Below are 68,539 nucleotides of genomic sequence, written 5' to 3'. Positions count from 1 at the left end.
AGCCAACTCCCCACGCACAATATCCTCCATTTCTTCACTCCAGAAGTCACCAATCTACCTATAAAGAAACTGCAGGAGAAAAAGTCAAAAACCTTGCAAAGGTCCAGGTACAAACCATCCCCTTCTTTCCTCAATACGTATGGGTGCAGCGATCCCTTTAATGTCCCACAAGTAGCTGGAGATGGCTGCAGGAGTATTTCCCCCATCATTTTCCCAGACACTAATGTGAGGATGACGAGCCTGTATTTCTCCCAATTGTCCTTCTTGCTTTTCCTGATCAAAGGTTGGGTGTCTGCCTTCTGCGAGGACCCCAGAACCTCTCTAATTGCTCTGACACATTTGAGGGCACCGTCTCAAAAGGGTGCCGTGATCAGACAGAGCCACTTGCAATGAGCCCGTCCAAGGCGGGTGAGATGAATCTCCCTGGGACAGTGGCCTTTGTTCCTGGAGTCACACACAGGAACGGCCAGGCCCTGGGAGGTGTCCCCACCTCAGCTGGCCTCATGCACTGCTGGTGTGGTTGAACCCCAGCTCATGCACACAGCGGTGTTCAGAGGCACGAGCGGAGGCAGAGCACTGCAGCAGGCACAGTGACTGCCTGGCCTCCTGCTGCCCCTGCCAGAGGCTGGCAGCACCTCAGCCCCGGGGTGTAGCGCCCTGCTCGGCACCTCTCGGAGATGGCCCTCGTCGTGACGAAGGGACACAGGGACCTCGGTTCAAGGAAGCACATCCCAGTGCTACATTCAGGTGGTTTCCATGAATCAGTAACATTTTACGGAGGCCAGCACCGTCACAGAGTTGTCCATTGCCTGTCCCTGCCTGTGGTCACAGGACTGCCACACAGCACGGCTGTGACCAAGCTGCAAGAGCAGTCAGGCCTTACAACAAGGCAAGGGGTCAGAAAGAGAGTGTGTTAAGTGGAAGGAGGACAGCATTGGAAAGTCAAGGGCTGGTGTTCCCTGGCAGTGCTGCCATGCCAGGAACCTTTTCCCCTCCGTCTCTGCACACAGGAACTGTCCCTGCAGCTCCAGAAAGGCCTTGGAAGAAAGAATCCCACTAATAAAATAATAATAAGCGAAATAAAGTTGCTTAATGGCCCTTTGGTTTTGTTAGTCAAAGAGAGAGCAGAGCAACTTCAGAAAAGAAAATCACAGAATGAATTAGAATGGGGACGACAACTTTATTAGAAATGAAATAACACAAGCAACTACAAAAAAATCAGAAGACAGGCTGGGTCAGTGATGAGTTATTATAAATGCTATTCATAATTCTATTGCTTCAGAATAATACCCAGCTATCAGTTTGCACATTGCAACCTTGATCTCCTCATTTCTCATGCTGTAGATGAGGGGGTTCACTGCTGGAGGCACCACTGAGTACAGAACTGCCACCACCAGGTCCAGGAATGGGGAGGAGATGGAGGGGGGTTTCAAGTAAGCAAATAAGCCAGTGCTGACATAGAGAGAGACCACGGCCAGGTGAGGGAGGCACATGGAAAAGGCTTTGTGCCGTCCCTGCTCAGAAGGGATCCTCAGCACAGCCCTGAAAATCTGCACGTAGGACAGCACGATGGAAACAAAACATCCACAGACTAAACAGGAACTGATCACAAGAAGCCATACCTCCCTGAGGTAGGTGTGTGAGCAGGAGAGCTTGAGGATCTGGGGGATTTCACAGAAGAACTGGTCCAGGGCATTGCCTTGGCAGAGCGGCAGTGACAGTGTATTGGCCGTGTGCAGCGCAGCATTGAGAAACCCACTGCCCCAGGCCGCTGCTGCCATGTGGACACAAGCTCTGCTGCCCAGCAGGGTCCCGTAGTGCAGGGGTTGGCAGATGGCCACGTAGCGGTCATAGGCCATGATGGTGAGGAGAGAACACTCTGATGAAAGGAAAAAGAAAATCAGGAAGAGCTGTGCGCCACACCCTGAGTAGGAGATGTCCCTGGTGTCCCAGAGGGAGTTGGCCATGGCTTTGGGGAGAGTGGTGGAGATGGAGCCCATGTCAAGGAGAGACAGGTTGAGGAGGAAGAGGTACATGGGGGTGTGCAGGTGGTGGTCGCACACTATGGTGGTGATGATGAGGCCATTGGCCAGGAAGGCAGTCAGGTAGATGCCCAGGAAGAGCCAGAAGTGCAAGAGCTGCATCTGCCGTGTGTCTGCCAATGCCAGGAGGAGGAACTGTGTGATGGAGCTGCTGTTGGACATCTGCTGCCTCTGGGCATGGGGACCTGCTCAAGGAGGAAAGATAGCAAGAAGACAGAGGTTACTTCTCTGACCAAAGTGAAAGCCCTTTCTCCTAGATCCACCCGCGCCGCCCCATGTCACCCCCTCTCCGGTTCCTAGGAGAGCTTCCTTCAGAGCCGTGGCTGGAGCTGTGCTGAGTGCTGGCCGAGTGTGCTGTGAGGAGCAGGGGCTGTGCCCGCTGGCTGCCCAGCAGTGAGCCCTGCTCTGCAGCAGGGGCTTCATGGGAACCCTGGGGGCAGGGGCCAGTCCTGGCCTTGGGCTGGCTCAGCCCAAACTGCTCCCAGTGCAGAAGGGCCTGTCAGCATCGGCTCTGCCCGTGCTGAGGAACGGGCATGGCCAAAGTCAGTTCAGGAGGGTTTTGTGCTGTGCTCAGGGAGAGCAGAGTGAGTGCTGAGAAGCAAGGGGACTGTCTGTGCCTTAGGGCAGTCAGGGAATCTGCTCTGTCCCTCAGGATCCTTCTCAGCTGCCCAGCTCTGCTGGTAGAGGAGTTGAGTAACTGCTTGAACCCCTCCACCTGAAGGCTGTGCTGGCTGGGAGAGGAGACCAGAGGTGTGCTGCTCAGCGAAGGCACCTGCACAGCAGGGCATGGCCAGGAGGTGCCCCTATCTCCCCTGCATCAGGGTTCCCCTCAGCATCTCCCCCCCTCCCTGCCCAGGGCTCTGCTGCCTGCAGCTGTCCCTGCCAGCAGCTCTTTCTCTGCCCCCTTGGCTCTTCCCTGCCAGCGCTCACAGAGCCCAGCTCAGCCCCTGTGTGCCCAGCTCTGCCCTGCACGCCTGAAAGAACAGGTCCCCCAAAGCCAGAGGGAAAAGGAAAGCTGATGCTGGTTTGATCTGCAGGCTGGTGGGGAGGGAGGGCACTTGCTGAGCTTCCTGGTCAACCTCACTCTGATGCTTTAAGCATCTCAGCCCCTGCTCTGACCTGCACAGCTGAGTTTCCATTGCCACCAAGCTGAGCCACAGAAGAGTGGCAGCAGAGATTCAGGCAAGCACAGAGCCAAGCAAGAAACTCCTGTCGTGAACGTGGTCATAAAAAGTCCCCTTGGAAATGACCTGGGCATGAGCTGGAACTGCGAGTAGCTCTCACCCATGCAGCACTCACTCAACAGCAGCAGGACCTTGTCTTAACCAGGGTCAGTCCTTCCACCCACAGCTTCACAGTGCAGCACCATGAGAAGCTCCCCGGCAGGCTGAGAGCTGCCCCTGGCAGGCGGCAGAGCCCCTGCCCCAGCACACAGCCCCCTGGGCTGCAGGGACCCTGCTGGCAAGGACAGCCCTGGGTACCCCTGGCTGCTCACCCACCTTCACAGTCCTGCAGCCGGCCCTGGCACAAGGCAGCCCACATGCCCTGGCCCTCCCACGCTGCAGCAGGGAAGCCCTGCTCTGCAGCACACTGGCCTCCTCCGCAGCAAAATGCTCCCACACGGTCCCACAGGCTGGGGGTGCCCGAGCTGTTGCAGACCCGTGTAGGAACCACAGAGGCATTGCCCTGCAGCCGCAGACTTACCGGGTCAAGGGCTGTGAAGATTTCTCCCCCAGTGAGGTCACAGCATCCTCCTCTGCCTTGAAGTTCTCCATGCCTTGCTTCTCTGGGCTCCCTCCAGGTGTCCCTGGGGCTGCAGGGGAACCTGCTGGGAAACAGCCTGATGCGATCACTGATGCTCCCTGCCTCAGCTGGGCAGAGACACTTCTGTCCAGCAGTGGCATTTCTCTTAGGAGAAAAAGTTTTGTGCATGAGTATCAACTTTTGTTAACCCATTACTAGACAGGACACCAGGAAGTTCACAGCAAAGGATCTAAGTACTCGTAAACAGTATGTGTATATGTGTGTGTCTGGTGGTTCTACAGGCAGGGTGGGGAGGATGTCTTCAGTGCTTCAGTAAGCCCTGCAGAGTCCATTTCAGCTTTTCATTGCATAGTCCTAGGGCTAAAGACTCAGCTCTCCTTTGCCCATGCCATGTCTCTGCTCTGAAGCAAAGCCTTTGCACCCACGGGCTCTGGGACACTTGGTACCAGGTTGCCTTATGGCAGAGCTGGCCTGGTGCCACAGCTGGGGGGCTTCAGCCCAGATGTGCAGTAGTGCTGTCATGTTAAGAGGGGTTTTTTCTTCAGACTCTTTGTATTTAATCAGCCTGGCAGTTTCAAAGACAGATGAGACCCTTGGGTCTGACCAACCCGCCTACTATCTGTGCTTTGACAGCCCACTGTACCTGAGGGTGACTCTACCAACCTGCCCAGGGACCCCCACTGACAGCATCACTTAGTCAGAGCCCTTAAAATAACTACTCACATCTCCAGAGACTTATACATAATGAACTTCAGCTGAAGATTTGTATTATGCAAGTTTGTGACAGAGTAAGGTGCAAAGAATGCCAGTAATGATAGACTGACCGCAAAACACGCTTAAAACAACACAGTGAGCAACAGCTACCGTGAGTTAGTGCTAGAATGAAGTTCTTACCCTATAGGCGTCCCTAGGGGGAATGACAGGTTCAGCCCATCGACTGATCCAGAAGTTACGATGAAGTCTCCCTTCACTTCTCCCCTCATTGTCCATTTTTATACTTCATAGTACATTGCTTATTCATTTATCATACACAGGATAGGTTACAAGTTTCTCACTGCTGATGTAAATTAGTGGTCACCCTCAGGCAGCACTAGGAAGGCTTTCACTAACTGCACATGCCCCCCAAGCGGGGTTTTGCCCTCTTTTGAGGGCTGTTTGAGGTTGCAATCTGTGACTACCACAGTTACCTTTGTCTTACTGTTGACTGATATTTATTTATTTATTTTAGTATGTATGAGGGTTGAAACACCTTACCAGCTTGTCTTCTGCTGTGGCCAGAACTTCCTTGCTTGAATGCTCCTTCCTTTGGCAATGGTGTTCTTTTCACCACCTGTTCTTTGTCACTCATCCTTCCCAAGGCTGACTCCCTTGGTCAGAAGTCCCTTCATTCGCAGAGAGTGCGTCAGCTTGACCTAACTTTGTTCATAGAGATGTTTATCAGATAGTTAAACACTAAATCAGTGTGGTAATTCAGGAGTTCAGAACACCCACAACACTCACCACCCCCAGACTTATTTCAGTACTGACCCTGTTAATTTTATTGACATTTAGGTGGAGCTCGAGTGACTCCAGTCATACATATTGTTGTTACTGTTTGGTATCCCGTGCCCAGGGAGGTGTAGTAGTACCTTGGAGGTGGGTAACTTTGGCATGGAGGTGTGCCTTGGTATTACAAGGAGATTATTTCATCTGAGGAAAGTCACATCGCCTCAGTGGTTGGCTCAGCAGTTGACATCCTCTCGTATCTTCTTCATGTGACAACTGCTCTGCAGCTTATCAGCTGTGTGGTACCATCAAGTTCCCCTTTCTGCAGGGAGCACAACAGAGTCTGGCCGTGGGGTCTCCCCTTGCTCCCCCCTCCATTACTCCTGTCAGCAGGTGCTGAGATGGCAGGGTGTGTTGCTTAGGGAGCTGTGGTAGAGTACATTTCATCCATGCCAATTATCCTAAGAGTGATGGATTTATTTTAGCCTAGAAATCTTTCTATAATACTATGCTTTCTTTGGGTCCCAGTTTTCTCTAATTCCCTGCAAAGTAATTTTCCCAGAGGCAACTGAAACAATATACACAGAAAAAAATTCCCTCAACTCCACTCTGTAGTGGGGTGGACTGGGGGTGACAATGCTGGAAAGCCCTTTGATGCCATGAATAGGTTTAATCTTTGATCACCCCAAGTTCCTATTTCCCTATTGCCATAAGGCAGGACAGACACCTCCAGAGCCAACAGCATAGTCCCTTGTTCCTTGGAACACCCTCAGCCAGGACCAACCACAGCTCATGAGACGGACATCCAAAGGTCTTCCAAAAATCAGAAAAGCCTTTTCAGTGGGTTTTTTATGAGAAAAGTGTTAGGTTTTGTGCAGAGAAGTCTCCCCTAACTTGTCAGTCTTTTCCCTCTTGGATAGGTCCCCATTCCCAGAGGTAGCAAATGCCCAATGGCACCTTCATCACCCAGTTCCTCCTCATGGCATATGAAGACACAAGGGAGCTGCAGCTCTTGCACTTTGGCTCTTCCTGAGCACCTGTCCTGGTTTCAGCTGGGATAGAGTTAATTTTCTTCTTTAGTATAGTGCTCCGTTTTGGCTATGATGTGAGAACAATGTTGATAGCACACTGATGTTTTCAGTTGTTGCTGGGTGATGTTTATACTAAAGGACTTTTTTGTTCCTTGGGCCCTGCCAGCGAGAGGGCTGGAGGGGCACGGGAAACCAGGAGGGGACACAGCCAGGACAGCTGATCCAAGGTAGCCAAAGACGTTTCCATACCATATGACGTCATGCTGAGTATATAAACTGGGAGAAGAAGAAGGAAGATGGGGACATCCGGCATTATGGCATTTGTCTTCCTGAGTAACCATTACATGTGATGGAGCCCGGCTGTCCTGGGGATGGCCAAACACCTGCCTGCCCGTGGGAAGTGGTGGATGAACTCCTTCCTTTGTTTGCTCGCATGTGCGGCTTTTGCTTTACCTATTAAATTGTTCTTATCTCAACCCCTGAGTTTTACATTCCTTTTCGATTTTCATCCCGATCCCTCTGGGTGAGGGAGGGGTGAGCATGTGGCTGCGTTTGTTGCCGGCCGGGGTTAAACCACGACAGCACCGACCTGGCTGCCCTCCTGGCCAACGGCCTCATCATCACTGCCGTAGTGTGAGATGCTCACCTCAACACCCCCATGTACTTCTTCCTCCTCAACCTCTCCCTCCTCGACCTGGGCTCCATCTCCACCACTCTCCCCAACGCCACAGAGGACCTGTGGTGCAGGTGAAGCTGATTTCCAGGAATGACAAGGTGCTTTGGAAAGTGTCCTTGGCTATGGTACCTGTGATCCAGGACCACTGAAAAACATTGGTCTGTTCCTCAGTTGCATCAGCACAGGGATGACTATCAAGAGTCCTGGATAACTGTGGAGGCCCCAGAAGGCTGGGGGTTAGTTGACGTGGTGCCCACCTACAAGAACATAGAAAAGAGGATCCTTCCTAGGACTGTCAACCTGATCTTAGTGCCAGGGAAAGTTGTGGAACAGATTATCATGAGTACCATCACACAGGATGCGCAGGAAAAACAGGTCAGGATCAGCCAGCATGGGTTTTTGAAAGGCAGGTCCTGCTTGATCAGTCTTGCCTCCTTCTGTGTCAAGGTGACCTGCCTAGTGGATGAGGGAAAGGCTTTGCATGTTCTCTACCTGGACCACAGGGAAGCCTTTGACAGCATCTCCCACAGCATTCTCCTGGAGAAACTGGCTGCTCATGGCTTGGATGGGTGTTCTCTATGCTGGATTAAGGGATGGCTGGACAGCCAAGCCCCAAGAGGGGTAGTAAATAGAGTGACATACAGGTGACGACCCATAAGGAGTGGTGTTCCCCAGGGTTCAGTGTTGGGGCCAGTCCTGCTTCAGAACTTTATCAGTGATCTGGACAAGGGGATTGAGTGCACCCTCAGACAGGTTGGACCATTCAACTGAGTCCAGTTGTATGAGATTCAACCAGGAGAAGTGCCAGTTCTGCACTTGGGTCACAACAACCCCACGCAACGCTACAGGCTTGGGGAAGATGGCTGGAAGGCTGCCTGGTGGGGAAGTACCCTGAGGGTGCAGGTTGACGGATGGTTGAGCATGTGCCAGCAGTGTGTGCAGGTGGCCAAGAAGGCCAATAGCATCCTGGCTTGTATCAGAAACAGTGTGGCCAGCAGGACCAGGGAAGTGATCAACCCCCTGTACTCGGCACTGGTGAGGCCACACCTCAAACAACGTGTTTCTGTTTTGTGCCCCTCACTTCAAGAGAAATGTTGAGATGCTGGGGCGTGTCCAGAGAAGGGCAACAAAGCTGGTGAAGGGTCTGGAGCTCTGCTTGGGTGAAGAGCAGCTGAGGGGATTTGGTTTGTTTAGTCTGGAGAAGAGGAGGTTCAGGGGGAACTTACTGCTCTCTAGAAGTACCTGAAAGGAGGTTGTAGACAGCTGGGGGTTGGTCTCTTCTCCCAGGTAACAAGTGACAGGACAAGAGGCAACAGCCTCAAGTTACACCAGGAGAGGTTCAGATTGGATACGAGGAAAAATGTCTTCACTGCAAGGGTAGTCAAGCATTGTAACAGGCTGCCCAGGGAGCTGGTGGAATCACCGTCCCTGGAGGTGTTTCTAAAATACATAGATGCAGTGCTTAGAGACATGATTTAGTGATGGAATTGGCTGGCCTGTGGTAATGGCTGGATCTGATGATCTTTATGTTCCTTTCCAACCTAAATGATTCTATGTTTCTGTGCTTCTATGATGTTGCAATGCTACCTAGACAAGTTGCTGAGCAAGCTGCTCTAGCTGACCCTGCCTCAGCTGGAGGGGTAGACTAAATGCTTTCCAGAAGTCAGTCCAACCTGAAAAAACACCATAGAGCTATAAAGGCATATATAAAATGTGTCAACACAAATAGAGGAGCTCATCTGAAGAATGCTTCTCTACTAAAATGGCTTGTGGGAAAGATATTTGACAAATTTGATGGAACAAGCATGCTTTTCTCTGGTCAGGTCCTGAGCCATATGGAGGGTGATGGAGGAGTATGGTATTATGAGGGCAACTGGGTCTCAGAAACTCCTCATGCAGAAGGACGTGAGGCTGTGAGGGGCCTGTAAGGCCAGTTCTGTCCCTGAAGGTGACAGGCCAGAAACAGGAACGTGGCTGGGACAGTCCCTCTGCAAAGGTACCCCATAGGCCCTCTCCAGGAGAAGGGCTAGGATAGGGGATGTCATGTCCATTTTGCATAGGGACAGGATAGGACAGAAGCAGGCACATGGCTTGGTCATGCCTGTGGGAGAAGCTGAAAGGCCAGCAGCAGTCACGTGGTTCAGAAGACCATGTGGAGGTTCCTTCTCTGTGCTGGGGGGAGAGACCGAAAAAAAATGGGTTGTATTCCCTGCTTCAGGGGTAGTTTCTCAGATGGTAAAGCTTTCCTGGGCAGTGAAAAAAGCAGAAGAGTAAAAAAAATGTGAGAAAGGGAAAATCTGAAGGTTGAGAGTGGGTATCAGGAAGAACAACTGTCACTCCAAGGGTCCTGCTGTGGTGCAAGAGCTCAGCCAGAGGGAGTCTGCATCAGCCCGTGGCTTTGTGTTTCAAGGAACAGCCAGTGAGAGCGGAGGTACCTCAGTGAAGGTATGGAAATGTTGGGGTGAGAGCAAGGCAGGGCAGCGAGATGGTGCCTACAGCCTGCAGGGGAACAGGGGAAGGTGTCCAACCATATAGGACAGCCTGCAGTGGAGATGGCAGAGGGCACTGGCAAGGCTGGAAGTCACCAAGAGAACCCAGGTCTGTGTCCCCTTGGCTATGGCAGCTGTCTCTGGCACAGGGGCCCGTGAGAATACATGTTGTCCTCATGGCACCGGGGCATTGTTGCCTCCTTGCAGCACCATGGGGAAGCTGGAAGTTGTTGTGCCACTGCTGTCCTTCACTGGGCATTGGATCCCCACCTTCCATGGTCCTCAGGAAGAGCTCTGAGCCCTGTGTGAGGGACAGCGTCGACCTTCCCACAGGCTGCAGGTCATGGCTTGGCCTTTCCGCTTCAAGCAAGCCAAGGCTTTTCTCAGCAGCAGAGTGGCCTGCACAGTGCCTTTGCCCACCTGCAATCACAGCCTCCAAGGATGGGCTCTAACAAGGCCATGGGGAGGCTTTCTCAGCCATGGCCCTCAGTGGGGCCAATTATCGCTTCCAGGGACTCTGGGGTTTGCTTCTGACTTGGTGTTCTTGAGAGGTTTCTTAGCCGCCTCTCATGACCTGAAGTGCACAGCACCACAGACACCCTGGGCTCATGACGAGGCAGAAAGCCCTGACAAGCCATGTCTCTTCCGTCAGGGACATCTGCTCTTCAGGGCTCCTGCACTTCATGAGGTAAGTTTCAGCAGTACAGTTAAAGAGGAAGGCAGGCAATGAGCACTTTGATGAAGAGACAGAAGACTTGTCCAATTGCTCTTGATGCAGAGTGTCCCCCGAGGAGGTGTGGCCAGGTGGGAAAAGCAGTCCCTGGAGCTAAACACTGCGTGGACAGCCTTGCTCCTCACCTCTCCAGCCCCGCTATTTCTCTCCTCAGCCCCATGGCACTTCCTTCACTTGACATCAGACTTCTCCAACCAGCTCTAGAGATGAATACTGCAGGTTCTTTGCAGCAATTACTACCTGCTTCCCTTAGAGACCTGTGTGTAAATAGGAATAGAACATGTTGTTTTTTAAGTAGTGGAAAAAATAATACTAATTAATAAATAATGAACTACACTTCTCAGCTGTGTTATGGTTAGTTCAAGCAGGTCCCCATGAGATTCATCACCACAACTGAAGTGTTGCCTATAGGGAGTATTAGGGAGGCTACTGAAAGGCAGTCAAACTTTAACTCCTTGAAACTCAAAGCAGAAACTAGGTAGGTGAGAGGGACAGGTGTGTTCAAAGAGGAAGAGGAGGAGGGCATCTGAAGATTAACTTCTTTATCCATAGCTGTAAGTCAGAAAACCAGGACATCAGTCTATTACAAACTTCTTGAAATCCATAGAAGGTGTTGACCTTCTGGATCTCATGCAAAATATTATTATGTTTCCAAATCTCTTGGAAGTTGGTATAAATTCTTCCACTTTCATCTACATACACGCAACTGGGGTTAACAATAGTACAGAGTCCACCTTGATATGCCAACTTCATATCTAATGCCATTCTATTTTGCACAGCTATAGGGGGCATTTCTGGAAGGTCTTCCTGCAAAACATTTATGGCATCTGCAGTGTCCTTGGCCATCTCTTCCATTACTTCAGATCTCTTTATCACTGCCTTTCCCAATTCAGTAGCCCCTAACCAAGGAATAAACCACCAAGCAAAAGAGTGAAACCCAGTGAGTCTTTCTGTAAGGGGTGGTTGAATCTGCCTATATCTCCGCAGGTAAGTTGTTCACCACCGATTGTTGTCCAATGTCTCAGTTACAGGCATATCAGGAAAAATCCCTCCCCACTTGCCTGACCATCTCAGTGGCAACGCTTTTTGTGCTACACTGCCACGTACCCAACACCACCCAGTGCCCAGTGGAACATTTCAGTAGTTACTCATGGTTAGTTCTGACAGGTTCATTAATGGCATTGAGTGATCACAATGTGGGTAGGGCCCCACAAAGACCAGGGTTCCATTTTGGTGTGTCACGGCTTCATTGGTAGTAACACACTTCACACTGAGTGTGGATTCAATATTGTCCAGGTCTGGAGGTCAGTCTCATTCCAATGAATGTATTTTGGTCTTACCCACAAGTTATTCCCACTAGTGTCAGATGGGGTGGGGATACCAGCTAGAGGAATTCCTGCATGAGCGTATTTAGGGAAATGGGTACATACCCAACAATCACTCTTCTTAACAACATTAATCGATCCTTCCACCATTTTCAAATGAGTATTCCATGTCCATGAGTCCTCCTGATCCCACCCAAGTTGAGAATTCAGCATATCACATCACAGGCCAAATTCTATATATCTGTAAAATATGTTTCAACATATATCTACAAAGGAGAGACAAGTAGCAGACTCCAACTTCCCTGTAGACAGCTCAATCTTACCTAGGGTCTTATTTCAGTCATTCACTTTTATATTGTCTGGCAATAATGCAAGATACCAAACCTAGAACTTCATGACTCTGGAGGTAGTTTCAAGCATAAAGGTTTTTCTTGCTTGACGTTTCATTCTGGTGATGTGACTGGTCAAACCCTGCTACGGCACACCATGGAGTGAGTACTTCAGGCTTGACAGCAGTGTAGGTGGTGAGAAAAATCTGGAAGGGTCCTTTCCACTTCTCTTTCAACTGTTCATCCAACCACGTCCTCATAAACACCCAAATCCAGGTTGGTATTGATGTACAGTTATGTCCAGGGACAGGGGTGTGCTCACAGTGTCATACCTGTGGAGAGAGGACAGGAACTTTCCTAGAGAGAGAACATACTCTTTAAAATCATGTTTCCTAACTTATTTCGGGATTCACTCCTGTTTCTGTCACCTGGCAAGGTTTACCATATATAATTTCCAAAGGACCAACTCTCTCCTTACTTTCAGGCTGGATCCTGTATCCGTAGCAATGCTGAGGGAAAAGCATGACTGCTTTATCTGAGGTTCATGGCAAATTTTACTCATCTGTCTCTTCAGGCTTTGCTTCATTTTTTCTACTTTCCCTCTTGATTGAGGTCTCCATGGGGTGTGGAGATCCCATTTTACCCCTCCTAGTTTAACTAAAAGGTGAAGGGCTTCTGCTACCAAGTGTGGACCCCTGCCCGAAGAAAGTCCTATGGATATCCCAAATCTCAGTATTATCTCTTAACTAACACTTATGGTACTTCTTATTGGTGCAGCGAGGGAAAGCTTTTGGCCAGCCTGAAAAGGCATCTGCAATTACTCTGACACCATTTGGCTGCAGTAATTTGGAAAAGTCTATTTACCAGTAAACTCCTGGGCTGTTTCCTCTCTTTGTCACCCCTGGAAAAGGTCTTTGGGGTATGTGAGTATGACTAAAAAGTCCTTGACTTAGTATAAACATCACCCAGCAACAACTGAAAACGTCAGTGCGGTTATAGCATTGTTCTCAAATCAGAGCCAAAACAGTCTTAGGGTTAAGTCTTAAGGTTAAGCCTTAGGGTTCAGCCTTAAGATTAAGTCTTAAATTTAAGTCTTAGGGTTAAGTCTTTAGGTTAAGTCTCTAAGGTGTAGTCTTAGGGTTATGTCTTAGACTTAAGTCTCAGGGTTAATTCTTAGGGTTAAGTCTTAAATTAGGATTCAGTCTTAGGGTTCAGTCTTAGGGTAAAGTCTTATTGTTAAGTCTCAGGGTTAATACTTAGGTTTAAGTCTCAGGGTTAAGTCTTAATGTAGAGTCTTAAGGTTTGGTCTTATGGTTAAGTCTTAAATGTAAGTCTTATGGTTAAGTCTTAGGCTTAAGTCTTAGGGTTAAGTCTTAGGGATAAGTCTTAGGGTTAAGTCTTAAGGTTAAGTCTCAGGGTTAAGTCTTGGGGTTGAGTCTTAAGGTTTGGTCATAGGGTTAGGTCTTAAAGTTAAGTCTTAAGGTTAAGTCTTAGGGTTAAGTCTCAGGGTTAACTCTCAGGGTTAAGTCTCGGGTTAACTCTCAGGGTTAAGTCTTATGGTTAAGTCTCAAGGTTAACTCTCCGGGTTGAGTCTTAAGGTTGAGTCTTATAGTTGAGTCTTAGGGTTAAGTCTTAAGGATAATTCTTAGGGTTAAGTCTCAAGGTTAAGTCTTAGGGATAAGTTTAGGGATAAGTACCAGGGATAAGTCTCAGAGTTAAGTCTCAGGGATAAGTCTGATGGATAAGTCTCAGGGTTAAGGCTCAGGGTTGAGCCCTAAGGTTGAGTCTTAAGGTTGAGTCTTATAGTTGAGTCTTATGGTTGAGTCTTAGGGTTAAGCTGTCTTAAGGATAAGTCTTAGGGATAACTCCCAGGGATAAGTCTCATGGTTAAGTTTCAAGGTTAAGTCTCAAGGTTAAGTCTCAGGGTTGAGTCTTAGCGTTAAGTCTTAACGTTAATCCTTAGGGTTAAGTCTCAGGGTTATGTCATAAGGTTATGTCTTAAGGTTAAGTCTTAGGGTTCAGTCTTAGGGTTAAATCTTAAGGGTAAGATTTAAGGTTAAGTCTTATATTTAAGTTTTAAATTTAAGTTTTAAATTTAAGTCTTTGGGTTCAGTCTTAGGGTTAAGTCTTAGGGTAAAGTCTTAAGGTACAGTCTTAGCGTTCAGTCTTAGGGTTAGGTCTCAGGGATGAGTTACAGGATTATGTCTCAGGCTTAAAGTCTCAGGGTTACGTCTCAGGGTTAATTCTCAAGCTTAAGTCCCAGGGTAAAGTGTCATGGTTAAGTCTCAGGGTTAAGTATCAGGGTTGAGTCTTCATGTTTTGTCTTAGGGTTGTCTTAAAGTTAAGTCTTAGGCTTAAGTCTTAGTGTTAAGTCTCGGGGTAATGTCTCAAGGTTAAGTCTTAAGGATTGGTCTTAAGGTTGAGTCTTAAGGTTTGGTCTTATGGTTAAGTCTTAAAGGTAAGTCTTATGGTTAAGTCTTAGGGTTATGTCCTAGGAATAAGTCTCAGGGTTAGGTCTTAAGGTTTGGTCTTAGGATTAGGTTTTAATGTTAAGTCTTTAGGTTAAGTCTTAGGGTTAAGTGTCAGGGTTATGTATAGGGTTAAGTCTCGGGTTAAGTCTTATGGTCACGTCTCAAGGTTAAGTCTCAGGGTTGAGTCCTAAGGTTGAGTCCTAAGGTTGAGTCTTAAGGTTGAGTCTTATGGTTGACCCTTAGGGTTAAGTCTTAAGGATAAGTCTTAGGGATAACTCCCAGGGATAAGTCTCATGGTTAAGTTTCAAGGTTAAGTTCCAGGATTAAGTCTCAGGGTTGTGTCTTAAGGTTTGGTCTTAGGGTTAGGTCTTAAGGTTAAGTCTTAGGGTTAAATTTTAGGGTTAAATCTCAGGGATAAGTCTCAGGGATAAGTCTCTTGATTAAATCTTAAGTCTTAGGGTTAACTCTCAGGGTTAAGTCTTAAGGTTGAGTCTTAAGGTTTGATCTTATGGTTAAGTCTTAAAGATAAGTCTTATTGTTAAGTCTTAGGCCACTCTCCATAACCTTTGAACGATCATGATGGGCAGAGGTGCTTGAGGACTGCAATACAGCAAGTCCACCTAGACTAGAGGCTTTCCAAACTGCCTGACAGAAGATGTGTATGGAGAACCTAAGGATGCCTAAAGAGAATGAGCAGACAGGGGGGTGCAATGAAAACTGGTTGAACAGATGGGCCCAGAAGCTGCTGGCCTGTGGCACCAAGTCTGGGGGGAGGCCAGGATCCAGTGGTGAAGCCCAGGGCAAGGGGCACTGCCAGCAGGCGGAGGGAGATGGTCCTTGCCCCCTGCCCTGTCCTGCTCAGGGCTCCCCCGGGCAAGGCAGGGCCGGCCATACTGGAGAGGGCCCCAGCCCCGCCCCCCCAGGCCCCGCCCACTTTCCGTTGGGCTCAGACCGTTGGTCACGGGGAGCCCACGGCCACCACAGGCAGCAGGGCAGAGCCGTGCTGGCACGCAGCGGCGCTGGCAGGAGGCAGCCTCTGGCCCAGCAGCGCTGCCACAGCACCAGCACCCCGCTTCCCAGCCTCCCCGTCGCCGGCTGGGCCCCCTCCTCGCTGCACGGCCAGGGCCCTCCTCTCCCGGGCAGGATGGGCCAGGCCAGCTGCTGCTGCGGCTCCAGGTGGGCTCCCCCCGGGCTCGGGGACACGCGGGCACAGCTGGGCCACGCAGCACTGGCGTTGCTCATGCCTGCCGCTCTCTGCTCTGCAGGGAGGCTCTTAGCAACGCCGCGCCGGTGCTGAGCACAGACGTGCGGCTGACCCGGGGCCGCAAGAGGAGCGAGAGATGCCTTCTGCTCCTCCATGAGGAACTGGTGGTGGCCAAATTGCAGTAAGACCCTGAGAGCCCAGATCCTTCCCCCCAGCCCCAGCCCATTGACCAGGGCAGGGACACCCTGGCACCAGCCCCAGGCCCCGGCCCCTCAGTGCTGGAGGCACCAATGTCCATCCCAAGGGCAAGTGGGGGACAGGGCTCTGCGCGTGGTGACCCAGCCCAAGGAGTCCCCCTCCAGCTCAGTGCCCGCCTCTGCTTTCTGCAGACATGGCACCAGCTCTGCCTGGTGCTGGACCAGCTGTGGGTGCTCAGCAGCGGGAAGGAGGCTGTGGGGCAGGATGGCCAGGATGAGGAGGAGGAAGGCAGCCGTGAGGGCAGGCCCTCCGTCATCCTCGCCTGGCCCACCGGCTCCTGCATCACCACTTTTGGGTGAGTCGTGGTGCCACGTCCCGTGGTCGGGCAGGAGAAGTTCCCAGCCATGCCGACGCCATCCCATGAATACTGGCCTCTGCCTTGCGTGCAGAGCCTGGGCAGGGAGCAGGCAGCTCGGCGGCAGGGAGGGAGGGATGGGGGGGCCTTTCCCCGTCTTGCATCCCCTGGCCACCTTTTGGTCCCCAGAAGGGAAGGGCAAAAACAGCTGCTCAGGCAGGACAGAGTGACCCAGGGCTTGGGCAGCAACTCTGTCCCATCCCATGCGGCTTCCTCCTGCCCCTGTGTCCTTCCCCATGGGGCAGCGCTATGGAGGCACCTGCCTCTGCCCAGGGCTGGGGGCAGCAGGGCCTGACGCTGTGTCTCCTCTCTTTCTGCAGCTCCCAGACACTGAAGGAGCTGTGGGTGGCCACACTGCTGGGGTAAGCCAGGGGAATGCTCCAGGAGCAGCTGGACGGATAGGGGAACACAGCCCCCAGCTGGGGACAGGTGCCCCTGTGGCTGCAGGCAGCTCTCGGGCACAGCTGCTTGACAAGAGAGAAGCAATGGCTTGGGGCTCACCCAGCTCTCTCCCTCTCGCTTCCTGGTTCACAGGCCACCAGAAAGAGACAAGAGAGCCTGAGTGACCCGTCTGCTATCGATCAAGCTCCTGGAGAAGGAGCTGAGCTGCCACCCCGTGAGTGTCTCTCTGCTCTGGGCTCTGTCCCTGAGCACTGCTCCTGCAGCTGAGCATCAGAGCCATCACTGCTCATCTTCTTTGCCTCCTTCTCTGTCACCCAGTGGAGGACACTGCCTGCCAGGAGCCTGGAGAGGCTGATGGAGGCACAGGCAGAGGTGAGAATGGCTGCCTTTCACCCATCTCTGGCTGTGCTGGGACGTGCAGCGAGTGGGGTGACCGTGTGCAGGAGGGAAGGGGGGTCCCACAGTACCACTCCACAGCAGAGGGGGTTGGGGAGACACCAGGAACGCTGGTATGTACTGGCTGGCTGGCAGAGCTGGGAGGAAACCTGCTGCACGGGGCAGAGAGCCTGGGAGGGCATAGGGTCCCGGCTCTGCCATGCTCAGGCTGCTGGTGCCAGGAGGCAGCTCACCGGTGGCCCTTTCTGCTGTGGGGCTGCTCTGCAAGTGCAGCCTGATTCTTGGTTCTTGCAGGCTCATCCCAAGCAAGGGCCTCCAACAGCCCCATCTGCAAATGCAGGGGGACTTTGCCGCATGCCAGGTGAGTTTGGGAAAGAAAGGCAACCTCCTGCGATGGATTGAGCTGTGCTCGCTTGTCACCTGAGTGTCGCCATGCAGGTTGGGCACCCCACAGGAGGGCACCACCTGGACCAGCAAGGACACCCACTGGACAGCAGCTGCTGGACAAGCTTCTGCAGGACATGGAGTGCCTGCTGCTGCCCACAGCTTGCAGGAGGGCAGGGCAAGGGCTGGGACAGGCTGTCCTGGTGGCACACCAGCTCTTGGCAGCCTCCAAGCCACAGCTGCTGAGCCGGAGCCGCGGTCCCAGCTGCTGGCTCCCTGCCTGACCTGCCACACCACACAGCATCATGCTGTGGGCAGGACAGAGCCGGGCAGGCTCTGGGACTGCTGGCCTGGGGGACTCCATTGATGGTGTCTTACTCTGTTTTCTTTTGCAGCAGGAGGGAACAGCAGCAGCAGGAGAAGCAGGAGGATGGGGCTGCCCTGGCCCTTTGCTCTACGGCACACCCCGGCCGCTGCCCAGGCACCAGGGCAGGCAGGCTCTGGCTGCAGCAGGGCACTCTTTGGGCAGCCTCTGGCAGCCCTCTGTGGGGAGGACAACACGCTGCCCCGGCCCATCCAGGTAAGCCAGCCTGGACACAGGGTCCCCAGCCCCCCACCCAGTCCACAGGCAGTGTCCCCTGGCTCCAGGTACCAGGGAATTGGGCTCTTTGCCCATGGCTCACGCTTTTCTGCTCCCAGCCCCTTTGCAGGAGGACAGAGCCCAGTCTGGGGAAGAGCTCTGGCCCTGGCCACTGCTGTTGCAGGGCAGATCCTCAGCCAAGCCACTGTCCTGCATCTCTTGCAGGAGCTGCTGGCTGTCCTGCACCAGGAAGGACCGATGACGGAGGGGATATTCTGCAGAGCTGCCAGGGGCACAGAACTTCGGCAGCTACAGGAGGCCCTGGACCGCGGCACGGACGTCGACATGGGAAGCCAGCCTGCACTGCTGCTGGCCGTCATCTTGAAGATGAGCGCTTCTGAGCTGCAGCTGGAGTAGGTCCTGGCTGGCCTGCAGCGTTCAAAGGCTCACCTGGAGCCCTTGGCATTGCAGGACTTCCTGCGAAGCATCCCCAACAAGCTCCTTGTCGTCGACTTCTACGAGGACTGGATGTCAGCCATGGAGAGGGCCAGCAAGCAGGCCAAGGTGGAAGAGCTGAAAGCGTAAGTGTGGGCAGCAGCCTGCCTCTTGAGCAGGGACCGGGAGAGTTCTGGGACCTGCCTGCAAAGGCACGGGCCCCTCAGAAAGCTGTCTTTTCGGGCAGCTCGCTGTTGCTGGCGTGGGGTTGCTTTTCAGGAGAAAGGGCATTGACAGGGAGCCTTCCCTTGCGTGGCCTTGGGTGCAATCAGGAGCTGGGAAGCAGCACTGTGCTTCCTTCCCAAAGCTCAGGAGCCCTGGCCGCTGGATGAGAGCACCTGCACAGCTCACAGCACGACCCGCCTGGGGCCAGCTGCAGGGAGGGCTGTGGGCACCCTCTGCTTCATCAGCCTTGTCTTCCTCAACCCTCAGGGTAGCAAACAAGTTGCCTGCGGCCAACCTCCTCCTCCTGAAGCAGCTGATGGCCCTCCTGCAGCACATCAGTCACAATGCAGCCACCTGGCGTCTGTGTTGGGCCCAACCTGCTGAGCCCACCCAACGAGGACCTGCTCCCACTTGACCGTACCGGCAGTGACCCAGAAGGTACGCTGCATCCAGCAGCTGGCTGCTGCCTTCGTGGCCCATTGGAGCTTGGCTGTTGAGAGGTCCCTGGCTGCCTCCTCCCTTGAGCCAATGCTGGTGGGCTGGGTGCCTGGAGGAGCAACCCCCCAGCCACAGCGTCTGCACAGACGAAGGGTCAGCAGTGGGAAAGGCTGCTTGACACGTCTGCAGGCACCTGGCTTGAGACCAAAGCTTTGATATCTGCAGGTGAACGTGCTGGTGGAGTTTGTGATTGAAAACTGCGGGGACATCTCTGGGGAGGAGGCAGCTGGCCTCTCACCTCCATCAGCCGAGGAGGTGCCAGCACCCATGGACAGGTGCACAGGTATGAGGAGGGGCTGAGGCTGGTCACAGACACTGGGGCTTGTGATGCTAGAAACATCAATGCTGAAAAGACAGGTGGTGTAGGGCTTGGGTGGGCTTTTCTTGAGATGTTCTTGACTTCCAAGAAGTCACTTTGCTGAACCTGCTTTTGCTTTCCAGAGCTGCAGTTGGAAGAGCAAAGTGGCCCTGCAGGCACAGCAGAGACCCAGCATCCAGCATCCTTTCTGGAGGCATCCACCTCTCTGCTGGATGTCAACACAGCAGCTGGGGGGAGACACAGGGGCAGAGCCCGAAGTGGCAGAGGTACGGCAGCTCCACAGACACTGGGACAACATGTCTCAGGTGGGACAGTAGTTTCCCAGGAGGCCAAGCAGCTGCTGGGCCTCCTCCATGCAGCTGCTCTCTGGTGCCTTTGGGGTTCCTCATCTCCCCCCCAGACTGGTATGTGTTAAGGAAAACTGGAAAGGTTTTTTCTTTAATGCATTAGGCATTTGCTTAACCAAACAAAATACCTAGAAATACCCACAAAAGGACAGAAAGGAGTAGCTGCCAACTTGAGAGGGCTTTTGCTCAGATCCTACTCCATCGCAGCTTCATCAAGTCTAGTCTGGGTCGGGTGGCCTGTGCAAAATGTGGATGATGCAAACCAGCATCTCCTCTGTAGAGCTAAGATGGCAATTTGGCAATCAGGCCCTTACTACCCCAGGCTGTCTCTTGCCACCTGTTACCTCCCAAATTTCTGGTTTAGGCACCTCGAGCTCTGCCTCCAGGCACCCCCGAGGGTACGGCAGAGTCCCTGGCATGCCTGCAACAACCGACCAGCCTGCCCGAAGAAACCAAGTAGGAAGAGCTCCCTTCTGAGAGCTCACTGCAGGGGCTTGTGGCTTTCCCCATCTCATGACGCTGTGCGATGGAAAGTATTGCAGGCTCCCACCAGGAGAAGGAAAACTCAAGGAAAAGAAAGAGAAAAGAAATCCGGGCAGAGGAGAGGGAAAGCAAAGCAGAAAGAAAAAGGAGAAGAGAGGAAGTAATTTTGCTGACCGAAACCGGAGAAAATGCAGGAAGGTGCAGCAGGTCAGGAAGGCCACGTGCGTACCAGGCACTGCTGCCCATCTTTCCCAAGTCTGAACACGGCCCTAAGTCAGCCCAGCTGGCTGGCAAGGGCTGGCAAGGGCTGGTGCTGAGCAGGGTTTGGGATGAGCCCCCCGGCAGCTCCCCAGAGGCTCCCCGTCGAGCCCTGCTGCGTGGCATAGGGGCACTGTCAGCATCCCTGTGCGCGCACAGCTCTCTAGGGGCATTACCCTTGGGGATAAGGCCCCTAGTGGAGGCCAGCAAGAGCTGTCCCTTCTGGGCCATGAACAATTCCTCAGAAACAGTGTTCCCCAAAGAGGGGGGAACCAAATCCTGCCTCTTCCTGCCTCTAGGGGTTTATCAGAGCTTTCTGACTCTGTCTTTGCAGGGGCTCACTGATTTTCACCGGCTGAACAGCTGTGACTCCTGGGCCCTGCAGCTGGTGTTGACAATAAAAGAATCTTTTCCCTTTCCTGACTGTGTCTGCCATAGGGTCTTCTGGAGTGGGGAGCACTTGTGCTGGGGTGGACCCTCTCGGGGAGGAGTTTGGGATCGTCCCTTGCCCCAGCACCCTTTCCAGCGGGCATTGGGGCTGAGCTGAGGGGCTTTAGGAGCGAAAGCAAAACACAGAGCCACACAGGAGGGGGGGTGGAAGGGACCTGTGGAGGTCCTCTGGGCCAAGCCCTCTGCTCGAGCAGGCTCACCTCGAGCAGGTTGCTGAGAACTGTGTGCCCTTGGTCTTTGAAGATCTCCAAGGACAGAGACTCCACAACCTCCTTGGACAACCTGTGCCAGCACTGGACCACACTGAGAGGGAAAATTTGTCATTTCAATCTCTTCTTTCACTGTACCACATTCCAGAACAGCCATGACATGAAAAGCTCAGACTTGAAATCAAGTGCTGTGGCTGGCCTTCAGGGCCAGCAGGGACTGGGGGCGAGGGGCAGTGTTTTGGGGACGGACCGTGGGGGCCGGAGGGAGGGATTTGAGGGGCGGATGCCGAGGAAGGCCTCATCCCTGCAGAGATGGCTCAGGCCCAGGGCAGGGCCCGCAGGGCTCCTCTCTGGATGCCACGGGGTCGATTGCAAAGGACCAGGCTGCCCCATGCAGGGAGCAGGTGCGTGCCAGGGCTGCCAGGGGCCCTGCCTGGCTGTTCCCAGCCCAGCCCCGGCTGGGGCCAGCCCTGCGCTGCAGCCCTGGGGCCGAGGCGCGAGGAGCCGGGCATTGCTGAGGGTGCTGCACCCTGCCGGGCCCCGCCGCTGGCTGCCGGCTGCCCTGGGCTGCCCCTCGCTCTCCCCAGCTCTGCCTGCTGCCAGCGCCGGGGGCACCGCCACGGGGCTTGCCCCCTGCCCACAGCTGCCCTGACCCACATCTGCAGCTGTACGTGGTGCCCACATCACACAGCTGGGGCGGGGGTGCCAGGTCTCTCTGGTGGCAGCCTGGGACTGGGGGCAAAGCCAAGCCCATCCCTCGCTTGCGGTCTTTGTCCCCAGAGAGAGCCGGTGCAGACGTGTGCTATGCTGGAGAGTGTCGCGCAGGCAGGTGACGGCCGACTGCAGAGCAGCACTGAGACCCGCGCGACAGCAACGGCAGCCGGTGGCCGCAGAGCAGCCCAGGGGAGCCGGTTCCCTTGGCGGGCCCCAAAGCAGCCTTCCTCAGCCCCTGCTTTTGGTGACACGTGGAGCAGCGCAGGGATGTCTCTCAGGCTTCCAGGCCTGAGGAGGCTTTCCCAGCGCCCCTGTTAGAAATCCTGCTCCCAGGATTAAAGCACCCCTCCCCCCGATGGATCCGAGGCTGTGTATCCAGCCTCCTGGAGCTGGGTACAGGTGCCCTGAGTGGTCTCTCAGGGAGGATGGGGCCACCTGCCTGGTGGCTCTGACACAGAAATTATGAGCTGAAGCCCTGTGATGGTGACTGGCCGGTTCAAAGCCTCCGAGTGCCTCAGCCTATCTGCCCAGGAGCATTTATCCCAGGCACTGTTTCAGGGTGTGAAGATGGATGCTGGTGATGTCCTGGTGCCTCCATCTGGCTCCCACTTCAAGGTTGTGATGCCTGCGGTCAGGGACCACCTGGAGGCCCTGGCAGAGATCTCCAGGGACTTTGTGTTCCATTTATTGTTGCCTTAGGGCTACAGTGTGCAGGGGTCTGGGGGGAACAAGGTTATGGTATGCCAGAGGTCAAGCGAGTTAGTGTTAAAGCATGTTATTGTTATAGACAGAGTCTGGGTTTGTTGGCCCTGGGTTCCTGGGGTTATGGCATTTTTATCTTATCTTGCGTTCTGTGTGTGGGTTGTTTTTTTTGTAGAGAGTGCGTTTTTTTCAGCTTTTTGGCCTTTGCAGGGTTTGGAGGGGGGCCTTTGGTTTGTGTACGATGTTTCTTCTGGTTGTTTTTCTCCTGTGCTGGTGGATGGTGGTGTTTTTTCTGTCTTGAAACCATCATTACTGGTCGACTATATCTCCTGCAGGTCAGGCAGTGTCACTTCTGGTGTGGTCTGACTCATTTCTGGTGAGTTGGTAGGTAGGTATGGAGGACTTGTGGTAGCTCCGTGGAGAATGACTGCTAGAGGACTAACAGGAGGTTATGAGGAGGGGTGAGAAGACTGCTGGCCCGTAGGTAATGCCTGTCAGAGGACTAAGTGTACTTTGAATTTACATGGGCCTCCAAATTCAGTTATTTCTCCTGCCTTGAGGAAGAGCCATGGGAAGTCATCAGCCACACAGAAGGACAAGGGGTTTCCCAAGGCTACGTGGCTTTTTGGTTTTTGTTTTTGAGTAAGATACCTACCAAGAGGCTGCTTGAAGTTTAGGGACATTTTGTAAAGTCCTGCCCTCAAGTATTGTGTGACTTGAAACATTGTTGACAAAGTGGTGGACGTTTGTCTGCACATTCTGGATGCTTTGGGGTTGGACATCTGCTCATGGTGGTGACTTCAAGCAGGACTTGGCTCCTGTCTCAAGGCACAATCTCTGCTTCAGGCGAGGTTCATCATCCATGGTTGTGAATGTGAACCCGTATTGCAAATAGGTTTCTTGATCATTTTGGATTTTAAGGAGGCAATTTCTTGTCAGATCTGTTTCAGTCGTCCTTGGTTTTGCCTCTTCACAAGGTATGGAGGACTTGTGGTAGCTCGGTGGAGAATGACTGCTAGAGGACTAACAGGCAGATCTGTGGAGGGGTGAGAGGACTGCTGGCCCATAAGGAATGCCTGTCAGAGGACTAAGTGTACTTTGAATTTACATGGGCTTCCAAATTCATGGTTATTTCTCCTGCCTTGAGGAATAGCCATGGGAAGTCATCAGCCACGCAAAAGAACAAGAGGTTTCCCAAATCTATGTGGCTTTATGGTTTTGCTTTTGAGTAAGAAAGACTTGTCTCTACATGAGTACAACTAAAATGGTCAATTTTGCTCACCACAGAAATCAGGGAGCAGAATTTTTGTGCTGTGCCTCGCATGGCTGCCAGGGCATGGTGAGAAGCAGCAAAAGAATTCATTCCTGGCACCTTCTCCAGGGGAGCCGTGCTGCCCTTTCCCAAATGTATTTTTTTGGCTCTGCATGAGTGCAAAAGGTTTTGGTCAATTTTTCACCACAGAAAGCAGGGAGCAGAACTTTTATGATGTGTGTCACATGTCTGCCAGGGCAAGTTGAGAAGCAGCAAGAGGATTCCTTCCTGGCACCTTCTCCAGGGGAATTTCCAAGTTCCCAAGAGACTCCTGGTGCCAGCTACAAGGGGGCTCCCAGCTAAAGGGTGGTCCTGTGTGATGCTGGAGTTGGAATTGGTGCTGTCTCCTTCCCTTAGTCTCGTTAAGGCTTTGCAGTAACAATTTGGTGCTTAGCTCCTATTGCTCTTTTATCATATCACTCACAATAGCTACTACTGTTTCCTTTTATCATATTGCATGCTATTTTCTTTTATTATAATATAAGAAACTACCTTCGATATATTTCATTGTTTGATATATTTGATATATTTGATTGTATTTGATGCGGAATTCATATTTGCTGGGTATCCAGTCAGTCAGCAAGACATAATTTGGCATAGTCGGCAGCATACGAAGCAAAAAAGTCTTTATTTAGGAAAAAAAAGTGTTCCTTGACTATCTATTTGCAGGTGGGAACCATTGCCTTATGGTTTTTGGGCCAGAGTGGTCTCGTGGTGCTGGGCAGTTGGGCCATGCCAGGGACAGAGGGATGGGGGCAGGGGAGGGGGGCACGGGGAAGAGGTTTTGTGACAGATGGATGGGAGTTGATGAAGGATTTTAGGGATGGACCGGTGTGTGTGTGTGGGTGCAGGTGTTTGTGGGTATGGGTGTGTGTGTGTGTGGGGCGGTGTGTGCCCCACCCCGCAGCTCCCATCGACTGCTTCCTCCTCACCAGCACCTGCTCAGCACCCCAGAGGGGCTTCCCGGAGAGTTCCGGGAGAGCCGGGGAAGGGGCTGTCCTGCACCGCCCCTCCAGACGGGGGCTGCACAGGCAGACCCCCGAGCCCAAGGCAGTGCAGCTGGCTGCCCCCCTCCCATCGCGTCTCCTCACCTGCGCCCCGCACCTCGCACAGACAGCGACCCCAACCGCCACTCCCACATGCGCACGCAGCCAGCGGGAAGAGGCGGGCCCTTTGGCCTCGTGCCCAGCATAGGTTTCACTGCGGGCCTACGAGAGGTAAAGCCGGTCCTGGGGCACCCGGTGGACTGGCCGCGCTGGGCGGGCAGCGGGGGTTGGGGGTATAGCCTCAGCTATAGCGGGAGGAGGGCGCAGGCCCGCCTCTGCAGCCAGGCAGGTTCCGCTGCCTCAAAAGATAGACTTACCCCTAAGACTTAAACATAAGACTTAACTTTAAGACTGAACCCTAAGACTGAACCCTAATAATTAACCCTAAGACTTAACCCTAAGAATTAACACTAAGATTTAACCTTAAGACTTAACTTTAAGAATTAACCTTAAGACTTAAACTTAAGACTTAACCTTTAGACTCAATCCTAAGACTTAAACCTAAGCACTTATTCCTAAGACTTAACACTAAGAGGTTTCCCTAAGACTTAACCTTAAGACTTTAACCCTAAGACTTAACTCTAACACTTAACCCTAAGACTCAACCTTAAGACTCAACCTTAAAACTTAACCCTAAGACCTAACCTTGTGACTTAACCCTAAGACTAAACCTTAAGACTTAACCTTTAAGATTTACCCTTAAGGCTTAACCCTGAGACTTACCCTAAGACTTATCCCTAAGACTTAACCGTAGGAGTTAATCCTAAGACTTAACCTTAAGACTTAACCACAAGACTTAGTACCAAGACTTAACCTTAAGACTTAACCCCAAGACTTAACCATAAGAGTTAACCATAAGAATTAACCCTAAGAATTAACCTTAAGACTTAACCTTACGACTATAACCCTGATTTGACCTTAAGACTTAACCCTAAGTCTTAACCCCAAGACTTAACCCTAAGACTTATTCCTAAGATTAACCCTAAGAATTAACCTTAAGACTGAACACTAAGACTTAATCCCAAGAATTAACCTTAAGACTTAACCTTAAGGCTTAACCCTAAGACTTAACCTTAAGACTTAAGATTTAATCCTGAGACTTAACCTTAAGACTGAACACTAAGACATAAAATTAAGACTTAATCTTAAAACTTAACCCAAATACTTAACCCTAAGACTTAACCCTAACACTTAACCTAAAGAATTAACCTTAAGACTATAACCCTAAGACTTAACCCTAAGGCTTAACCCTAAGCATTAACCTAGAGACTTAAACCTAAGACTTAACCTTGAGATTTAACCTTGAGTCTTAACCCTAAGAGTGTAACCTTAAGACTTAACCCTAATACTTAAACTTAAGACTCAACTTTAAGACTTAACCTTGAGATTTAACCCTGAGAGATAACCACACGACTTATTCTCAAGACTTTACTCTAAGACTTTACCTTAAGACTTAACCCTAAGACTTAACCCTAAGCAAATACAAGACACAAAAAGGAAAAAAAAAAAAACAAGGGTGAGAGAAAGCAAATTCAAAACATTGACTGGAAAAAATTTCCAACTCCAAGCTGAGACATCCCAGGCTGAGACTAAACTCTGCAGGTTAACGGATGCTCAGATTCCCTCTTGCCCTCTCCAGCGCTGTGATTACGTGTGGGGGCTGGAGAAGGATCTGAGGCTGGGCTGAGTTTCCCGCCTGGGGACTACTTTCTCTCTCAGGTCCCACTCTGCCGCCTTGCCAGTGTTTTGGGTGGATGTCCCACCTGCCACGCTGCACATTTCACAGCATGTGAGACCCCTGGTCAGCACCCCGGAATGTCCAGAGACACAGAAAGGGACCAGTCCCCTTTGTGACACTCCGCGGAATAAATGTCAGCCACTTCTTGTGGATTTCTCGGGTGGGGTTGGATACAAAGGAAGAGCTTGGGGGAATTGTCAGTAACCCTCTGAAGAGAGGAGGCACTGCACTTCCCGGAGAGTTTCTGGGTACGTGCAGCCGTGGCAGCTTTGTACCTGAGAGGGTGGGCAGGGAAGGAAGGCAGGGGAGATGTGGCAGGCAGAGAGACTGCTCTACAAACCAAGCTGCTGAGAAGTCAGATCGGACCCAGTAAACGTTAAATAATCGAAAGAGCCGAATCAGCCGAGCTTGTGCATTTCTGTATGGATGTGAAAAGGCGACCCAGCAGGGCAGGATCGTGAAGTCCTGACACGTGAGCTTAAGGGGTTAGCTCCAAGGCAGGCATTGATGCTCCCTGAAGTTGCATCTGACATGCTTCTGATTCTGGCAGGGATGTCTTCCCTACCCCATCATCACGCACCATCCGTGAGCCCCCACGTCTGGTTGGTGGCCCAGGCTCTGCAGCCCCATCAGCCCCAACACAGCCTCCCCTCAACCAGCACGGGCCAGCCGTGAGTTTTCGCAACACTCTCAATGGATGTCACTATGGCGTGTGGTGGGAAACTCAGTGAAATAATCCACAGCGTTTGGCCCCACCTTCTCACTTAGTGGAGGATGATGCAGTATGCGAGTGAGGAGAGAGTAGCTTTGCTTGCTCAGAGGATGCCAAGGTACATGAGTCTTAATTGCTGCTTACCTGACTGTTGAGGCACCTGTAGGCTGTGTTCCCTTTCAGCGGTCACAAACGAAGGTGGTGGTTGTCCACAGGGTATCTCAATGGAGCTTTCTATTGCAACACTATTGTCCGTCTCCTGTAGAATGCTTGTCAGGGCCAGTGAAGATAGGTCTTCTCCTTGGGAATTAATCCACATCACTTTGGGCTTTACAAACGAACCTGTTATTCTGCCCTTGTACGCACAAGTGCCTCCCACAGTCATGTCATTCAAGGAACCTGGAAAAGAGGCAATTTAACACCACCACATCCGGCACAACACAGAATCACCAAGTATGCCATGAAAGAGATCTCACGGAACACCTGCACTTTTGTTGTTGTTTCATCTCTAATCAAAAGTATCTGCTTTTGAGCATTTGATTCTCAGTAATTCTACACTTGAAAGCATCCTATGAGCTTTCTGTGTGAAAGAGTGAGACTGCTGAAATAAACAAAAAGAGGCAGAATTGTGTGCAAGAAGCTCTTCCCAAACCATGAATGATACAGCCTGTCATTCCAGGTGAGAAGGTAAAACCCAGAAATTATGCCAAAGAGATAACAATACTCAGGTTCAGACCATTAAAAATACAGGTAAGCTATGGCTGAACGCAGCCCAAAGAGGCAGGGCAGTAGGAAGATTGCTCTCAGCACTTCCCTGGATCATCACTCCATGGTGTTGCCCTGAAGACGCCACAAGGCCAACTCAAACATCTACCACCCAACAGAAAAAATTTCTCCTGCATGGGGAAGCTCTGCAGGATGCTTGGTCTTCAAGGAAGGTGCTGAGACCTGCCCCATTGCAGCTCTTCTAGCAATAATGGAGGGCTCTGACTCCTCCAACAAAGCAGATGCAGGGGAAAAACTGTGGCCTACCTGATTGGCTTGCCTTGGTTTTGTTGAGTTGGACTACACACACCACATCTACTTTATCACAAGGCACTGTGATGATGCTTTGCACCGTGAAATGGTCTCTCTCACTCCACGTTACATTGGTGTTGGCCTCCACATCTGCCATGTCTCCTCCATAGTTCGTCTAAATAACTTCAGGCTTTGGGTACCAGTTTTTTGACTTACACGTGTAGCGACACATATTCTCCTCTTGCTGATCCCTGTACAAAGTTGGCTTGGTACCAATTGCTGTAACGGAGTTAGTCAATGAGTACAAGGCAGGGTTAGAGTTACTGCAACACCACTACAGTCACAGCAAATTGAACCAACACAACTCAGAAGGCCTCAGTATGTTGCGCTAGAAATTCATAGCTCATAAAAACAACCACAGCTGGTCAGATCAAATGGGCCGGTTACCTGGACTACAGCAACACTGAACACTAGGGCATCTCACCCCAGAGTCACAGTGAACCCCAGCAAGCCTGGATGATCAAAGGTCAGGAAGAGCATCTGGGAGTTTGCAAAAGAGATGAGCACTCTCTACGTGACTGAGGGGGGTGATACAGGTCCATAAAAAAGGAGCGGTGTGGAGGGGAAGAAGAGCAAAGAATTGTTGCCTGTCTTGTCCCACACCAAAACAGGCGGCATCAAGTCAGCCTAGCACATGATCAGTTCAAAAGAAAAGAGGTGAAAAGGGCCTTCACACATAGCATTGGCCTGCAGAATAGACTGACGCCAGATTTGTGGAAGCTAGATGTTTCCATGCCCTCAAATGAAGCTCCAGAGTGTGACTTGTCCATCAGCAGATCAGATCTGGTAAGGTGCTTTTTGCAAGTACTTCCAGGTTTGCATTTCAGACAGGTCAACTGAGATGGGGGATTTCTAAAGAGGAGGGAGAAGGGGCCTTTACCATATCATTAGGTGCACGGCACGTTGGTGAATACCCTCCCTAATAGCTCTGAGTAACTATTTTTTTCTTTTTACAAGGCAAACCAGCCCTAACTGGAGAAGCTGAACATTCATAATCCCAGAAGAGGATTTAAACAAATTATTTAAAATAAAACACCCCTTAAACAAACTCTAGTTTATTTATATGGGGATATTGAGCACCTACATGATGATATTCAGCATCTTAATGCAGTTCCCTGTTACACTATCTACCCCCTTGACAAGCCACGTGACCTTTCCCACTGAGCGTCTTTAGATACTCAGAATCAAAGCAAGTCGTTCCAGCTGCTTCCCGCATCTTTGCTCATTTCTCCATATCTCCAAGAAACTGCTACATGTGATGGATCCCTGCTTCCCTGCAGATGGCTGAGCACCTGCCTGCCCATGGGAAGCAGGGAAGGAATTCCTTGGTTTGATTTTCTTGCGTGCATGGCTTTTGTTTTACCTATTCAACGGTCTTTATCTCGACCCAATCTTTTCTCACTTTTACCCTTCTGATTTTCCCCTCCATCCCACCAGGGCAGGGAGCTAACAGCGGCTGTGTGATGCTTAGCTGCCTGCTGGGGCTAAACCTTGACAAGGTCTCAGCTGTCCAGCAAGGAATAGGCAGAGCCACAGAGCCACAATGGGAACTGAACTCAGCATGGTCATAGCAAGTCGCATTTCACTGTGAAAATCTCCCTGCTTACCTGTAACATCAAGGTGCATAGTAGCCTTTGTGACAACGCTGCCGTTCACTGCGCAAACATATGTCCCCTCCTCAGCTACTTGCACTGCCTGGATAACCAGGAGAAGTGCTCTTCTCTTCCAGTGACACGCCATCCTCTTCCGTTCTTCATCCTGGCACTGATCCACCACCCCACCCAGGCTGGATGAAGCACACAGTGGAGCATCCTTCCCCTTTTCCAGTTTGTACCAAAGCACACTCGTGTTAAAGGGGACACTGTCTGTCAGCTGGCAGGACAGAGTCACTTGCTCTCCAACAGAGACAACTGACGGTTCACTGCTGACGGTGACAAGCACTTCGCCTGAAAGGAAGAGGTGGGAGCAAATGCACTGCTTTTCCCTGCAAGTGTAATCTTTCCATAGAGAGAAGAAAGCTACATGTGTTAGCTGAATCCAAAGCAGAAAGCCGAGCTCTAAGTTAGTCTCACAGTCCCATAGAATAGGGAGGTCAGGGTCTTGAGTCGTTGCTAGCACCTCCTCCAGGCACAGACATGCCTTACAGTTACCAGATGTCATGGCTTATATACGCCAGCTGTGTTACAGACTCATGGACCATACTCGTGGGCATTATGGGCAGTGATTTATTCAGGAAGACAATAGGTACACTAGTGCAAGTACTGCAAACCAAAGCTCGCTGAGCTACGAGCAAGTTACCACACGTGATGTGCAAAGAGCTGTACAAAGAGCTATGCACTCTGCAGATCTACAGCCCGCAAAGCAATCTGCACAGGCTCCTGCCCCCCACAGGCCCTGGTTCTGTCCCAGCAGAGACTGAACGTGCCGCCCTCATGTCTGTAGTAGGATAACACACCTGCGGCGCTTCCCTGAAGTCGCTGACACCTTCCCTGAAACAGCAGGGCTGGGGTGTCTCACGTCATCAGGATGGCTGGTGTTGTCCCATACTTGAACTTGGAGGTGTCAGACACCACATACGATCTACAGTGTGTTTGTTCCTCCAGGGTCTATGAAATGAAGCGCAGGCATGATATCTTAGGGTAACCGGCTAGCCGGGTACAGTAAGGAGTCTCTTACCTGTAAGCCACCTTGTAATTAAAATATATATTAGAAGAGCAAAGGACAAGAGCAGTATGAGCTTCATTTTGAACACTTCCTCCATAAATCCTCCAGAACCATCATGTGGGTAAAGTCAAATTGCTTGTATTGCCCCTGGAAATGGATGATGTGCTGTGAAAATGAGAAGGAATTCCCGAGAGGGAGGAGTGAACGGAAAGTAATGGATCTTGCTAAAGGCAGAGGCACAAAGTCAGCACCTGGCTCTGCCTGCTGTCCTCAGACCCTGCGGGACTGCGTCGCGTTAGTGGAGTCCCCCACAGCTCCCGCTTCTTTTCTCTGAAGGAGAAGTTGCTCGTTCCCGTTCCCTGACCGTGCCTGTTCTCGGGCACAAAATTGTCTGACCAAACCGATTTGGAGGGCAGGCACGAAGTCCAGGGTGCCCACCGCCAGCCCCGTACACATGTCACTAGGTCTCACGCAATGACTCTCTTGCTGGATGTGTCTGGGAAACTGGGCTGTGCTTCACACTTGCCAGCCTACTTGGATTCTGCAGCAATGTGTACCCTGGCTAAGAACACTGCCCTGGAAAAGGATGTGAGAGGGAATCACAGAAAATTCTGCTGCTTTTGCTTCACTGCAGATGAGCAGCTGTGGTCCTTCATGCCTGAAGGAGACAGATTGGGAGCAACTGCCTGGTCTGCTTCTCCCACAGTCTCCTTGGAAGCTTTTCTAGGGTCCCGTCTCGGAAGGCTTGAGGAAAGCCGTGTACCCCAGAGAGAGGCGACACTGCAGCTCACCTGTGCCCAGTCAGTTGTGACTTCACTCCCACCAGCCACTCTCTTCTGCCTTTTACAGTCCCTCGTGCAGCCTGGCTAAATCAATCAGCTCAGCCCGTTCCCTCTCTCGACAGCTGCATTATCTCACACCTGCAATCTCTCTTTTAACTTCCAGCACCCTTGTACTCTTGTCCTCGCTTAGCAGAAAACGTTGGTGAACTGCTGAAGGGCAGAGGATGTGTTGTTTGTCGCGGCAGCAAACCTGGAGTGTGGATAACTGGCTAGCTGAAAAGGGTCACATAGACATAGTCCAGCTGGCTGGACAAAAATGCACATCGCTCTCAGCTTATCTGAAGTAAAGCAAAATACACTGTCTTTGGCTGTTCTTGTTACACAGTAACAGGAAGATTTTGGTGGGAAAAGAATGTTGCAGGTGGGAACAGATAACTACAGAAGAGAAACAAGGGGCGGGCTTGGTATTTAGGCAACTAACCAATAATGAGCTTAACTTTTGTAATATGTATGAGCTAATTATAAGAAGGCATAAAAGGTGACTGTAAGGTACAATAAACGAAGTCTGCTGATCACTCATATTGAGCGACTGTGTCTTCCCTCCGTCGCAACACTGGAGGAACCGTCAGTGCTCTGAGGAAGCACCGGGGGAATACACCATGGCATGTGAGGGTCAAGCGCTTGCTCTAGAGGCACAGAGGATGAAGAGGGAGGCAATGCAAGCACCGTTCAGGAGAACACAGACATCACACTCATCCCCTCAAAGGTAGGTAGAGTACAATAAGGCATCCCCAGGAGAGACCCCTCCCTGAGTCACACTGAGATGCTTGGCACAAAAGCTCAACTACGTGTCAAAATGAAAAACTACTCACGTTCTGAGTACCAACGGTTATTTACAACATCTTTTCAACACAGTCTATTTGAGGGGCAGAGTTTTAACATTGATGTCTCAACCATTCCACGGGGTGAATGAACAAAAACAGAAAAACATGGGTCTGGCTGGACCCGGTTTGTAGATTTTTTTGCATTCTTCGTCTACGGCCCTTAATTCCCTGCTATGCTAAATATTTATACCTGTATTAAAGAGACCATTTTAATAGATGTTTACCATTCCAAAGCAGAGGATGGTACATTTTTAATCAACCACATTGGAGGAACATTCTATGTCAAGAACTTCCCAGATCATGGGTATGATGTAACTAAAACTATGGTACAAATCTCAGCACGGTTCATGATTAACTAACTCATTAATGTTGGGAGACCCCACGTGCAGTGCTGCATTCATCTCTGGGGCCCCCAGCATAAGAAGGACATGGACCCTTTGCAGTGAGCCCAGAGGAGGACCACAAAGATGAACAGAGGGCTGGAGCACGTCTCCTGTGAAGGCAGGCTGGGAGAGTTGGGGTTGTTCAGCCTGGACAGAAGGCTCTGGGGAGAACCTAGAGGAGGCTTCCAGTACCTAAAGGCACCCACCAGAAAGCTGGAGAGGGACTTCTTACAAGGGCACGTAGTGACAGGAAAAGGGCGAATAGCTTTAATTTGAAAGAGGGTAGTAGATTTAGATTAGATATTGGACAGAAATGGTTCACTCTGAGGGTGGTGAGGCGCTGGCACAGGTTGCCCAGAGAAGCTGTAGGGTAGAAAGGGAAACTAGAGATGGATGCTGCAGAATGCCAAGACCCTTGTCCCAGTCTGCACTCATTTATTGATCTTTCTGTGGAATGATTAACTACTCTCCCCAATGCCGTCAGCTTTTCCAACATGTAGAAAGAAGGAAGGAAGAATAAAAAGAATGTTAAAAGCTGCAGCAAAGTTACAGAGCCTTGGTTGGTTTGATTTTCTTCTTTTTCCTGTTCACGCTTCCCCATGTAAAGCTACAAGCTCTCAGGCACAGGCCACAACCTGTTTTTCAAAACGGAAAGACAAAACAAATGCCACAGGTTTGCATGATTCACCAGCTGGAAAAACTAGCAAAGGTGTACTGCTTGTACACACGAGTGTAAAAATCTGTATCCTTCCTAAGTCAAATCAGGGTGTTTCATGAGCAGGATGATTTGAAGTTACAAGTAGGAATATACGGGACACAGCTGCAGCAGGAAATTTAGAAATTGCGCACTTTAGAACTTCAAAGTGCAAAGCCTTACGATTCAATTCCTCCAGGCTTATTTAGGTTGGGGGGAGAGGGAGAGAGGAAGTTCAGATCACAGGTGGGACACAGACCCCAAACCATTTCCCTCCTCCTGCCCAGGCAGCAGCAAGTTCTGAGCCACGAGGCCGATAGCGGTGGCGGAGCTCTGCTTTCCCGGCGATGGCTGGGCACCTGCCGGCTGATGGGAAGTAGTGAATGGATTCCTTGAGCTGCTTTGCTTGCGTGTGCAGCTTTTGCTTTACACATTAAACTTTCTTTATTTCAACCCACAACTTTTGTCGCTTTTACACTAACGATCCTCTGCCTCATCCCAGTGTGGTGGTGAGGAGTGAACAAGCGGCTGTGTTGCCAGCTGGGGTTAAAGCCCAACAGCTTTAACAGAAACAGGAGGGAACAAAAGACTGAGAAACAACAGAAGGTGAGAGGAGGAGGAGGGCTGCATGAGCAGGCACCCCCTGAAGGGACTGCAGGCAGCGGATAAGCCCCCGCCAGAGCAGGTACGCCTCTGAAGGCAGTGCAGCCCATGGAGGACCCACGCGGGAGCACAAGAAGATCGTGAGAAGGAAGGAGTGACAAAGAGCAACCACTCTGGCATGACCACAACAAGCCCTCCCTGGAGAGACTCAGTGTAACCTTGGGTGATAGAAAGGTGGGGGGAGATGTGTCTGGAGTGGAGCTGGGGCTGGGTGTGAAGCCTGGGAAATTGTGACAGGGGATGAAAAGTACCTCTGTTTTTCATTTCCCAATACCCAAACCAGTAACTGAATATTTCTGCCAGCTTGCAGCAAATTGAGCTAAGTTCCCCAAGCCTAATCTCTCTTGCCCATGACACCAATTGGCGAGTGATTTCTCAGTCTTCTCTTCTACACATGAGTTTTGTGCCTTCAGTTCCTCCTGTTTTCTCCCCATGCCTCCCCGTGAGGAGGAGGTGGAGAGCACCTGTGCTGCTGCTTGGCTGGTAGCAAGGGTCAACCCTCCACAGACATGCAGAGAGACAAGGCATGCTCAGTACCCTGCCAAATGTTGGCCCATTCTTGGGAAATCCAATGTCTCTTTTAACTCCTCCTACCAGCGTTTTTCCAATGAGCTTAAAGTTTAAAAGTTTTTAAAACACACTCTTCTCATTGAAAATACTTTAATTTCCTTTCTTGAGACAACAGTGGCAGAATTTGGCTTGCCTCACTTTAGGGGTGGCATTCAACCAAATGTAAATACAGAACAGTGGGTACAAGTCAAGTTGCCTAGACAAGAAGGAAAGACAGGCTACATAACGTCACCTAAACCGCATTTCTGTCTTGAAGCAACTGAAACCACTGATGTCCTGGTAAGACTTTCATGACCTGTGATGGGACTCAGACTCCTGCCTTGCTTTTTCTGAATCTGATCCCAATCTTCTTTCAACTAGCTAATTGGTTTTTTTCTTTCTCAATGTTTTTTTCCCTGTTTAGCCTCAGGTGTCTTCTTTAATTTTACATTAGTGATGTCTGAGATTTAACTTTTCCCTTCTTCTTCCCACTGAACTGTCTTTCCTTCATCCATTAGATCATCCAATTATATTTGACGAAGCTTTAATGGGAGAGGGACTAAGAGCAGGTGGATAGAAGGTGTGAGTGTCCCTTCCCTTTTGGATAGAAATGGGTAAGACCTTCCTGCAGGTCTCTTTCCAAGCCTTAGAGGCATTCATTCACACCACGATGGTCATCTGCTCTACTTTATAAAAGTTCATCTGCCCTTTCTCCGGGTCCAGAAGCACACCGGTCACCGAATCACTTATTTGCTGCTTCTCACTGCTGCGTCCTCCTTCGCTAGAGAAAATGTCCCCCTGGGAGCTGTGCAGCACCCAGCAGTCCTCCCCAGACAGTGCCCCTTCCTCCCTGCCTCCCTTTCTCGCTCCCCCCCCCCAGCACCCAGTCCCGCTACTGGCCCACCTCCACCTCCCAGTAGTGCTTCCCAGCTGCAAACCCTTCCTTCCCCACCAGGACAGGGGCTGTGGAGCGAGTGGTGGTGCCGGCAAACAAAACAAACAAACAAAGAAAAAATGAAAAAAGAAAAAGAGCATTACTGCATTACTGCCTGGCCAGTTGGTTACATTGAGAATTGTAGAAAGCATGAGATGTGCTTTTCAATGATTTAATTTTCCTCGATTTCTAAAGCTTATTGGGAAATGGATCCTTTCTGAATTTATAATCAAACTTGAAAACAGGCCAAACAATGTTAAAGGGAACAGACTTATCAGAAGTATTTCATACGACAGTCTACTTCTTATTTGCTCTTTCAGCGTGTGAGGTTGTTCTTAGACATTAAACTGAGTTAATGACTTCAACAACTCCAAGCGCAATTTCTAAATTTCCTGCTGGGTCTGTGTCTTGTATATTCCTACTTGTAACTTCAAATCATCCTGGTGAGTAACAGGCTCATGCAACACCCCGATTTGGTTTCTCTACCTCCCGTTCATGCTGTTGTCTCAATTCCAGGTCGTTGTCAGAAAGCCACACTCAAAAATGAGCTGCAGTGCTCAGGTGCAGAAAGGCTTGAAACATAATCCTCTTACTGTACCTTGGATCTAGGCGTGCCGGCAATTCAGGCCCTTGGGTTGTTCCTGCTACAGGGGTTGGTACCTGCAGGCACGGGCTGGACTATTGCACTCAAGAGCAAACAGTTGCTCCTGGTGAACGTTCAGGTTTCAGCGCCTGTAAGCTTCCATCAGGAAAGGAGCGAGGTCAACTCCCTTACCTCCGGGTAATACAAGCCAAAGGCTCCTCACTTCCATAATCCACGCCGAAATTCAAAGGGGTTCTTTGGGTCCTGCTCTTCAGGTAAGGAATTAAAACCTGGCTGAAAGAGAATTGTGCGTGATGAGGTTTTTGGAGGGGTTTGCCTGATTATTGAGCTGGTAGTTTGCTATCGACAACCGCCAGGGCATGATTCCAGCCTGGAATTAAAAAGGCTTCTTTCTTTGCTTCCTTAAGTGTGAAGAATGAAGTGTAAATCTGATGGATGATTTGGATTTGGAATCAGAGGCTATCCGCCAGCAATTTTATTAAAGAAAGAGGTCACTGAAATGCTAATGGTTATTTGCGAGGTTGCTCCACAGAGAGAGTTTGCTGAAAATGTTGTGATGCGTGGGGCTGGTTGGAGGACTGCAATGTGCTGGTTCTGAAACACATTCCCGCTTCAGAAAGCAAATGCATGTGCTCCCTTTGTGTCAGAAATACAGGCTTGCTCTGGGTTAGCCTGCTAGGTATATACCAATATGACGTCTATATACACCCCATGACATAGATAATCTGAACTGATCAAGTCTAACTGGGGTATAAATTTATTCTGCAGATAACGAATAGGAAGGATACAGATTTTTACACTCGTGTGTACAAGCAGTACACCTTTGCTAGCTTTTCCAGCTGGTGAATCATGCAAACCTGTGGCATTTGTTTTGTCTTTCCGTTTTGAAAAACAGGTTGTGGCCTGTGCCTGAGAGCTTGTAGCTTTACATGGGGAAGCGTGAACAGGAAAAAAAAGAAAATCAAACCAACCAAGGCTCTGTAACTTTGCTGCAGCTTTTAACATTCTTTTTATTCTTCCTTCCTTCTTTCTATATGTTGGAAAAGCTGACGGCATTGGGGAGAGTAGTTAATCATTCCACAGAAAGATCAATAAATGAGTGCAGACTGGAACAAGGGTCTTGGCATTCTGCAGCATCCATCTCTAGCTTCCCTTTCTACTCTTTGATGCTTCACCTTCTCCTTTGTTAGGGAAGCAAAGGTGCACAGAGTTAGCCCTCGCAGGGAAGGGAGCACCAGGTGTGTTCTGCAGACTTTGCACAGGAGCAGAGATGCCTCTGGGCTCTGAGGAAAGCTCTCCCCACGTTGAGCTTAGTGACGCGGCAGTCTAGGTTGGTCTAACTTTTTCAGTGTTCACATGAAAATCTCTAGGTGGAGCAAAATACTAACGTTTTACTCTAAAAACCCTCTTGAAACATTGGGTGAGACTCTGTGCACCTAAATTTACACTTTTTTACCATAGGGGGAACCCTTGCAAAGCACTACTACCAAAACCTGGCCGCAGACACCCAATACACCCAGAAAAAAAGTCTCTTATATTTACCTATCATCTTCTATCAGACTTTGCGGGGTCACCAGAAGGTGAAAGGCATTTCTTACTGTCTCCCCAGGACTGCAGAATTGCTCCTGCGGCAGTGGTCACTTGAGCCATCTTGTTCCTTCCTGTATTTTTAAAAATATCTAGCCAAGACAGTCCTACCAACAGGTAAGTGCACAAGACTTTTTTTAATGCCACAAAGGATGCATAATGAAAATGGCAAAACAGTATTTGTAGCCAAGCCATATTGGTTGTAACTTTATTGTGATTTTATACTTTAAAACATTTTATTTTCACGTGCCTTTTTGCAAACAGTGACTATCACCGGCAATCCAAGAACATGTCTATCTGTTGCTAATAAAACTTCCCTGTTAAGTAGCTGGTCGTCGCAGTTTCTCAAGGAACATGACCAAACCCTAGAGTGTGGCAGTGCTAGTCCATGACCACGGCTGGCCTGGCAGTGCAGACTGCTATCAGTGTATCCAGGCCCTTGGTGGTTTAATATACATATTAAACGTGACTGGACTGATGGTGGTAAATCAGACATCACCTAGAAGTTAAACCTAGATGCACCCAACTGCCCACCTCAATGAGAAGAGATGGAAGGTGGGCAGGAGTGGGTTATTTCCTGCTAAATCGCTCCAGCTCCTTTAAGGCAACAGGGTGTATCATATATGGTTTGGGAAGACCTATTTTCACTGGCCCTGACAAGCATTCTACAGGAGACGTACAATAGTGTTGCAATAGAAAGCTCCATTGAGATACCCTGTGGACAACCACCACCTTTGTTTGTGACCGCTGAAAGGGAACACAGCCTACAGGTGCCTCAACAGTCAGGTAAGCAGCAATTAAGACTCATGTACCTTGGCATCCTCTGAGCAAGCAAAGCTACTCTCTCCTCACTCGCATACTGCATCGTCCTCCACTAAGTGAGAAGGTGGGGCCAAACGCTGTGGATTATTTCACTGAGTTTCCCACCACACGCCATAGTTACATCCATTGAGAGTGTTATGAAAACTCACAGCTGGCCCGTGCTGACCAAGGAGAGAGGCTAGGATGCAAAGGGTAGAATTGCAAGATCAAGTATTCTATTCATGTGCAGGAGGTGTCTCAGCCAGACGGGGTAACCCACGTGTGGTGTTACACATGGTTCTTACACCTTTCAAGCGTTCAGTTACAACATGATTTGACTCATTGCTACTTAACACACACACAGAGACTACGGTTTGCAACGAAAAGACAATGCCATGGTGTCATCATCCACCTGACTCTTTGATGATCTAGACGTCCCTGGAGTCCATCTTCCTACGGTTGCTTATGTATGACACCAGGCAATGGGAGGGTTTGACAGAGGTGTTGGGGGGGCTAGGATGCTTGCAATGTCTCCATAGTCCAGGCATATCCTTTATCCTTCCTGGACAGCTTTCAGATTCTCAGAAACAAAGGTCCTTACCTCCAGATGGAGCTGCCCTGCTCCTTGCAGTGAGCTGGGCTCCTTCAGTCATACTTACTTAAGCAGGACTGTTCAGTATACAATGCAGACCACATACCTCTGAAGAAAGTTGAGACAATCTCATACTATATAGACTAAACGGGTACAAGAGTTCGGGAACGGGGTTTTGCCTAAGAACAGTCTATTGCTCAGTGCTTTGAGGAAGTCACTGAACCCAACTGCCAGGAGTGTGGCCGCAATGAGAAGAGCGTCTGCTGACCCCAGGAAAGCCAGGAAGACAGTGGGCCCATGAGATAAGTGCACACTAGCCTGTCTCCCAGCATGAATCTCTGTTTTTTGATGCTGCAGAGAAGTTTTTGTGAGAGCTCTTCAGGGTGCCAGCTGCTGAGAGTTGTACTGAGAAGGAAAGACTTTGGCATGAGGCTACTAGGGGGCGATTCTGCCTGAAAGGTGATGTTAAGGCCGAGCTGTCCTCTGAAATTTCTTCTGAGTGAAAGCTTTGGAGGACAACTTGTCGTAAGCTAATGTATTTTGATGGTATCACTCAGAACGATATTGCTCCCTTCAGAGACAGTGGCCTCGAATAGAATGAGAGACTAGAGACCAACTGCAAAAGCAAAAGACAGTAAGAAACTTCCCAAGGAAAAAGACAAATAGTTGCCAGTTTATGTCGAGTGTGGTTTTAAGCGTGTGTCTGTGGAAGACTCTTGGACACAAGGCAGTGAATATAAAATGCAACTATCAATGCTCATTTCAGCTTTCTTTGAGAACTTTTTTGTTCCTCTTCACATTTCCCGAGGAATGATATGGCTGAAAGTGTTCTGCTAGCCACGTTCAAATGCTGCAGATCATGTGAATATACAGCCACTGTGTGTACGCGTGTGCTATACCGCAAGAAAGCCGATTCATTTTTTCTATTGCTTGTTCTCCTTTTTTCAGAAAGCGGTGATTTCTTCTGGGTTCCCTGCCTCCTTGTCCTCCTTATTTTAGCAGGTAAGCTATTTCCCCCTGCCAGAGATCACATGAGCCAGTCCCTCTTGGCAGTGAAGATTCATTTCCAGAGCCAGTGATGGGCTGCACTTTGGCTCTTCGTACTGTGTGTGGGTTACACAGTAGTTGTGGTGGAGTTACTAATTCTGGTGGTTTTGCCTTTCAGAATTGCCTTGCTGGAAGATTGCAATGTCTTGCTTTTCTAAGAGTAAGTGTTGAAGTTCAGGGCATAGAGACTTGGCCTGCTCATGGCGCGAGCTCGTTAGTAGAATCTTGACAGTGCAATATTTGTTCTGTTCATGAGGTTCCTTCTCTTCATGCCTACCCTGCATTTGAACAGAATGGTGTGATACTGTAACGACTGGGGGGCTTTCTAACTGACTGGGCTCCATTGAAGGAAGGGCTGTGAGTGTTTATGGCTGGTGGCAAAAATCCCAGTCAGGGCCAGGTGATGAGTAGCTCCAAAGGAGCATGAACTGTCCCCCATGCCAGAGCTGTTGTTCTTCATTCCCTGGAGTGGGCAGTATTTGAGGGGTCTGGCTTGCAAAGACCTTGTGGTTCTTGTCCTGACTTCATGTCTTCTCCTCCAGTGACAATGGTGACACATCAGGGAAACGGCATGAAAAAGCTGCGTCTTTCTCACTTCCCCACTGCCATAAATCTTTCAGGCAGGTGGGGAGGGATGCTCCAGCAATGACAACTGCTCCCCAAGTGCCATGTTGAGAGAGCCTGCCAATGTGCAAGGCTCAACCTGGCAGCTGGTGCTCCCTGGCTTTGGCTTTGCCAAGATAGTGCCCCATGGCCAGTTGTGGGGTGATTGTAACCCCTCACTTTTGTGGGGTGCCTTGCAAGAACTAGTGTGGAGTTTCTGTTTAGGAAGTTTTTGCCTTCAGTATAGATTCAGTGGCAGATTAGTAAAGGTTTAGCGTGCTTACCTGCTCAAGCTGCAAGGTTATAAATGGACACATGAAAGTGAGAGGATGGTGCTTGTCCCTTGGTTCTAGGCAATTCTCCTGGCCCAGCATATATTCCGCATGATTGGTGGGATATTCTTGTGCCTGGGGGCCCCCGTTACTGCGTCCATTAGCAGGCTCTGTGTTCTTTGCTATTCAGACAAGGGAGGAAGCAGTGGCACAAGTCACAGGATCCATCCCCAGGGAAAGGGAATACTGTTGTCCTGGGAAGCGGATAACTGCCAGGCTGAATTCCCAGTGTGAGCCAGAAAGAAAAGGCAGGTGCTTGTGTTGGGGCTACTCTGGATTCTGGCTTGCTGGGTACTGGTCAAGAGGTGCCACTGTGTCCCTCAGCACCTGACATGCCAAGGAGGGCATATGGCTGTGATGCTGGTGAAGGTGGCAGCCAGTGAGGGTGTCCATGCCACGCAGGGGCAGTGCTGTGAGTGGATGGGAGTGTGTGGGAGGTCAGTGGGTGTCATCCTGTGCAGGCTTGTAGGGATCCTGTGGGTCCTGTCCTGACTTCATGTCTTCTTCTCCTGTGACCATGGTGACTTGCAGATGAACTGCGTGCAATGAATGGTGAGTGTTTCCGCTTGTGCAAACGCTGTCCTTGCCTGAGTTAGTGCCCTGGGCTGGGAGGGGAGGGATGCTCCAGCAATGCCAGCAGCTCCCCGAGTGCCACGCTGAGAGACTTTGCCAATGTGCAAGGCTCAACCTGGCAGCTGGTGCTCCGTGGCTCTGGCTCTGCAGGGGCGGTGCCCATGGCCAGCTGTGAATTGTTTGGACTCTTCCTTTTTGTGGGGGATCTTGCAATCGCTTCTGCGGCATTGCCATTTCCAGAGCCTTTGCCTGTCAGCACAGTCTCAGAGGCAGCTCAGCAAGGATGCAAATTCAGGGTGTCGTGCACTTTACCTGCCCATAGTGCAGCTCATTAGTGATGCCTTGAACAATGTCCGGACTGTGTTAATCCCATGGTCCTTGGCCATTCTCCTGGACCAGCACGCATTTGACATGAGTGATTGGATGTCCTTGTGCCTGGGGGTCCTATTATGGACTTATGACCATTGTGAAGGCTCTGAGTTCTTTGCTATCCGGTCAAGGATAGAAGCAGTGGCCCAAGAGAGAGGACCCATCCCCAGGGAAAGGGAATACTGTTGTCCTGGGAAGCAAGAAACTGATAGCTGAATTCCCTGTGTGAGCCAGAAAGAAGGGGCAGGGTGGTGGGGCTACTCCTACAGCAAGTTTCTGGCTTGCTGGGTGCTGGTTGAGGGGAGGTGCTGTGTCCCTCAGCACCTGACATGCGAATGGGGTCCTGTGGTTGTGATGCTGGTGGAGGTGGCAGCCAGTGAGGGTGTCTGTGGCAGGCAGGGGCAGTGCTGTGAGCGGTGGGGAGTGGGTGGGAGGTCAGTGGGTGTCATCCTGTGCAGGTATTGGGTGCTGCTGTGTCCAGAGCAAGGGAGCCCCTGCCCCCACGGCTGGCAGCAGCTCGTGCCTGGGAAGCCCTGATTGCTCTCCCTTCGTTCTGCCAAGCCCTCACGTGCAGAGCAGCCTCAGCTGCAAGCAGGGGCAGCCCTGGGTGCTGAGAAGGGGGACTGCGGGCAATGCGCTGCCACCACGGCTCCGTGCCCGGGGGAGCTCTGGCTGCATGTGGGTTTGGAGGAGAAGGGATCTGCTTTGCTGAACGTGTCCCAGGATTTACAGCCATCTTCACTGGAGGTTGGGTGCTAATCAGTGTGTCCTCTTTTCACCCTTTCTTCTTGCAGAGCTACAGAAGAAGGAGATTGGTGAGTGTCGCTGACTCCCTGGGGCCCGTGTGTGTGAGCAGTTTGTGGGATGGGGCGCCAGGGTGGGAGGAGAGTGGAGGACAAGTCAGCCCTCACCCCACAGGACAGCCAGGAGAGTCTGCACCATGAAGCGTGACCGGTGTCAGGAATGCTGAGAGACACCTGGCTTGGAGGCCATTTCTGCTGGCTTTCCCTCCCCTTCCTGTCACCGACTGTCCCTGGGGAAGGGGCCTCTAAAGGCACCCATGGCCCTTGCCACAAGGCAGATGGGTTGCCGTGGCGGGTGGCTGGTGATGCCCAGGCTGCGGGAGGCTCTGTTGGGGGCAGGAGCATGAAGGAAGGAGATGCTGAGGGAAGGCCACAGTGTGTGTGATGGGGCAGAGAGCCCATGTCCCTGAGGAACCCTGGCTACTTATAGGGATTTGGGTCTGTGCCGTCGTTGGTAAAAATGCTTCTGAGGGCCACATGATGAGGAGCTCCAAAGGAGCATGAACTCTCCTGCATGCCAGATTTGTTGTTCATCACTCCCTGGGGTGGACAGTCCCAGAGGGAGATGGCTTGTAGGGATCCTGTGGGTCCTGTCCTGACTTCATGTCTTCTTCTCCTGTGACCATGGTGACTTGCAGATGAACTGCGTGCAACGAATGGTGAGTGTTTCCGCTTGTGCAAACGCTGTCCTTGCCTGAGTTAGTGCCCTGGGCTGGGAGGGGAGGGATGCTCCAGCAATGCCAGCAGCTCCCCGAGTGCCACGCTGAGAGACTTTGCCAATGTGCAAGGCTCAACCTGGCAGCTGGTGCTCCGTGGCTCTGGCTCTGCAGGGGCGGTGCCCATGGCCAGCTGTGAATTGTTTGGACTCTTCCTTTTTGTGGGGGATCTTGCAATCGCTTCTGCGGCATTGCCATTTCCAGAGCCTTTGCCTGTCAGCACAGTCTCAGAGGCAGCTCAGCAAGGATGCAAATTCAGGGTGTCGTGCGCTTTACCTGCCCATAGTGCAGCTCATTAGTGATGCCTTGAACAATGTCCGGTCTGTGTTAATCCCATGGTCCTTGGCCGTTCTCCTGGACCAGCACGCATTTGGCATGACTGATTAGATGACCTTCTGACTGGGGACCCTGTTACTGTGTCCATTGTGCAAGCTCTGTATTCTTTGCAGTTCAGTCAAGGGGAGAAGTGTTGGCCCAAGTCATAGGTTCCGTCCCCAGGGAAAGGGAAAACCATCCCCTGGGAAGCAGGAATCTGCCAGGCTGAATTCCCTGTGTGAGCCAGACAGAAGGGGCAGGGTGATTGTGGTGGGGCTACCTCAGCTTCTGGCTTGCTGGGTGCTGGTCAGGGGAGGTGCCGTGTCCCTCAGCCTCTGTTGATTTCATGTCTCTTCTCCTGTGACCACGGTGACTCAACAGAGGACCTCCATGCAAGGAACGGTGAGTGTTTCTGTTTCTTAAATGCCTTTAGCACAGTGATAGGGCCATGAATCAGGTGAAGAGAGATGCTCCAGCAATGCCAAATACTCCCTGTGTGCCACATTGAGAGAGCACAAGGCTCAACCTGTCAGCAAGTACTCCCTGACTTTGGCTTTACCAAGAAAGATCTTCCCCAATGGCCAGTGGTGGGGTGGACATTGACTCTTCCATTTTGTGGTCGGCCTGCCATTGGCTTTTTGGGAATTAGTATTTTTGGACTCTTTGCCTTTCAGCACAGTTCAAGTGGAAGATTAATAAAAGCAAATGTTTAGTGTGTTGTGGTGGTGCAAGCTCTTTCATAGAGCCTTGACACTGGCAGAGAAGTACTAATTATGGTCCTTGGCCATTCTCCTACTCCAGCACACATTTGGCATGACTGATGGGGTGTTCTTGTGCCTGGGGGTCCTATTATGAACTTCTTCCCATTGGAAAGGCACTGTGTTCTTTGCTATTCAGTCAAGGGGAGAAGCGATGGACTAAGACAGAGGATCTATGCCCAGGGAAAGGGAAAACCATCCCCTGGGAAGCAGGAATCTGCCAGGCTGAATTCCCTTTGTGAGCCAGACAGAAGGGGCAGGGTGGTTGTGGTGGAGCTACTCCAGCTTCTGGCTTGCTTGATGCTGGTCAAGGGAGGTGCCGTGTCCCTCAGCCCACTACAAGGACGTTATCTGTCTTCTCTGATTTCATGTGTCTTCTCCTGTGACCACGGTGACTCAACAGAGGACCTCCATGCAAGAAACGGTGAGTGTTTCTGTTTCTTAAATGCCTTTGGCACAGTGATAGGGCCTTGAGGCAGATGAGGAGGGATGCTCCAGCAATGCCAACTGCTCGCCAAGTGCCACACTGACGGACCCTGCCAATGTGCAAGGCTCAACCTGGTAGCTGGTGCTCCCTGCATTTGGCTGTACCAAGGTCTTCCCCGAAGGCCAGTGCCTGGGTGGGTTTTGACTCTTTTTATTCTGTCGTGGGACACCCAATAGATACTGTGGCATCACTGTTTACGGATTCTTCTCCTTTCAACACATTTCAGCGACAGATTAGTGAGGGTGAATGTAAGGGTGCAGTGCGCTTCCCTGCCCATGGTGCAAGCTCTTTCAGGGACCATTGACAGTGGCAGGACAGCCCTAATCCCATGGTCCTTGGCCATTCTCCTGGACCAGCACGCATTTGACATGAGTGATTGGATGTCCTTGTGCCTGGGGGTCCTATTATGGACTTATGACCATTGTGAAGGCTCTGAGTTCTTTGCTATCCGGTCAAGGATAGAAGCAGTGGCCCAAGAGAGAGGACCCATCCCCAGGGAAAGGGAATACTGTTGTCCTGGGAAGCAAGAAACTGATAGCTGAATTCCCTGTGTGAGCCAGAAAGAAGGGGCAGGGTGGTGGGGCTACTCCTACAGCAAGTTTCTGGCTTGCTGGGTGCTGGTTGAGGGGAGGTGCTGTGTCCCTCAGCACCTGACATGCGAATGGGGTCCTGTGGTTGTGATGCTGGTGGAGGTGGCAGCCAGTGAGGGTGTCTGTGGCAGGCAGGGGCAGTGCTGTGAGCGGTGGGGAGTGGGTGGGAGGTCAGTGGGTGTCATCCTGTGCAGGTATTGGGTGCTGCTGTGTCCAGAGCAAGGGAGCCCCTGCCCCCACGGCTGGCAGCAGCTCGTGCCTGGGAAGCCCTGATTGCTCTCCCTTCGTTCTGCCAAGCCCTCACGTGCAGAGCAGCCTTAGCTGCAAGCAGGGGCAGCCCTGGGTGCTGAGAAGGGGGACTGCGGGCAATGCGCTGCCACCACGGCTCCGTGCCCGGGGGAGCTCTGGCTGCATGTGGGTTTGGAGGAGAAGGGATCTGCTTTGCTGAACGTGTCCCAGGATTTACAGCCATCTTCACTGGAGGTTGGGTGCTAATCAGTGTGTCCTCTTTTCACCCTTTCTTCTTGCAGAGCTACAGAAGAAGGAGATTGGTGAGTGTCGCTGACTCCCTGGGGCCCGTGTGTGTGAGCAGTTTGTGGGATGGGGCGCCAGGGTGGGAGAGTGGAGGACATGTCAGCCCTCACCCCACAGGACAGCCAGGAGAGTCTGCACCATGAAGCGTGACCGGTGTCAGGAATGCTGAGAGACACCTGGCTTGGAGGCCATCTCTGCTGGCTTTCCCTCCCCTTCCTGTCACCGACTGTCCCTGGGGAAGGGGCCTCTAAAGGCACCCATGGCCCTTGCCACAAGGCAGATGGGTTGCCGTGGCGGGTGGCTGGTGATGCCCAGGCTGTGGGAGGCTCTGTTGGGGGCAGGAGCATGAAGGAAGGAGATGCTGAGGGAAGGCCACAGTGTGTGTGATGGGGCAGAGAGCCCATGTCCCTGAGGAACCCTGGCTACTTATAGGGATTTGGGTCTGTGCCGTCGTTGGTAAAAATGCTTCTGAGGGCCACATGATGAGGAGCTCCAAAGGAGCATGAACTCTCCTGCATGCCAGATTTGTTGTTCATCACTCCCTGGGGTGGACAGTCCCAGAGGGAGATGGCTTGTAGGGATCCTGTGGGTCCTGTCCTGACTTCATGTCTTCTTCTCCTGTGACCATGGTGACTTGCAGATGAACTGCGTGCAACGAATGGTGAGTGTTTCCGCTTGTGCAAACGCTGTCCTTGCCTGAGTTAGTGCCCTGGGCTGGGAGGGGAGGGATGCTCCAGCAATGCCAGCAGCTCCCCGAGTGCCACGCTGAGAGACTTTGCCAATGTGCAAGGCTCAACCTGGCAGCTGGTGCTCCGTGGCTCTGGCTCTGCAGGGGCGGTGCCCATGGCCAGCTGTGAATTGTTTGGACTCTTCCTTTTTGTGGGGGATCTTGCAATCGCTTCTGCGGCATTGCCATTTCCAGAGCCTTTGCCTGTCAGCACAGTCTCAGAGGCAGCTCAGCAAGGATGCAAATTCAGGGTGTCGTGCGCTTTACCTGCCCATAGTGCAGCTCATTAGTGATGCCTTGAACAATGTCCGGTCTGTGTTAATCCCATGGTCCTTGGCCGTTCTCCTGGACCAGCACGCATTTGGCATGACTGATTAGATGACCTTCTGACTGGGGACCCTGTTACTGTGTCCATTGTGCAAGCTCTGTATTCTTTGCAGTTCAGTCAAGGGGAGAAGTGTTGGCCCAAGTCATAGGTTCCGTCCCCAGGGAAAGGGAAAACCATCCCCTGGGAAGCAGGAATCTGCCAGGCTGAATTCCCTGTGTGAGCCAGACAGAAGGGGCAGGGTGATTGTGGTGGGGCTACCTCAGCTTCTGGCTTGCTGGGTGCTGGTCAGGGGAGGTGCCGTGTCCCTCAGCCTCTGTTGATTTCATGTCTCTTCTCCTGTGACCACGGTGACTCAACAGAGGACCTCCATGCAAGGAACGGTGAGTGTTTCTGTTTCTTAAATGCCTTTAGCACAGTGATAGGGCCATGAATCAGGTGAAGAGAGATGCTCCAGCAATGCCAAATACTCCCTGTGTGCCACATTGAGAGAGCACAAGGCTCAACCTGTCAGCAAGTACTCCCTGACTTTGGCTTTACCAAGAAAGATCTTCCCCAATGGCCAGTGGTGGGGTGGACATTGACTCTTCCATTTTGTGGTCGGCCTGCCATTGGCTTTTTGGGAATTAGTATTTTTGGACTCTTTGCCTTTCAGCACAGTTCAAGTGGAAGATTAATAAAAGCAAATGTTTAGTGTGTTGTGGTGGTGCAAGCTCTTTCATAGAGCCTTGACACTGGCAGAGAAGTACTAATTATGGTCCTTGGCCATTCTCCTACTCCAGCACACATTTGGCATGACTGATGGGGTGTTCTTGTGCCTGGGGGTCCTATTATGAACTTCTTCCCATTGGAAAGGCACTGTGTTCTTTGCTATTCAGTCAAGGGGAGAAGCGATGGACTAAGACAGAGGATCTATGCCCAGGGAAAGGGAAAACCATCCCCTGGGAAGCAGGAATCTGCCAGGCTGAATTCCCTTTGTGAGCCAGACAGAAGGGGCAGGGTGGTTGTGGTGGAGCTACTCCAGCTTCTGGCTTGCTTGATGCTGGTCAAGGGAGGTGCCGTGTCCCTCAGCCCACTACAGGACGTTATGTCTTCTCTGATTTCATGTGTCTTCTCCTGTGACCACGGTGACTCAACAGAGGACCTCCATGCAAGAAACGGTGAGTGTTTCTGTTTCTTAAATGCCTTTGGCACAGTGATAGGGCCTTGAGGCAGATGAGGAGGGATGCTCCAGCAATGCCAACTGCTCGCCAAGTGCCACACTGACGGACCCTGCCAATGTGCAAGGCTCAACCTGGTAGCTGGTGCTCCCTGCATTTGGCTGTACCAAGGTCTTCCCCGAAGGCCAGTGCCTGGGTGGGTTTTGACTCTTTTTATTCTGTCGTGGGACACCCAATAGATACTGTGGCATCACTGTTTACGGATTCTTCTCCTTTCAACACATTTCAGCGACAGATTAGTGAGGGTGAATGTAAGGGTGCAGTGCGCTTCCCTGCCCATGGTGCAAGCTCTTTCAGGGACCATTGACAGTGGCAGGACAGCCCTAATCCCATGGTCCTTGGCCATTCTCCTGGACCAGCATGCATTTGACATGAGTGATTGGATGTCCTTGTGCCTGGGGGTCCTATTATGGACTTATGACCATTGTGAAGGCTCTGAGTTCTTTGCTATCCGGTCAAGGATAGAAGCAGTGGCCCAAGAGAGAGGACCCATCCCCAGGGAAAGGGAATACTGTTGTCCTGGGAAGCAAGAAACTGATAGCTGAATTCCCTGTGTGAGCCAGAAAGAAGGGGCAGGGTGGTGGGGCTACTCCTACAGCAAGTTTCTGGCTTGCTGGGTGCTGGTTGAGGGGAGGTGCTGTGTCCCTCAGCACCTGACATGCGAATGGGGTCCTGTGGTTGTGATGCTGGTGGAGGTGGCAGCCAGTGAGGGTGTCTGTGGCAGGCAGGGGCAGTGCTGTGAGCGGTGGGGAGTGGGTGGGAGGTCAGTGGGTGTCATCCTGTGCAGGTATTGGGTGCTGCTGTGTCTAGAGGCAAGGGAGCCCCTGCCCCCACGGCTGGCAGCAGCTCATGCCTGGGAAGCCCTGATTGCTCTCCCTTCATTCTGCCAAGCCCTCACGTGCAGAGCAGCCTCAGCTGCAAGCAGGGGCAGCCCTGGGTGCTGAGAAGGGGGACTGCGGGCAATGCGCTGCCACCACGGCTCCGTGCCCGGGGGAGCTCTGGCTGCATGTGGGTTTGGAGGAGAAGGGATCTGCTTTGCTGAACGTGTCCCAGGATTTACAGCCATCTTCACTGGAGGTTGGGTGCTAATCAGTGTGTCCTCTTTTCACCCTTTCTTCTTGCAGAGCTACTGAAGAAGGAGATTGGTGAGTGTCGCTGACTCCCTGGGGCCCGTGTGTGTGAGCAGTTTGTGGGATGGGGCGCCAGGGTGGGAGGAGAGTGGAGGACAAGTCAGCCCTCACCCCACAGGACAGCCAGGAGAGTCTGCACCATGAAGCGTGACCGGTGTCAGGAATGCTGAGAGACACCTGGCTTGGAGGCCATCTCTGCTGGCTTTCCCTCCCCTTCCTGTCACCGACTGTCCCTGGGGAAGGGGCCTCTAAAGGCACCCATGGCCCTTGCCACAAGGCAGATGGGTTGCCGTGGCGGGTGGCTGGTGATGCCCAGGCTGTGGGAGGCTTTGTTGGAGGCAGGATCATGAGGGAAGGAGATGCTGAGGGGAGGCCACAGTGTGTGTGATGGGGCAGAGAGCCCATGTCCCTGAGGAACCCTGGCTACTTATAGGGATTTGGGTCTGTGCCGTCGTTGGTAAAAATGCTTCTGAGGGCCACATGATGAGGAGCTCCAAAGGAGCATGAACTCTCCTGCATGCCAGATTTGTTGTTCATCACTCCCTGGGGTGGACAGTCCCAGAGGGAGATGGCTTGTAGGGATCCTGTGGGTCCTGTGCTGACTTCATGTCTTCTTCTCCTGTGACCATGGTGACTTGCAGATGAACTGCGTGCAACGAATGGTGAGTGTTTCCGCTTGTGCAAACGCTGTCCTTGCCTGAGTTAGTGCCCTGGGCTGGGAGGGGAGGGATGCTCCAGCAATGCCAGCAGCTCCCCGAGTGCCACGCTGAGAGACTTTGCCAATGTGCAAGGCTCAACCTGGCAGCTGGTGCTCCGTGGCTCTGGCTCTGCAGGGGCGGTGCCCATGGCCAGCTGTGAATTGTTTGGACTCTTCCTTTTTGTGGGGGATCTTGCAATCGCTTCTGCGGCATTGCCATTTCCAGAGCCTTTGCCTGTCAGCACAGTCTCAGAGGCAGCTCAGCAAGGATGCAAATTCAGGGTGTTGTGCGCTTTACCTGCCCATAGTGCAGCTCATTAGTGATGCCTTGAACAATGTCCGGTCTGTGTTAATCCCATGGTCCTTGGCCGTTCTCCTGGACCAGCACGCATTTGGCATGACTGATTAGATGACCTTCTGACTGGGGACCCTGTTACTGTGTCCATTGTGCAAGCTCTGTATTCTTTGCAGTTCAGTCAAGGGGAGAAGTGTTGGCCCAAGTCATAGGTTCCGTCCCCAGGGAAAGGGAAAACCATCCCCTGGGAAGCAGGAATCTGCCAGGCTGAATTCCCTGTGTGAGCCAGACAGAAGGGGCAGGGTGATTGTGGTGGGGCTACCTCAGCTTCTGGCTTGCTGGGTGCTGGTCAGGGGAGGTGCCGTGTCCCTCAGCCTCTGTTGATTTCATGTCTCTTCTCCTGTGACCACGGTGACTCAACAGAGGACCTCCATGCAAGGAACGGTGAGTGTTTCTGTTTCTTAAATGCCTTTAGCACAGTGATAGGGCCATGAATCAGGTGAAGAGAGATGCTCCAGCAATGCCAAATACTCCCTGTGTGCCACATTGAGAGAGCACAAGGCTCAACCTGTCAGCAAGTACTCCCTGACTTTGGCTTTACCAAGAAAGATCTTCCCCAATGGCCAGTGGTGGGGTGGACATTGACTCTTCCATTTTGTGGTCGGCCTGCCATTGGCTTTTTGGGAATTAGTATTTTTGGACTCTTTGCCTTTCAGCACAGTTCAAGTGGAAGATTAATAAAAGCAAATGTTTAGTGTGTTGTGGTGGTGCAAGCTCTTTCATAGAGCCTTGACACTGGCAGAGAAGTACTAATTATGGTCCTTGGCCATTCTCCTACTCCAGCACACATTTGGCATGACTGATGGGGTGTTCTTGTGCCTGGGGGTCCTATTATGAACTTCTTCCCATTGGAAAGGCACTGTGTTCTTTGCTATTCAGTCAAGGGGAGAAGCGATGGACTAAGACAGAGGATCTATGCCCAGGGAAAGGGAAAACCATCCCCTGGGAAGCAGGAATCTGCCAGGCTGAATTCCCTTTGTGAGCCAGACAGAAGGGGCAGGGTGGTTGTGGTGGAGCTACTCCAGCTTCTGGCTTGCTTGATGCTGGTCAAGGGAGGTGCCGTGTCCCTCAGCCCACTACAAGGACGTTATCTGTCTTCTCTGATTTCATGTGTCTTCTCCTGTGACCACGGTGACTCAACAGAGGACCTCCATGCAAGAAACGGTGAGTGTTTCTGTTTCTTAAATGCCTTTGGCACAGTGATAGGGCCTTGAGGCAGATGAGGAGGGATGCTCCAGCAATGCCAACTGCTCGCCAAGTGCCACACTGACGGACCCTGCCAATGTGCAAGGCTCAACCTGGTAGCTGGTGCTCCCTGCATTTGGCTGTACCAAGGTCTTCCCCGAAGGCCAGTGCCTGGGTGGGTTTTGACTCTTTTTATTCTGTCGTGGGACACCCAATAGATACTGTGGCATCACTGTTTACGGATTCTTCTCCTTTCAACACATTTCAGCGACAGATTAGTGAGGGTGAATGTAAGGGTGCAGTGCGCTTCCCTGCCCATGGTGCAAGCTCTTTCAGGGACCATTGACAGTGGCAGGACAGCCCTAATCCCATGGTCCTTGGCCATTCTCCTGGACCAGCATGCATTTGACATGAGTGATTGGATGTCCTTGTGCCTGGGGGTCCTATTATGGACTTATGACCATTGTGAAGGCTCTGAGTTCTTTGCTATCCGGTCAAGGATAGAAGCAGTGGCCCAAGAGAGAGGACCCATCCCCAGGGAAAGGGAATACTGTTGTCCTGGGAAGCAAGAAACTGATAGCTGAATTCCCTGTGTGAGCCAGAAAGAAGGGGCAGGGTGGTGGGGCTACTCCTACAGCAAGTTTCTGGCTTGCTGGGTGCTGGTTGAGGGGAGGTGCTGTGTCCCTCAGCACCTGACATGCGAATGGGGTCCTGTGGTTGTGATGCTGGTGGAGGTGGCAGCCAGTGAGGGTGTCTGTGGCAGGCAGGGGCAGTGCTGTGAGCGGTGGGGAGTGGGTGGGAGGTCAGTGGGTGTCATCCTGTGCAGGTATTGGGTGCTGCTGTGTCCAGAGCAAGGGAGCCCCTGCCCCCACGGCTGGCAGCAGCTCGTGCCTGGGAAGCCCTGATTGCTCTCCCTTCGTTCTGCCAAGCCCTCACGTGCAGAGCAGCCTTAGCTGCAAGCAGGGGCAGCCCTGGGTGCTGAGAAGGGGGACTGCGGGCAATGCGCTGCCACCACGGCTCCATGCCCGGGGGAGCTCTGGCTGCATGTGGGTTTGGAGGAGAAGGGATCTGCTTTGCTGAACGTGTCCCAGGATTTACAGCCATCTTCACTGGAGGTTGGGTGCTAATCAGTGTGTCCTCTTTTCACCCTTTCTTCTTGCAGAGCTACAGAAGAAGGAGATTGGTGAGTGTCGCTGACTCCCTGGGGCCCGTGTGTGTGAGCAGTTTGTGGGATGGGGCGCCAGGGTGGGAGAGTGGAGGACATGTCAGCCCTCACCCCACAGGACAGCCAGGAGAGTCTGCACCATGAAGCGTGACCGGTGTCAGGAATGCTGAGAGACACCTGGCTTGGAGGCCATCTCTGCTGGCTTTCCCTCCCCTTCCTGTCACCGACTGTCCCTGGGGAAGGGGCCTCTAAAGGCACCCATGGCCCTTGCCACAAGGCAGATGGGTTGCCGTGGCGGGTGGCTGGTGATGCCCAGGCTGTGGGAGGCTCTGTTGGGGGCAGGAGCATGAAGGAAGGAGATGCTGAGGGAAGGCCACAGTGTGTGTGATGGGGCAGAGAGCCCATGTCCCTGAGGAACCCTGGCTACTTATAGGGATTTGGGTCTGTGCCGTCGTTGGTAAAAATGCTTCTGAGGGCCACATGATGAGGAGCTCCAAAGGAGCATGAACTCTCCTGCATGCCAGATTTGTTGTTCATCACTCCCTGGGGTGGACAGTCCCAGAGGGAGATGGCTTGTAGGGATCCTGTGGGTCCTGTCCTGACTTCATGTCTTCTTCTCCTGTGACCATGGTGACTTGCAGATGAACTGCGTGCAACGAATGGTGAGTGTTTCCGCTTGTGCAAACGCTGTCCTTGCCTGAGTTAGTGCCCTGGGCTGGGAGGGGAGGGATGCTCCAGCAATGCCAGCAGCTCCCCGAGTGCCACGCTGAGAGACTTTGCCAATGTGCAAGGCTCAACCTGGCAGCTGGTGCTCCGTGGCTCTGGCTCTGCAGGGGCGGTGCCCATGGCCAGCTGTGAATTGTTTGGACTCTTCCTTTTTGTGGGGGATCTTGCAATCGCTTCTGCGGCATTGCCATTTCCAGAGCCTTTGCCTGTCAGCACAGTCTCAGAGGCAGCTCAGCAAGGATGCAAATTCAGGGTGTCGTGCGCTTTACCTGCCCATAGTGCAGCTCATTAGTGATGCCTTGAACAATGTCCGGTCTGTGTTAATCCCATGGTCCTTGGCCGTTCTCCTGGACCAGCACGCATTTGGCATGACTGATTAGATGACCTTCTGACTGGGGACCCTGTTACTGTGTCCATTGTGCAAGCTCTGTATTCTTTGCAGTTCAGTCAAGGGGAGAAGTGTTGGCCCAAGTCATAGGTTCCGTCCCCAGGGAAAGGGAAAACCATCCCCTGGGAAGCAGGAATCTGCCAGGCTGAATTCCCTGTGTGAGCCAGACAGAAGGGGCAGGGTGATTGTGGTGGGGCTACCTCAGCTTCTGGCTTGCTGGGTGCTGGTCAGGGGAGGTGCCGTGTCCCTCAGCCTCTGTTGATTTCATGTCTCTTCTCCTGTGACCACGGTGACTCAACAGAGGACCTCCATGCAAGGAACGGTGAGTGTTTCTGTTTCTTAAATGCCTTTAGCACAGTGATAGGGCCATGAATCAGGTGAAGAGAGATGCTCCAGCAATGCCAAATACTCCCTGTGTGCCACATTGAGAGAGCACAAGGCTCAACCTGTCAGCAAGTACTCCCTGACTTTGGCTTTACCAAGAAAGATCTTCCCCAATGGCCAGTGGTGGGGTGGACATTGACTCTTCCATTTTGTGGTCGGCCTGCCATTGGCTTTTTGGGAATTAGTATTTTTGGACTCTTTGCCTTTCAGCACAGTTCAAGTGGAAGATTAATAAAAGCAAATGTTTAGTGTGTTGTGGTGGTGCAAGCTCTTTCATAGAGCCTTGACACTGGCAGAGAAGTACTAATTATGGTCCTTGGCCATTCTCCTACTCCAGCACACATTTGGCATGACTGATGGGGTGTTCTTGTGCCTGGGGGTCCTATTATGAACTTCTTCCCATTGGAAAGGCACTGTGTTCTTTGCTATTCAGTCAAGGGGAGAAGCGATGGACTAAGACAGAGGATCTATGCCCAGGGAAAGGGAAAACCATCCCCTGGGAAGCAGGAATCTGCCAGGCTGAATTCCCTTTGTGAGCCGGACAGAAGGGGCAGGGTGGTTGTGGTGGAGCTACTCCAGCTTCTGGCTTGCTTGATGCTGGTCAAGGGAGGTGCCGTGTCCCTCAGCCCACTACAGGACGTTATGTCTTCTCTGATTTCATGTGTCTTCTCCTGTGACCACGGTGACTCAACAGAGGACCTCCATGCAAGAAACGGTGAGTGTTTCTGTTTCTTAAATGCCTTTGGCACAGTGATAGGGCCTTGAGGCAGATGAGGAGGGATGCTCCAGCAATGCCAACTGCTCGCCAAGTGCCACACTGACGGACCCTGCCAATGTGCAAGGCTCAACCTGGTAGCTGGTGCTCCCTGCATTTGGCTGTACCAAGGTCTTCCCCGAAGGCCAGTGCCTGGGTGGGTTTTGACTCTTTTTATTCTGTCGTGGGACACCCAATAGATACTGTGGCATCACTGTTTACGGATTCTTCTCCTTTCAACACATTTCAGCGACAGATTAGTGAGGGTGAATGTAAGGGTGCAGTGCGCTTCCCTGCCCATGGTGCAAGCTCTTTCAGGGACCATTGACAGTGGCAGGACAGCCCTAATCCCATGGTCCTTGGCCATTCTCCTGGACCAGCACGCATTTGACATGAGTGATTGGATGTCCTTGTGCCTGGGGGTCCTATTATGGACTTATGACCATTGTGAAGGCTCTGAGTTCTTTGCTATCCGGTCAAGGATAGAAGCAGTGGCCCAAGAGAGAGGACCCATCCCCAGGGAAAGGGAATACTGTTGTCCTGGGAAGCAAGAAACTGATAGCTGAATTCCCTGTGTGAGCCAGAAAGAAGGGGCAGGGTGGTGGGGCTACTCCTACAGCAAGTTTCTGGCTTGCTGGGTGCTGGTTGAGGGGAGGTGCTGTGTCCCTCAGCACCTGACATGCGAATGGGGTCCTGTGGTTGTGATGCTGGTGGAGGTGGCAGCCAGTGAGGGTGTCTGTGGCAGGCAGGGGCAGTGCTGTGAGCGGTGGGGAGTGGGTGGGAGGTCAGTGGGTGTCATCCTGTGCAGGTATTGGGTGCTGCTGTGTCCAGAGCAAGGGAGCCCCTGCCCCCACGGCTGGCAGCAGCTCGTGCCTGGGAAGCCCTGATTGCTCTCCCTTCGTTCTGCCAAGCCCTCACGTGCAGAGCAGCCTTAGCTGCAAGCAGGGGCAGCCCTGGGTGCTGAGAAGGGGGACTGCGGGCAATGCGCTGCCACCACGGCTCCGTGCCCGGGGGAGCTCTGGCTGCATGTGGGTTTGGAGGAGAAGGGATCTGCTTTGCTGAACGTGTCCCAGGATTTACAGCCATCTTCACTGGAGGTTGGGTGCTAATCAGTGTGTCCTCTTTTCACCCTTTCTTCTTGCAGAGCTACAGAAGAAGGAGATTGGTGAGTGTCGCTGACTCCCTGGGGCCCGTGTGTGTGAGCAGTTTGTGGGATGGGGCGCCAGGGTGGGAGAGTGGAGGACATGTCAGCCCTCACCCCACAGGACAGCCAGGAGAGTCTGCACCATGAAGCGTGACCGGTGTCAGGAATGCTGAGAGACACCTGGCTTGGAGGCCATCTCTGCTGGCTTTCCCTCCCCTTCCTGTCACCGACTGTCCCTGGGGAAGGGGCCTCTAAAGGCACCCATGGCCCTTGCCACAAGGCAGATGGGTTGCCGTGGCGGGTGGCTGGTGATGCCCAGGCTGCGGGAGGCTCTGTTGGGGGCAGGAGCATGAAGGAAGGAGATGCTGAGGGAAGGCCACAGTGTGTGTGATGGGGCAGAGAGCCCATGTCCCTGAGGAACCCTGGCTACTTATAGGGATTTGGGTCTGTGCCGTCGTTGGTAAAAATGCTTCTGAGGGCCACATGATGAGGAGCTCCAAAGGAGCATGAACTCTCCTGCATGCCAGATTTGTTGTTCATCACTCCCTGGGGTGGACAGTCCCAGAGGGAGATGGCTTGTAGGGATCCTGTGGGTCCTGTCCTGACTTCATGTCTTCTTCTCCTGTGACCATGGTGACTTGCAGATGAACTGCGTGCAACGAATGGTGAGTGTTTCCGCTTGTGCAAACGCTGTCCTTGCCTGAGTTAGTGCCCTGGGCTGGGAGGGGAGGGATGCTCCAGCAATGCCAGCAGCTCCCCGAGTGCCACGCTGAGAGACTTTGCCAATGTGCAAGGCTCAACCTGGCAGCTGGTGCTCCGTGGCTCTGGCTCTGCAGGGGCGGTGCCCATGGCCAGCTGTGAATTGTTTGGACTCTTCCTTTTTGTGGGGGATCTTGCAATCGCTTCTGCGGCATTGCCATTTCCAGAGCCTTTGCCTGTCAGCACAGTCTCAGAGGCAGCTCAGCAAGGATGCAAATTCAGGGTGTCGTGCGCTTTACCTGCCCATAGTGCAGCTCATTAGTGATGCCTTGAACAATGTCCGGTCTGTGTTAATCCCATGGTCCTTGGCCGTTCTCCTGGACCAGCACGCATTTGGCATGACTGATTAGATGACCTTCTGACTGGGGACCCTGTTACTGTGTCCATTGTGCAAGCTCTGTATTCTTTGCAGTTCAGTCAAGGGGAGAAGTGTTGGCCCAAGTCATAGGTTCCGTCCCCAGGGAAAGGGAAAACCATCCCCTGGGAAGCAGGAATCTGCCAGGCTGAATTCCCTGTGTGAGCCAGACAGAAGGGGCAGGGTGATTGTGGTGGGGCTACCTCAGCTTCTGGCTTGCTGGGTGCTGGTCAGGGGAGGTGCCGTGTCCCTCAGCCTCTGTTGATTTCATGTCTCTTCTCCTGTGACCACGGTGACTCAACAGAGGACCTCCATGCAAGGAACGGTGAGTGTTTCTGTTTCTTAAATGCCTTTAGCACAGTGATAGGGCCATGAATCAGGTGAAGAGAGATGCTCCAGCAATGCCAAATACTCCCTGTGTGCCACATTGAGAGAGCACAAGGCTCAACCTGTCAGCAAGTACTCCCTGACTTTGGCTTTACCAAGAAAGATCTTCCCCAATGGCCAGTGGTGGGGTGGACATTGACTCTTCCATTTTGTGGTCGGCCTGCCATTGGCTTTTTGGGAATTAGTATTTTTGGACTCTTTGCCTTTCAGCACAGTTCAAGTGGAAGATTAATAAAAGCAAATGTTTAGTGTGTTGTGGTGGTGCAAGCTCTTTCATAGAGCCTTGACACTGGCAGAGAAGTACTAATTATGGTCCTTGGCCATTCTCCTACTCCAGCACACATTTGGCATGACTGATGGGGTGTTCTTGTGCCTGGGGGTCCTATTATGAACTTCTTCCCATTGGAAAGGCACTGTGTTCTTTGCTATTCAGTCAAGGGGAGAAGCGATGGACTAAGACAGAGGATCTATGCCCAGGGAAAGGGAAAACCATCCCCTGGGAAGCAGGAATCTGCCAGGCTGAATTCCCTTTGTGAGCCAGACAGAAGGGGCAGGGTGGTTGTGGTGGAGCTACTCCAGCTTCTGGCTTGCTTGATGCTGGTCAAGGGAGGTGCCGTGTCCCTCAGCCCACTACAGGACGTTATGTCTTCTCTGATTTCATGTGTCTTCTCCTGTGACCACGGTGACTCAACAGAGGACCTCCATGCAAGAAACGGTGAGTGTTTCTGTTTCTTAAATGCCTTTGGCACAGTGATAGGGCCTTGAGGCAGATGAGGAGGGATGCTCCAGCAATGCCAACTGCTCGCCAAGTGCCACACTGACGGACCCTGCCAATGTGCAAGGCTCAACCTGGTAGCTGGTGCTCCCTGCATTTGGCTGTACCAAGGTCTTCCCCGAAGGCCAGTGCCTGGGTGGGTTTTGACTCTTTTTATTCTGTCGTGGGACACCCAATAGATACTGTGGCATCACTGTTTACGGATTCTTCTCCTTTCAACACATTTCAGCGACAGATTAGTGAGGGTGAATGTAAGGGTGCAGTGCGCTTCCCTGCCCATGGTGCAAGCTCTTTCAGGGACCATTGACAGTGGCAGGACAGCCCTAATCCCATGGTCCTTGGCCATTCTCCTGGACCAGCATGCATTTGACATGAGTGATTGGATGTCCTTGTGCCTGGGGGTCCTATTATGGACTTATGACCATTGTGAAGGCTCTGAGTTCTTTGCTATCCGGTCAAGGATAGAAGCAGTGGCCCAAGAGAGAGGACCCATCCCCAGGGAAAGGGAATACTGTTGTCCTGGGAAGCAAGAAACTGATAGCTGAATTCCCTGTGTGAGCCAGAAAGAAGGGGCAGGGTGGTGGGGCTACTCCTACAGCAAGTTTCTGGCTTGCTGGGTGCTGGTTGAGGGGAGGTGCTGTGTCCCTCAGCACCTGACATGCGAATGGGGTCCTGTGGTTGTGATGCTGGTGGAGGTGGCAGCCAGTGAGGGTGTCTGTGGCAGGCAGGGGCAGTGCTGTGAGCGGTGGGGAGTGGGTGGGAGGTCAGTGGGTGTCATCCTGTGCAGGTATTGGGTGCTGCTGTGTCTAGAAGCAAGGGAGCCCCTGCCCCCACGGCTGGCAGCAGCTCGTGCCTGGGAAGCCCTGATTGCTCTCCCTTCGTTCTGCCAAGCCCTCACGTGCAGAGCAGCCTCAGCTGCAAGCAGGGGCAGCCCTGGGTGCTGAGAAGGGGGACTGCGGGCAATGCGCTGCCACCACGGCTCCGTGCCTGGGGGAGCTCTGGCTGGGGACATGTCCTGATGGATGACATGTCAGCCTTCCTAAAGGAGGTGTACACATGCTGTTTGCCATGTATCCCACGGAGTCATGGCACTAATCAAGGTGTTTTCTCTTCCCTCTCTAATCTTGCAGGGAACCAGAAGAAGCGGATCGGTGAGTGCTGCTGAATCCCTGCGGGCCATGTGAGCAAGACAATCATGGGAGGTGATTCCAGGGTGGGATAGCGGAGGTGAAGTCACCCCTGACCGCACAATAGTGTGAGCCATCTACCATGCCAGAGGAGCTTTTCCTCCATTCGTGGGTTGGACTATTCCAGAACGGACTGGCTTTTGGAGGCAGAATAATAAGTGCAGATGTGCAGGTTCAGTTTCCTTCCCTGCCTGTGCTGTAGGCTCAGTAATGGGGAGTTGACTTTGGTAGGGTTGTGCTATTCCTGGGCTCCTTGGAATGTCTTTTCCCCCAGCGGGCATTCAGAAGGGCTGGTGGGATGTTCTTGTGACTGGGGTGCTCCAGTGTTCCTTTGATTCAAGGTGCTAAGCAAGGTGTTCTCCCTCTCTTCTTGCAGAGCAGCAGAAGAACGAGATTGGTGAGTTCCGCTGCCTCCCTGGAGGCCTTGCGTGCCACCCAGTTGTGGCATTTAAGGGGTTTTCACAGGGTGTTGCTTGTGGTGTTGTGGCTGGTGGAGCCTTTGGTGTTGGTCGGAGAGTGAAGGAAGGGTACATTGAGGGAAGGCTGTGATGGGGCTGATGGGGCTGCAGAGCCTGGGCCACCAACCAGACGTGGGGGCTGGACGGATGGTGCGTGATGATGGGGTAGGGAAGACATCCCTGCCAGAATCAGAAGCATGTCAGATGCAACTTCAGGGAGCATCAATGCCTGCCTTGGAGCTAACCCCTTAAGCTCACGTGTCAGGACTTCACGATCCTGCCCTGCTGGGTCGCCTTTTCACATCCATACAGAAATGCACAAGCTCGGCTGATTCGGCTCTTTCGATTATTTAACGTTTACTGGGTCCGATCTGACTTCTCAGCAGCTTGGTTTGTAGAGCAGACTCTCTGCCTGCCACATCTCCCCTGCCTTCCTTCCCTGCCCACCCTCTCAGGTACAAAGCTGCCACGGCTGCACGTACCCAGAAACTCTCTGGGAAGCGCAGTGTCTCCTCTCTTCAGAGGGTTACTGACAATTCCCCCAAGCTCTTCCTTTGTATCCAACCCCACCCGAGAAATCCACAAGAAGTGGCTGACATTTATTCCGCGGAGTGTCACAAAGGGGACTGGTCCCTTTCTGTGTCTCTGGACATTCCGGGGTGCTGACCAGGGGTCTCACATGCTGTGAAATGTGCAGTGTGGCAGGTGGGACATCCACCCAAAACACTGGCAAGGCGGCAGAGTGGGACCTGAGAGAGAAAGTAGTCCCCAGGCGGGAAACTCAGCCCAGCCTCAGATCCTTCTCCAGCCCCCACAGGTAATCACAGCGCTGGAGAGGGCAAGAGGGAATCTGAGCATCCGTTAACCTGCAGAGTTTAGTCTCAGCCTGGGATGTCTCAGCTTGGAGTTGGAAATTTTTTCCAGTCAATGTTTTGAATTTGCTTTCTCTCACCCTTGGTTTTTTTCCTTTTTGTCTCTCCTATTTGCTTTCAGAATTCATAAAGGCTCGTGGCTATACAGGTAAAACACTGCACTTACTCATGTCTGTACTCAATGGCGTGACATCTGTGACTACTGCAGAAGCAGTGCTGAGCATGGGCTGGACCGTGAGTCTACAAATGCCTTTTATTGCAGTGGTGCATAGGTATTTCACTGGGCTGTGACATAGTTGAGAGTGAAAGTGTAATGCGTATGCCTGAGAGCAGTCCTTCCCTGGGGGTAAGAGGTCTTTCCAGACCGTTACAGGCAGATTTTCAGAATGACGTTGTAGGCAGATTTTCAGAATGAATTGCAGTGCAGCACCCTTTCCTTCTCTTCTCTTTAGAAAAGTGTTTAGAAAGCCCCAAATACCTGTTTTTTACAGATGACATCGTGGTTGATTGGGACACAGCCCATCCATACTTGTCTATTGCTGGGGACAAGAAGAGTTTCACGTATCAATCACAGGTCCAGAAAGTGACTCTCCATGAGGGCAGTTTTGATTCCTCTGTCTGCGTGCTGGGCTCAGAAGGTTTCTCCTCCGGCAAGCATTACTGGGAGGTGGACGTGGGAAAATGCAGTGACTGGGACCTGGGAGTAGCCAGGAAATCCGCCCCAAGGAAAGGAAGAATAACTCTGTCACCTAAAGAAGGATTCTGGGCTCTGGGCTTAAGTGTTAAATTTTGCTGGGCAAGAACCGATCCATGGACACAGTTAGAGGTGCAGGAAAATCCCAGGAAAGTTGGGGTTTTCCTTAACTGTGAAGAGAAAACTCTGACTTTTTTCAATGTCACCAACATGTCTGTGATGTTCACGTTTCAAGACTGTGCATTCTCCGAAGCAGTTTATCCATTCTTTAAAAACTCACACAGAGAATCAACCATCAGGATTTGCTCAGTTGAAGAGGAATAATGTGTGTTTTAATGTAGTAATTTTGTTGCGACATGAAAGAGCATATTATTTTCTGAGACAAATTTAATGCTTAATTGCGATTTATGTATTACGCGTTCTTGACCACAATCTGTATTATGCATAGTGTAACACCTTTAGCTTAAAATATATTCCTTACCCCAGCCTTTTCTGCATGCATTTTGTCCAATACTTGCGGCATGAATGTAGACACGAGCTATCACGTGCCGTGGTTTTAGGAATCGTATGTTTAACTCAAGAACAGTTTCCGTAGTCTTTCCTTCTGAAAATCATGTCAGCCCTTATGATGCATTTCGGTCATCATCATTCTCTGAGGTTTAGTTCTGCCCTGCTGCACTGTGTAATTTGCATTTACATACAAAGCTCAACTTGACATCGTGAATTCAAATACACACACCTTGATAAATGCACAGCACCCCATAAAGGTAACCTCTCTTCATCACTCTTCTGGATGGAATTGTCAGAAATTTGGAGGAAAGGAAAAAAATTAATCCAGAGTAATTAAAAAGAGAGTAATGTGTCTATACTTCACTTCTTGAGTGGAGAACGTGCCATCTGTGCTTGAAGAAGAGTCTGAGAGGCAACGTAAATCAACGTACTGGGTTTGATGCTGGACAGCCTGTGTCAGTAAAGATGTCCCAAACTGAAATATGACCAATGGTACTAGTCATGCCTAAAAATCTCTACGCCAGGGAAGCAAGAGATTGCTCAGGAAAAAGACCCCGAATCACTACTCAGTGGGTTTCTTCCTCCTCTTAATTAATTCTGCCGTTTGTACTTCCAACCGAGCACATTTCCTTTTCTGTCCTTTTTTACAGGAATTCGGGATGAACCACACATGGATGGATGAAGCAGCCTGTCGCTCATCGTGACCATAACACATTTTTGTTGTATTTGACCATTTGCAGCCTTAGGTTCAAAGGATATCACCCTTGAAAGGTAGATCTGTGATGTCGTTTTACCAGCGAAAGACATTTTGTCTCCACCAATATCTAACATTGGACTATATATGATCCAGTACACAGGCCAACAGCGGCTGTTGTTTAACCCACCATGGTCCCTCAAAAGAGTAGAATTATCAATGCTAACTAACATTTCTGCAGTCCATCTAGCTCGTGCACCATTCCTGAAGTGCTCTTAAAAGTGATGGATGGCACGGCTGCATAAACAAACCCTCTTCCCCCCAAAACAAGCAAAAAGAGATGGGACTGGTATCCTGGGAACAGCATTGGGAGTTCTAAATAGCACAGACTCAGAAGTCTTCATGAACAAATTAGTTACAGTAACCAGTGATTTGCACAAATTTATAACATCCTTTATGATCTTCCCTTTTTGCTTTAGGAACTAATCAATGGCTTTTGTCGGACCTGTTGCCTCAGTGGGAGGGAACTGATCAAAGAGACCAGCAGTTGATGGTAGATGCACTTGGTGTAGTCCAAGGTAATGCTTCTTTCACTCTTTGTTGTACCCAAGCTCAAGTGTGGATACAACCGATGACAGCTGCAGTTACCAGAGAAGGTGGTGAAAGGTCCTTGCCCACTGCAATTTGAAAGGAAATCTGGGATAATGCAATTGAACTTGAAAAGAAATTCCTGTCCTGGTGGTATTTGTTCAGGTTCACCTGTGACTCCATCAGCAACATGGCCTCTGACTATCCACAATGCTTCGGTACGTACCACATCCCCAGTCATTGCGTTAGGAATGAGCCACAAAGGAGCAGGGCTCTACCCACTCACGCACAGAGGATGGGCTCATTTGAAGTGGCAATAAATGGCAAAGTGATGATGTGAACACATGCGTGTCAATGCAAACACCCCTCCCCAAATCCGTCATAGGAACTGTTAGGACATTACCTGCCAACAGTACTGGCAGGTTGTGAGTGGGCTATTTGAGAATTCAACAAGCCCTTTTCAACTGGAAATTAGGAAGAGAACGCAGCCTCCTCAAGTTTAGTTCACCAAAAGCAAGAACAGCAGTCTACACCAGGTGTGGAAACACAACCTAGTCCACCCCGGGTGGAATTCTTTCACAAGCTACGTATCCTTCCCAGTTTTAGTTGGCATTGCTTAACGTCTGGCTCCATTGACAACTGTACCTGTAGCAAGAAAACAGCCTACTTCAGGATTAACAAAATTGAAATTGGACTTACCTTGACCCCATAGGAATCCACAATCACTGGCTGTGTGAGAATCCCCATTGCTTTCTCCACACCCATCCGCTGTTGCTCTTCTACCCGAGAACGTCTTGCGCGAGCCATACAGTGTCCCCACCAACCTGGAATGACACACATTTCTGAAGTCAGGGGTTCTGTTTCTCTGGAGTACAGGATCAGTGAAGTCTCCTGTACCTGTAACACGGTCTCTCTTTGCCATGACAGAGACACAACTGTTGCTGTTATTTTTTTGACTGAGAAATGTTTGCTTTGACTTTCTTTCTTCCTGGGAAAAGTCACAGCTCCCTAAAAATCAGAAACTCAGGCGCACACACACACCCCCCAACACACACACACACAAGAAGCACTCGAGAAAACAGGAGGGCAACAGCAGGAAAAGAATACATTCCCGTTGCGATTACAGCACTGCACGGTCAAACTCCAAAGTCATTTAGGTCAGGAAACACATCTTCCATGGCCAACATGAATGAGGTGAGGTAGCTGGAGCCAGAGGTGCCGGTTTCCTTGCTCGGACCGTGAAAGGAGCCTCATGGCTGGTTCAGATGAGGACATCTCTGCTTCTCTAGATTATTCCCGCCTCAGAAAGTGGAAGTAAAGGGAAAGACAAGTCAGTGGACGCTGAGGGGAGCAGGACTTTGCTGAACTGCAAAGCTCTATCAACATTTCAGCTGACTGAAGTACACGGCCCTGGCTTAGGCTTATTCCATACATTAAATGAGAAAAGGAGACATCCAAAGTGTACGGGACAAGGAAGAAAGCACACAGGCCTTATGGCTGATCTTACGCTGAGGAGCAGCCCCCGGTGAAACAGAGAATAGACTCAACATTTACGTTGACAACTGCTGCTTCTACTCCTCTTCTCACAGAAACCATTGTCAGTCAACTCAAGAGCTCCAGGCTTTATGAGAACAATCCTAGAGATACCGTTTCTAATTAGAAAGAGAGAGATCTCTCTGCTTTTCGGGCCTGCCACATGCCTACACGTCAAGGCCTTGCCATGAGCCAGCGGTGCTGGCATTTGGTCTAACTGGCAGCGGAACGAGAGGATCGCTGTAGGTCCCTTCCAACTGGAATATTCCCACGTTTCACACAATAAACATTCAATAAATGTGTTCAGAAGGAACCTGGGGCTTTCAGTGAATACTCAAGTAACACACGTTCGAGAGCCTCTAGGAATCGCCAAAAGTAAAAGCAAAATTCACTTCCTGGTGCTAAAAGCCAAGAGAAAGCTTCCTACGAAAAGCACACAAACCCTGAGAAATAGACACAGAGGGAAATTATGAAGGCCCACAGATAAAATGGTCTTAGAGATCGACATTGACCTCCTCTGGGCCAGCAGCCTTTGCAAATGCTCTGAAACGCCTCTCAACGACAAGTCTAACGGTCACATCCCTTTAGAAAATCCTAACTCCACGCAACGTATCCCCCTCCTGCTCCTCTGGCGCTCTTATTTCTTCCTCAGTCCGCTGTCAAGGCTCAGGCAGCAGGGTGACAGGCAGTACTTCCAAGGGCCACTGTTGCGATGGAGGGAAGACACAGTCACTCAATATGAGTGATCAGCAGACTTCGTTTATTGTACCTTACAGTCACCTTTTATGCCTTGTTATAATTAGCTCATACATATTACAAAAGTTAAGCTCATTATTGGTTAGTTAGCTAAATACCAAGCCCGCCCCTTGTTTCTCTTCTGTAGTTATCTGTTCCCACCTGCAACATTCTTTTCCCACCAAAATCTTCCTGTTATTGTGTAACAAGGACAGCCAAAGACAGTGTATTTTGCTTTACTTCAGATAAGCTGAGAGCGATGTGCATTTTTGTCCAGCCAGCTGGACTATGTCTATGTGACCCTTTTCAGCTAGCCAGTTATCCACAATTCCCCCATTTTTATTTTGGGCGACATAGGCTTGGTTGACCATTTTCAATAACAGCGTTTTAACACAGGAAAACTACATAGCTAAGCACTACTAAAACTATTACCATAATGATAAAAAAAAATAAATAATCCCGTTTGCTATGAGATTGTATCTTTGCTGTCAAAAGTTCGAGTTTTTCACGCATGGTCCTCTGTGTGTGGGATTGGAACAGATGTCGAATAGATTCCAGAACAGGGCCTATCGCAAAGTGCAGGCAAAGCAGCGTTCTCGCGTCGAGCTCCTCCAGCGTGCTCTACAGCAGGTTTTACCCAACGGCTGGGAACCCAAATAGTGCCTGAATTGGTAGAAATACAGACATAACCACGCCCCACATAAATCACCTCCCCAGGACCTACCCATTGTCCTGGTTTTGCATCCTTATACAGTACTTTCATGTGTGGTGGCCTGGGGGGTTCTGAGCCAGCGTGGTGCCTTATTATAGGCAGCTCATTACTGTCCCCAAACACACACAAATGATTAAGCACAAAAAGGGCCTTCTCCACCCTTTCTCTTACATCCTGAATCTCTTTGAACTTTTCTATATAACGTTTTAGTGTCCCGTTAGCCCGCTCTACAATTGCTTGTCCAGTTGGAGAATGAGGGATTGCAGTAACATGTTTAATATTCCACATTTGCATAAAGCGTTTAAGTAATCCGCTACCATATGCAGGACCGTTATCAGTTTTAATAGTAATAGGCACCCCTAAAACAGCAAAGCAACTAGTTAAATGCCGGCGCACGTCCCGGACCTTTTCCCCGGGCTGTGGTGTGGCCCATAACATATGGCTATAGGTGTCTATAGTAACATGCACATATTTCAATCGACCGAATGCAGGAACATGAGTAACATCCATCTGCCAAACATCATTAGACTGTAGTCCTCGCGGGTTGACCCCGCAACCAAGCCCCAAGCCTGAGTTATGGTGACTACATATAGGGCAAGCCTTCACAATGGCCCGAGCCTCCTCCATAGACAGTTTGTAGGCTCGTGCCAACCCCTTCGCATTTTGATGGAAGATCAAATGGGCTTCTCGGGCTCGACAATGTGGTGCTAATGGGGGTTCAGTAGTGATTGCGACGAGATGATCAGCTCGAGCATTGCCCTCTCCGAGGCCTTCTTCCCACTGGTGGCTTCGGATATGGACCACCGCATACGATTCCGATCTCTGTGTGATGGCAAGCTGCAAGCTCACAAGCAGTTCTGTCAAGCGTTGATTCTGTAATTCATGCACGCTTGCATCTTCAATCCGGCTGACTATGCCGGCAACATAGAGAGAATCTATGACTACGTTCAGTGGGACATCTCTCCATCTAATAAATGTCCAGACCACTGCATAGAGTTCTAGCGTCTGTAGAGAATCCTTTGGCTGCGCTTGTAGAATTTGGTGTTGCCACCCTTGCTCATCTTTCCATGTTATGGCAGCGGTCCTAGAGCGTCGACCCGCATCAGTAAAGGCCGTGAGAGCGTGCGGGATAGGCTGGCTGGATCGCTTTGGCTTAACAATCCAGCCCATGTTCTCCATCCACGACAGGATGGGCGATGGGAGTGGTTTCACTATTATCGCTGCTCCATCGTGGAGTAATGCAGCCTGCAGTTCCTCGGAGTTCTGCAAGTACCACTCCAAGTCGATCTGTCTCATCAGCACCCATATCGTGCCAGGAGGAGTGCCATCCACCTGTAAAATACGACAGCGACCTTTCTTGATCAGCT

General features: G+C 51.3%; 4 protein-coding genes and 1 long non-coding RNA gene across 17 annotated transcripts; 3 read left to right on the top strand and 2 right to left on the bottom strand.

Annotated features, from left to right (window-relative positions):
- Positions 1-1,262: 1,262 nt before the first annotated feature.
- LOC129736186 (olfactory receptor 14A16-like) lies at positions 1,263-2,218 on the bottom strand. Its single transcript, XM_055711989.1, has one exon. The coding sequence runs from the start codon at positions 2,202-2,204 to the stop codon at positions 1,263-1,265; it is 942 nt and encodes a 313-aa protein (XP_055567964.1). The 5' UTR covers positions 2,205-2,218.
- A 7,877-nt stretch (positions 2,219-10,095) lies between these two features.
- LOC129736185 (T-cell activation Rho GTPase-activating protein-like) lies at positions 10,096-20,834 on the top strand. The gene is made up of 7 exons (XM_055711988.1): positions 10,096-10,175; positions 15,611-15,730; positions 17,858-17,924; positions 18,150-18,284; positions 18,369-18,497; positions 19,248-19,365; positions 20,824-20,834. The coding sequence occupies exons 1-7, from the start codon at positions 10,096-10,098 to the stop codon at positions 20,832-20,834; spliced, it is 660 nt and encodes a 219-aa protein (XP_055567963.1).
- Positions 20,835-27,407: 6,573 nt separating this feature from the next.
- LOC114016532 (butyrophilin-like protein 2) lies at positions 27,408-31,455 on the bottom strand. Its single transcript, XM_027809012.2, is given in 4 exon segments — positions 27,408-27,771; positions 28,405-28,668; positions 30,057-30,395; positions 31,126-31,455. Coding segments are annotated over 4 exon segments (984 nt in total). The 5' UTR covers positions 31,211-31,455; the 3' UTR covers positions 27,408-27,475.
- Positions 31,456-36,646: 5,191 nt separating this feature from the next.
- Positions 36,647-40,787, top strand: LOC114016550 (uncharacterized). Its single transcript, XR_003561043.2, has 4 exons — positions 36,647-36,860; positions 38,216-38,310; positions 40,535-40,588; positions 40,752-40,787. It is a non-coding gene; the product is annotated as an uncharacterized LOC114016550 (long non-coding RNA).
- Positions 40,788-42,034: 1,247 nt separating this feature from the next.
- On the top strand, positions 42,035-62,885 carry LOC129736244 (butyrophilin subfamily 1 member A1-like). 13 transcript variants are annotated; one of them, XM_055712492.1, is made up of 18 exons: positions 42,035-42,120; positions 44,726-44,746; positions 45,506-45,526; positions 46,710-46,730; positions 47,354-47,374; positions 50,110-50,130; positions 50,757-50,777; positions 51,531-51,551; positions 52,311-52,331; positions 54,159-54,179; positions 54,933-54,953; positions 55,710-55,730; positions 57,558-57,578; positions 58,332-58,352; positions 60,320-60,340; positions 60,753-60,773; positions 61,828-61,854; positions 62,198-62,885. In XM_055712492.1, the coding sequence occupies exons 1-18, from the start codon at positions 42,114-42,116 to the stop codon at positions 62,722-62,724; spliced, it is 876 nt and encodes a 291-aa protein (XP_055568467.1). In that variant the 5' UTR covers positions 42,035-42,113; the 3' UTR covers positions 62,725-62,885. The 13 variants fall into 13 exon arrangements, 4 of the variants coding, with proteins under 4 accessions (XP_055568467.1, XP_055568464.1, XP_055568465.1 ...); XM_055712489.1 differs by lacking the exons at positions 42,035-42,120; positions 52,311-52,331; positions 54,159-54,179; ... (1 more) ...; positions 55,710-55,730; positions 57,558-57,578 and having other exon boundaries at positions 44,645-45,526; XM_055712490.1 differs by lacking the exons at positions 42,035-42,120; positions 50,757-50,777; positions 51,531-51,551; ... (3 more) ...; positions 55,710-55,730; positions 58,332-58,352 and having other exon boundaries at positions 44,646-45,526.
- Positions 62,886-68,539: the final 5,654 nt, after the last annotated feature.

The sequence above is a fragment of the Falco cherrug genome, chromosome 5 (assembly GCF_023634085.1).
Source record: "Falco cherrug isolate bFalChe1 chromosome 5, bFalChe1.pri, whole genome shotgun sequence".
Taxonomy (NCBI): domain Eukaryota; kingdom Metazoa; phylum Chordata; class Aves; order Falconiformes; family Falconidae; genus Falco; species Falco cherrug.
Note: the sequence above shows the minus strand (reverse complement) of the source record. Positions and strands in the feature narration are given on the sequence as shown.

Coding starts and splice junctions, on each gene's coding strand:
- LOC129736186 (XM_055711989.1), bottom strand. CDS start 2,204: ATGTCCAACAGCAGCTCCATCACACAGTTCCTCCTCCTGGCATTGGCA.
- LOC129736244 (XM_055712489.1), top strand. CDS start 45,196: ATGAACTTCTTCCCATTGGAAAGGCACTGTGTTCTTTGCTATTCAGTC. Junction 45,527..46,709: donor GGACCTCCATGCAAGAAACG/GTGAGTGTTTCT, acceptor TTCTTCTTGCAG/AGCTACAGAAGAAGGAGATT. Junction 60,774..61,827: donor GCAGCAGAAGAACGAGATTG/GTGAGTTCCGCT, acceptor ATTTGCTTTCAG/AATTCATAAAGGCTCGTGGC.
- LOC129736185 (XM_055711988.1), top strand. CDS start 10,096: ATGACGAGGCAGAAAGCCCTGACAAGCCATGTCTCTTCCGTCAGGGAC. Junction 10,176..15,610: donor GGGCTCCTGCACTTCATGAG/GTAAGTTTCAGC, acceptor TCTGCTCTGCAG/GGAGGCTCTTAGCAACGCCG. Junction 18,498..19,247: donor AGCAGGCCAAGGTGGAAGAG/CTGAAAGCGTAA, acceptor TGATATCTGCAG/GTGAACGTGCTGGTGGAGTT.